The following is a 68,505-nucleotide window of genomic DNA, read 5'->3' on the forward strand; positions in this document are numbered from 1 at the left end:
CGTCCAGGAAACACACAGCCAGGCAGACGAGCTCCGAGCCAGCTCCCATGTCAGAGGATGAAGAGAGCACATCCAGTTAGTCACAGTCAGAGAAACAGGACTACACTGGAAAACAGGCCAAGCTCCAACATCTAGAAACAAAGGTGTTGATGGGAGCAGCACAGCTGATATTTCTCTCCAGACAGAGCAACAAAAAAGTGTACAAGCAATGTGGGGGCTGTTGAGCCGTCTGTGCACTTCAGTCATTTTCTCTCAAATGCACGTATATGCAAATGGAGAGGGAGAGATTACCAGATAGTATAAGGGAAATCGAAATGGCAACTATGATATCACATCACCACTTAATCTTATTTCAAAAATACTCTGATCTGGACTGAAATTTCCCAGACATTCCAACTTTAGCAAAGGATATGCTGTTTTAAAGAACTGTTTATATTCTGGTCTTCCTATGGTGTCCTTTTTCTAAAAATATTTATTCAAGAACATATTTATATTCCTTTTAGATTCTGATTTATCTCTTTCCATCTGAGCTTTGTGCTGTTATCTCTTTTTGTCTTTTTACATCATGTCAAACAGTTCTGAAATTTTTTTCCTTATTAGCAACTTTATGGCTGATTGTACACTACGGATAAGCAATCCTTTATTTCTCACTGGGGAGACAATGGATAAATCAAGTAGACAAAAAACATAAGACTAATAAACAGAACTAAATAATTTGTTCAGTTTGTTTAAATCTATCATAAACAGAAGTCAAGTTTATTGGTATAGAGGCGATGTGAATTTAATTCTATTCAGTTTATTTCTATAGCGCCAATTCACCACACACGTCATCTCAAGGAACTTTCCAGATCATCCAGTCAGATTGATTCAAAGTTTTCTATCTAAGGAAAACCAGCTGATTCCATCGACTCATTGACTCTTCAGCAATCCCTCACACTAAGCATGCTTGTAGCGACAGTGGAGAGGAAAAACTCCCTTTGAACAGGAAGAAACCTCCAGCAGGACCAGGCTCAGTGTGAGCGGCCATCTGCTGAGGCCCACTGGGGTTCAAGGAGACAGAAGCAGACATAGAAAAACAAGCATAGATACAAAAGGCAACTGTCAACCAGCTTCACAGGCGGCCCCGTCCAGGAAACACACAGCCAGGCAGACGAGCTCCGAGCCAGCTCCCATGTCAGAGGATGAAGAGAGCACATCCAGTTAGTCACAGTCAGAGAAACAGGACTACACTGGAAAACAGGCCAAGCTCCAACATCTAGAAACAAAGGTGTTGATGGCAGCAGCACAGCTGATATTTCTCTCCAGGATGGAGTCAGAATATTTTCCTTTCAAGTATAACTTTTGTATTAGTAACACTGTTGGGTTCCCGTTTGTGGGGTTAGTTTGTTTTCCTTTTCAGTTCCACCGTTTGTCCAACAGAGGGTGCCATCTGGTTACTCTTTCTGTGCAGTGTCTAAACATTTCAACTATCCACACCTGCGAAGAATAATTAAGTTTATTCATGCATTTACCTTTTTTCTTGTGAATCTCCAGCAGGAAACCTTCCTCTGGGAATTTTTCCAGTCCTTCCAGCCCTGGAAGAAATCTTCTCGAGACGCTGAGTGGTCAACAATGCTGCAGCCAGAGTTCTGATGAAAATGAAAAAGAGAGATCATATCTCTCCTATCCTGGCTTCTCTTCATTGGCTTCCTGTTAAATCCAGAATAGAATTTAAAATCCTCCTTCTCACATATAAAGCCTTAAATGGCCAAGCTCCATCTGATATCAGAGATCTGATTGTTCCTTATGTTCCTAACAGAGCACTTCGCTCTCAATCTGCAGGTTTACTAGTGGTTCCTAGAATTTCTAAAAGTAGAATGGGAGGCAGATCTTTTAGTTATCAGGCTCCTCTCCTGTGGAACCAACTACCAGTTTTAGTCCGTGAGGCAGACACCCTGTCTACTTTTAAGGCTAGGCTTAAAACTTTCCTTTTTGATAAAGCTTCTAGTTAGAGTGGCTCAGGTTATCCTGATCTATCTCTATAGTTCTGCTGCTATAGGCTTAGACTGCTGGAGGACATAGGGACCCCTTTTTCATCATTCTGCTTCATTCTATCTCTATTCTCCCACTCTGCAGAATCTCTTAGTTCAATCGGTAACTTTAGGTCCTCTCTACCTTTTCTTGTCATCGAAGCTTTGTCTGGTCATTGGCTCTTTCAAGCACCCCAAAATTATGTATTGTTCATTGACACTATAAAATTAAACTGAGTTGAAAAGAATTTATTCCTTGTCTCCACCGAATTATTGGGTTTCAGGTTCAATCTGGGAATTACACTGTCCAAAATAAACTGAATGGAACAGATTTGTTGTTCATTATCTGACAGACCTTAATCAATTAAAAGCCCAGCAATGATTACAATCCTGTGAAGTTTAATTTTGAAATTAACTTTAATGAACTTTTACATCCAGATGTATGTAAGTAATTTCCCTCTGGGATTATTAAACTATGTCTGATTCTGATTCTGATCTGATGCTGGTACAAAAACAGACGATACATCTAGAATAAATAACCAAATCTTTGGACATTACTGTCTTCTGATCAGAGTTTAGACTCATAGTTATTTTTACGTTTAATTACTTTAATTTTAAGGAATTTCTTTTTTTTATTTTCTATTTTATTTTTTATATTTTATTATTTCTGAATTATTACTCGGTTGATTCTTGGATCGATAGTATTACAAAAGTTTTTTTTTTTTTAGCTGTTTATAATCATTGATGCCGCCTTTATTTGCATAATTCCTCATACGTTTTGTTGTGTAATTTAACACTTTGGTCATTTGTGTTTGTTTCACTCTGAAAGTTTTTTTTAGATCACATGAAACCACTTAGCTGACATCATTTACATCTGCGCTGGCATAAATCCAAGTGAGTAACAAACAGGTAAAACTCTGGTGACTCACCTAAACAGAGAGGATATAAGAGCAGGTGATGCGTTGGTTTGGTTGAGCATTTGGATTTCATTTCAATCAGCATCTTAAAAGAATAACAAGCACACATTGAAGCTCTTTGATCCAACGCTGTGATAACTGGACCTTCATCCTGCAACTTTTTGACATCTCAGAAATCTTGGGACGGATAAGTAAGTAAACACGGATTTAAAATGAATAGATCAGACCACATTGTTTGTTTTGATGTGATGTAAAAGCAGGAGCTGCTCCTCACCTTTAAGACAGGTTTTTAGTTTTAACACTGAATTCAGATTAGTTTGTGTTTGATCTAAACGATAGAAGGTCCAGTTTGGATTTCATGAATAAATGATCATAATTAAATTGTTTATTTCCTGGATCTTCTGTGTATTGCAGACACCATAGAAGCCTAACTCTGTTGGAAAGATGTTTTGACCTGAGCTGAGTCCTGTTAGATAATCATCAAAAATATTCAAAAATATTCAGATTTTAGATCAGTCAGAAATAGTTCTGTAAATAATATACAAATAAAACTTGGAAGAAAATATTCCAGTAAACCGAAAGCAGCAAAAGTTACACTGTGTTAAAGAACTGTTTATATTATATGTCTTTCTATGATATTTTTCTCTAAAGATTTTTATTCAAAAACATATTTTTATACCTTTTAGATTCTATTTCACCTCTTTCCCTCTAAACTTGATCTCTTTTGGTATTTTTACATCATGTTTAACAGAAAACTATTCTCTTTTTAAAAATGTTCTGGCTGATTGTAAATTTGTGAGATTAGTGATATTAAGTGTTCTTGCACCTGCCTTTCAGAATCTTTCCCTGGAGCACAACCACATCCACATCCAGATCTTCCAGCTAAACCCTTGGAGAACCAGTCTGAGGTAAATAAGATCCAACATATTTAAGATGAGAGATCGTCTATAGTTCCACAGTGTGGAGATTTTCTAGGACAAAGGAGAAATCAAGTAGTTTGTTTAAGTCCGTCATAAAATCATGTCCAGTTCATTGGCATAGAGGCGATGTAAAAGACTCTGGCTATCATGCCATGATGTCATCACCTGACATTCTGTCTCTCAGGTGAAATGGGAGCAGTTTTTTTTTTAGCTGCCGACTGGGATCACCTGCTTTTCCTGACTCTTGAAACCTCCCTGCTCCTCTCAGACCAAACATTCCATTGGGCTGACTATAAGTTTGGATTTGTTTATGTTTTACCTGCACAAAAAGCCAGAGGCCATAATTAGCAGGAAGTGATGATTCATCTTATAAACAGTTTGCATTCATTGTTTGAAGACATAAGCTCTGGGTTCATTAAGTCGATCTAGGGTATTTAAGACAAAAATTTAGATTTATTTTACAGAAGAAAAATAGAAAAGGTGGAATTATGAACTGTCATATATTTTGCAACATTAGGTTGAAGTACCTTCTTCCTCCATCACTACTGCCATCACTAGTTCTGATTCCTTTCCTTTGTTGAACACGGATGACAGCAAAGCTCAACTGGGTTCTGCTCAGTTTTCTGGTAAACTGTTGATAGGATACTGACAGGACGCCATTTCTGTTTCTGTCTGGGAAAAACAGCTTTTATAACTGCTTATTGTCTGTATGAATGTAAGTTCATTCTTGGTGTTTTTTCCAGAACTGGTTGGGTTTATGGTTTATTAAGACAAGACATTTCACCTCAACTGTCATGATAGAAAAGAACGACTCAGGATCAGAGCAACCACGGAGACAGACAGTTAGTTTTAACTGGTTTATTGTAAAGTGCTGGTAGACAGGTGATGACTGGTTTGGTATCTTCTGGTCTGCTTGGAGGGCGAAGGAGGTGGTCAGAAACAGCCTGTGGCAGTAAGAATGTGGAGAGCTCAAAACTCACAGAGTGGGAGGCTTGCCCGGAGCCAGGGGGGGGGTGAAGTCTGTGGTCCGGTGCAATCCAGCGGTTCCCTCAGTCCCTCTTGTGCAGATGGTTTTTGAGGGTGGACAGGCAGGCGATCAGAGGAGTCCAGCTCCCTGGCTTGTGATTTCTCTGGCTTGGATTTCTGGTTCTAAGGAGGAAAAGACAGAGACAAAATATCAGGTCTGGTTCGGATGAAACTCGGAAAGTTTGTTGGGTCAAGTACCACGCTGGAAGCGAGAAAGAACTGACGCCCTCCTCCTGGTCTCTGCTCCTTAAGAAGGGCTGAAATCAGCAGTGATGAGGAGCACCTGCCAGTCCACCCTGCAGAGAAGAGAGAGAGAGAGACAACCCATCCCTGAACCCAGGCCTGGAGCATGACAGCACCCCCCCTCTAACGGACGCCCCCTGGCGGCCGTCCAGTGGAGGAGGCCTCGAAGGCTGAGATGAGGCCGGGATCCAAAATGAACGAACGAGGAACCCAGGACCGCTCCTCAGGGCCGTACCCCGCCCAATCCACCAGAAACTGGAAGCCGCGGCCACAACGCCTGGAAGCCACTATGCGTCGAACCGTGAAGGCAGGGTGACCATCCACAATCCGGGCGGGTGGAGGGGGTCTGGAAGGAGGGCATAACGGGCTAGAGGTGACAGGTCTAATTTGAGACACATGAAAAGTAGGGTGTACACGAAGGTGAGGCGGAAGCCTGAGCCGGACTGCTGTAGGACTGATGATGCGGGCGATCTTAAAGGGACCGAGGAACTTAGGGGCCAGTTTCTTTGACACAGCCTTTAGGGGAAAATTCCTAGAAGACAACCACACCTCCTGTCCAGGGAAATAGATAGGCGCTGGGATGCGTTTGCGGTCAGCAAACTTCTTGTTTCGAATGGAGGTACATTCAAGGGCGGCTTTGGTCTGATCCCAGACTTTGCGGCACTGCTGAAGGTATGACCTGACGGATGGAAAGGTTGGATCAGGGAAGGAAGAGGGAAGGAGTGTGGGCTGATAGCCTAGGGATGCCTCAAAGGGGGACAATCCAGTGGCTGCTGAAATGTGCGAGTTATGTGAGTACTCCACCCATGCAAGGAGCTGACTCCAGGAGGAGGGGTTGTGGGAGCAGACACAACGGAGGGTGTTCTCCAACTCTTGATTCAGCCTTTCGCACTGACCATTAGACTGGGGATGGAATCCAGATGTAAGTGAGGCCTTAGCCCCTAGGCACTGACAGAAACAACGCCAAACTTGGGAAACAAACTGTGGGCCACGGTCAGACACAATTTCCGTCGGCAAGCCATGGAGTCTAAACATATGGTTGAACAAAAGTCTGGCAGTCTGGTGAGCAGATGGAAGTTTGTTCAGTGGTATCAGATGGCATGCCTTGGAGAACCTGTCGATGACGGTGAGGATGACCGTCTTGTGATTGGATGGGGGTAGACCAGTGACGAAATCCAGGGCTATGTGTGACCAAGGACGACTAGGCGTGGGTAGAGGTTGGAGGAGGCCAGAAGGTGGTCTGCTGGAACATTTGTTGCGGGCACAGACAGGACAGGCAGAAACAAACTCAAAAACATCCCTGTTTAGGGACGGCCACCAGAAATATCGTCTGATGAAGGCGATGGTGCGACTGGAGCCAGGGTGACCAGAGAACCTAGATGAATGCCCCCAGCGGATTACCTGGGAACGGACAGCAGAAGGGACATAGAGTCGGCGGGGAGGGCCGCCTCCAGGATCAGGTTCATTCTCCAGCGCCCGTTGAATCTGTTTCTCCAATCCCCAGGCGATTGCCCCAATGACGCAGGATTTGGGGATGATGGTCTCTGGATCAGTGGAATCAGGGGCGGCAGGAAACAGTCGGGACAGTGCGTCTGGTTTAACGTTTTTGGAGCCAGGGCGGTAGGTGATGGTAAAATGGAAACGTGAAAAAAAAAGTGCCCAACGGCTCTGACGAGAGTTCAGGCGTTTAGCAGACTGGATGTAGGAAAGGTTCTTATGATCTGTCCAGATAATAATTGGCAACTCTGTCCCCTCCAACCAGTGGCGCCACTCCTCCAGAGCCAGTTTAATGGCCAGCAGCTCACGATCTCCCACATCGTAGTTTTTCTCGGCTGGAGTGAAACGCCTAGAAAAGAAAGCACAGGGATGGAGCTTGCCATCAGAGACAGACATCTGGGACAGGATGGCCCCGACCCCGGTATCCGAGGCATCGACCTCCATGGTGAACTGGGCCAAAGGATCAGGGTAAACCAGGATGGGGGCTTTTGTGAACCTCTCCTTGAGGAAACGAAAAGCCTGATCGGCTCCAGGAGACCAAGTGAAGATTGTCTTGGTGGAAGTGAGGGCTGAGAGGGGCGAGGCAATGACACTATAGTCCTTGATAAATACTCTGTAGAAATTGGCAAACCCAAGGAAGCGTTGGAGGTCCTTTCGGGTCTTGGGTGTGGGCCAGTCGACCACAGCTTTGACTTTGGCTGGATCCGTCTTCACCTGTCCACCCTCAAAGATGAAGCCGAGGAAACTTATGGACTCACGGTGGAACTCACATTTTTCTGCCTTGACAAATAAACGGTTCTCTAGGAGCCGCTGGAGGACCTGGCGGACGTGCTGCCGATGTTGTTTGGGGTCTCTAGAGAAAATGAGGATGTCGTCTATGTAGACAAACACAAAAAGATTAATGAAGTCTCTGAGTACATAATTTATGAGGGCTTGGAAAACAGCTGGGGCATTAGTTAGGCCGAAAGGCATGACCAGATACTCGAAGTGGCCTATCGGTGTCTTGAAAGCCGTCTTCCACTCATCTCCCTCCCTGATACGGACCAGATGATAAGCGTTGCGGAGGTCCAGTTTGGTGAAGATTGTGGCTCCACGTACTGTATCAAAGGCTGAAGCCAGAAGGGGTAAGGAATATTTGTTTTTGATAGTTATCTGATTGAGGCCTCTGTAATCTATGCAGGGACGTAGTGTTTTATCTCTCTTTTGGACAAAGAAAAAACCTGCCCCAACAGGGGAGGATGATGGACGAATAATGCCCGCTTTCAGTGACTCTGCTATATATCTCTCCATAGCTCCCTGTTCAGAATGAGACAGTTTATAAAGACGAGCTGATGGCAGGGGAGCCCCTGGGAGGAGATCGATGGAACAATCGTAGGGACGATGAGGGGGGAGGCTTAGAGCTAGATCCTTGCTAAACACACGCCGGAGGTAAAGATAATCAGATGGAACTTGGGACAGATCAGGAGGAACCTCTGGGGAAACAGGGTCTACTGAAGAACGGGGAAGGGCTGACTGCAGACACGAAGCCAGACAACTGGTGCTCCATGTTTCAATTCGTGACTCCCTCCAATTAATTAGAGGGTTATGGGCTGCCAACCACGAATAGCCCAAAACAACAGGAGAGTGTTTGGTGGGAAATACAAAAAAAGAGAGGTCTTCATGATGATTACCAGAAGAAATGAATTTAAGGGGAAGTGTCTGATGGGTAATGGTGACTAGGGGGCTGCCGTCCAAAGCAACTACTGAGACTGGAGATGGTAACAAACGAACAGGTATGTGAAGTCTGTTAACCAAGGCTGGATCAATAAGATTCTGCTCTGAGCCGGAATCTATGAGGGCTGAGACCGGATGTTGTGACTCTTGGAAACAAATAACAGATTGTAAAAGAAACCAGGGAGCGGGGGTCTCAGAACACGCGCCCGCCAGTATCCCCTGGACTACTGGCGGGCTGGATCTTTTGGGCGGACGGGACAGTCAAAACGAAAATGCCCAGAGGTGCCACAGTAGAGGCACTGTTTAGCCCTCATACGCCTGTCTCTTTCTTCCGGGGACAGGTGAGCCCTGCCTAGTTGCATGGGTTCGTCCAACGGTTGGCTCTCTGGGAGAGCCGAACGGTAACTAGGAGGCGTGACCGAGGAGGGAGGGGCGAGGCGTCGCGCTGGAAGAGGGTCCTGTCCCCGTCTCTCACGGGCTCTTTCACGGAGCCGATCGTCCACCCGAATGGCTAGACCGATCAGTTCCTCTAGGTCTGATGGTTTGTCTCGGGTGGCTAATTCATCTTTTAATTTTTCGGTGAGTCCATTAAGAAACGCCGCTTTAAGAGCTAGGGCGTTCCAACCTGTCTGAGAAGCCAGGGTCCGGAACTCGACCGCAAAGTCGGCTACCGAGCGGCCTCCCTGTTTCAGAGACCACAGTCTCTTAGCAGCCTCCTCCTCGCTTAACGAGGAGGAGAACGTTCTTTTGAACCGTGCGAGGAAGTCAGCATAACTAAGACTGAGGATGCTCGTTTCATCAATAAATGACTCCGCCCAACTCAAGGCTCTATCTCTGAGGAGACCGACAACATAGGAAATCCTCCCAGCGTCATCTGGAAAAGACTGGGGGGAACGACAGAAGACTAAGGAGCACTGCAATAAGAAACCCCTGGACTTACTGAGCTCACCAAAGAAAGGTTCTGGAGTAGGCGCGGACACCCCGACACCAGAGGTCGAAGGCGGCGCGATATCAGCGGGAGGTTGGACAGCTGGGGGAGAAGGAGAGGTAGGTTGATTCATGCTTAATTGTCCTCTTAGGTCCTGAATCTCGTGAGTCAGTAAACTCATGGCTTGACAAAGTTGTGCCTGCTGTTGGCTCATAGATTGTAATAGAGCCTCATGCTGTCCTAGCAATAACCCCTGGTGGGAAACTGCGCTCCGAAGTTGCGCCCCTGAGTCAGGCTGGTCAGTTCTTTCTGTCATGATAGAAAAGAACGACTCAGGATCAGAGCAACCACGGAGACAGACAGTTAGTTTTAACTGGTTTATTGTAAAATGCTGGTAGACAGGTGATGACTGGTTTGGTATCTTCTGGTCTGCTTGGAGGGCGAAGGAGGTGGTCAGAAACAGCCTGTGGCAGTAAGAATGTGGAGAGCTCAAAACTCACAGAGTGGGAGGCTTGCCCGGAGCCAGGGGGGGGGTGAAGTCTGTGGTCCGGTGCAATCCAGCGGTTCCCTCAGTCCCTCTTGTGCAGATGGTTTTTGAGGGTGGACAGGCAGGCGATCAGAGGAGTCCAGCTCCCTGGCTTGTGATTTCTCTGGCTTGGATTTCTGGTTCTAAGGAGGAAAAGACAGAGACAAAATATCAGGTCTGGTTCGGATGAAACTCGGAAAGTTTGTTGGGTCAAGTACCACGCTGGAAGCGAGAAAGAACTGACGCCCTCCTCCTGGTCTCTGCTCCTTAAGAAGGGCTGAAATCAGCAGTGATGAGGAGCACCTGCCAGTCCACCCTGCAGAGAAGAGAGAGAGAGAGACAACCCATCCCTGAACCCAGGCCTGGAGCATGACATCAACTGACATACCAACTGGTGTTGGTTTGACCAAAGGCAGTCAGGAATTTTACAGACTTATTTGCAGTTTTGTATTTACCATTGAATAGTCCACTTTGGGGAGTCCAGGAAAGCTACCGCACTTAAGAGCTTAAACCTCTTAACACCCGCCCAATTTTAAGTCATCCTCACCTATTTTTCATAACCAAATGGAAAAGCATATAACTGAGGAGCTGTACTGTAAGCTCAGATTATATCTTTGATACATCATTTAAAAGCTAACATCTTCTAGTTTTTGAAAATATAATTTAAATAAGTGTGACTAAAACACATCCTAAACTTCATCAGGTCAAACATGACTGAAAGTTATTTTCTTCTCGAATTGGTGTTTTTTGAACAGTACTAACAAAGACATGCTTTAGAAATGGCATTTTATTACATTTGTTCTACATTATGTAAACCACAACTGCAGAAAATTTCAGACCTCTAGCTACAAGAGTTTCAGAGCTGAACTTTGAACATTCGGTGTCACCAGCATCTCTGAACCTCTCCAATTTGTGCCAAATGCTTTTACTCAACAAAATAACCCCATAGAATAACACTGAAGCATTTTGATGGCAGCGAAACACTTTTGAAGCAAATATTTTTCCACTTTTAAAAATATTCATCTGATGATTGACTGATGAAGTCACCACCCATGTAAACTGATCGTACCGTTTCTTGATTCATCTTTTTTTTAAATATATTTTAGACCATACAGTATAATGGAAAAACATGACAAACCACTTTGAACTAACACATAAGAAGCTGTAAATTGAACGTGAAGATGAAACTGATTTGTTGTGATTTCAGAGACTTTGACCAACACCAGAGAGGAATCTTGAAGCTGAAAGATTTTTAAATCCTCCATCCTGAAGGTGAGAAGCTGAGCATCAAGTTGATCTGCTTCAGAAACTACAGCATTTCCCTGTGAACGTCTATCTATAAATGTTTTATTCTTTGTCTTTTAAGGCTTCCAGTAGATCTGAGCAGTTGTGAAAGGCCTCCTGTCCTGGTCTTCTAGTGAGTCAGGATGTTGTTTTAATATCTGGGTGTTTTTGTGTCTTTAAAGGTCTGAAGCTGCAGATAGAGAAAGACAACAATACCTGAAGACACCTTCAGTCGTTACCATGGCAACTTCATCTCAAACAACTAATGAAGAATTATCAGTGGCTCTTCTGAACATAAATGGCCTCAGGAACAAAACTGAAGATATTCGACACATAATATCCCGGGATAAGGTCCATGTTTTGGCTCTGTGTGAAACTAAATTAGACGCTTCAGTTGCAGACAGTAAAGTTTATATTCCAGGTTTCAGGATGTGGAGGAAGGACAGGGACTGCTATGGAGGGGGGGTTGCTCTCTATGTTCAGGATCATATTGAAGCTAAAGAAAGGACCGACCTGATGAAGACTACAGCTGAGATTATTTGGGTTGAGATGAAGATTTATGGCAGCAGAGCAGTTCTACTGGGATGTTGTTACAGACCACAAATTAAAGATAAAAAAAAAGAGGTTAAATGTTTGGTTAAATTCTATAAGAATATGACTGCGATGTTAAAGGAGAAGGAGGAGAAAGACATTTTTTTGATGGGAGACTTAAACATTGACTTGAAAAAAGATTATTGCCTGCTGAGTTATATTGCTGCAGAAGTTTCATTACACTGGGGATTTAAACAGATTGTAAAAGATCATACAAGAGTGACCAAAACAACAAAGACGTGCATTGATCACATTTATACAAATGTTCCAGATCTTTGCTCAGAACCAAAATCCAGGGTAACTGGTTGCAGTGACCATAATCTCATTACTGTCACTGTCAAAATAAATATTCATAAAGGGGTTGGATGGTCCAACCAAGAGTTTGATCCAAAGAAATTTCAAACTGATATAAAAAGTGCTGACTGGAAGGATGTCTATGAAGAGTCTGATCCCCAGAAAGCTCTGACCTTGTTTACCGAGAAGTTTCTCCCAATAGCAACTAAAAACATGCTGTTTCAGCCCCAAGATATTTATGATGCACTGAAGCTGGATGAGGAGTCTGAAACTTTAATCTCTAAAAGAGATCAAGCAGAAGGGGACAACCGTAAGCAGTTAAAGAAAAAAGTTGTGGAACTTTTTAAGAAAAAACAGAAAATAGGTTTCAGACAGAACCTTGAGGAAGCTGAAAATGATCCTGAAAAGGTTTTAAAAGTGTTTGAAGAGTTTTTGGGAAAAAGTTTGCCTTCATATGTGATCAACATTACAGAAGAAGGAGCTGTGACCTCAAAGGTAGAACATCTATATCCCTGCTGTCAAACCTACACTGGAACCAAAGATTTAGAGTCAATCTTTGAAGGTTCTAGAGAAGACGAGAGGTCAGGTTCATTTAGCTTTAAAGAGATTGATGCTGAAACAGGGAAGAGATTATTGGAGCATCTCTGTGATCATGTGACTCATGGAATCAATGAAACTGAGGCTAAGCTGCTGAAACGTTCAGCTGATGACATCTCTGCTCCCATCTGTCACATCCTGAACAGATGCATCAACAGCAACACGTTTCCTTCTGAGCTGAAAGAGTTTATGAGAATCCCATCTTCCCTGAATAACATGACTCAGCTCAGTGATGTTAACAGTCTCCACGTTATGTTAGGTTGGATCTTTGACATCGTTCTGTTTTTACAGGCCAAGCAGCATTTTATTGATGAGGAGCTGATCCCTTCAGCAACAGTTCAGGATGAAATCAATCAAATAAAATCTGCTTGGCTGAAAGCAACAGCAGAAGGAAAAATAGTTCAAGCTGTGTTCTTCGATTTCAGTTCTTCCTTTGACACCATCAGTCATGACCTGCTACAGAAAACACTGTTATATTTTGAGTTATCGGGGCCAGCTTGGTCTCTGATAGAAAGCTTTCTCTCCCACTGTGAAGGTTCCTGTGGTCTTCCTCCAGGAAGTTTCCTCTCTGAACTCCTCTTTAAAGTCTTTATTAAGAGACTCTTTCAATATTCCTATCCTTTAATCAGTAATGGTTGGGCCATGCTTTACTACGCTGATGGAGACGCTCAGAGGATAAAGACAATGTTGGATAAAAAAGTAAAATCTGTATGGAATCGGGCTGAGAAATATAACATTTCAATTAAACAAGAAACCAGACCAGAACCATTCAAAACCAGGGATACAGACATTTTTGACATTCTTCAATCTCTGTATCAGAGCCATCAAGATCAGTTAAGCTGGATCAGAGCTTTGGGGGTCATAATGCAGAACCGTGATGTTTGGTACAGTGATAAGATCTTAGAAAAACTAGAGGAATGTTTTACTAAGACACGCCTTAAAGCTTTACCTGCGACAGTTAGAGAGAGTGCCCTCAATTCACTGCGGCTGTCTAGATCTAAGCCAAGGGACGTTGGAGACGTTAGGTCAGAGGAAGCTGAGTAAAGATTGAGAATGATGGAGGTAAGGAAGATGGTTTAATCCCTTTATGGTCCAAGTGGTGAAATCTACCCTCTGGGTTTAACAGCATTCATCAGAGAGCAGCTCCACACTGAGTGGAGTCCGGGGAGAACCCTGTGGTAACAACCAGAGTAACAATCTGAATACCAAATTGGTGATCTTGTGACCCCGACAGAGCACTAACAGTCTCCAACCACAAGGGTACAGTTGCCTCACAATGTGTGTACAGATTCTCTGGCTAAAATAGGAGGCAAATAGACTTTTGCTCAGTTTTTTGAAAGTATTCAGCTTCTGCTCTCCTGGCAGCTACAGCTCCTCCTGCAGCTTCATCTTCCTTCTCTTCTCATTTTGCTCCTGGTTCCCTGATCCTTTTAGAAGGACCTGGCATCTCTCATAAAGTTTAATTACAAGCAGTTGACTTTAGTCTGTATCACTGTTTCCATCTAATTTTTAAGTGAATTCTGAGTAATCTATTACAATGTCACACAAACATGTAAATTAGCCCACATCAGCGATGTTACAGCCATCCTGAGACGTCCAGAAAGAAATATGGCTCTAAGGCAACATTCAGGAAGCTGGCAGAGGACAGAGCTGATTAGTTATGTTAGGTAAATGTTTGATGCCTCTTTCAACAAAAGTGTTTTAATCTCCTCCTTCATGCATTTAGTAATTGTGAGATTTGAATCTGGCTTTTCAATCAACCCTTATAAATGTACACTCACCGGCCACTTTATTAGGTACCCCATGCTAGTAACGGGTTGGACCCCCTTTTGCCTTCAGAACTGCCTCAATTCTTGGTGGCATAGATTCAACAAGGTGCTGGAAGCATTCCTCAGGGAGTTTGGTCCATATTGACATGATGGCATCACACAGTTGCCGCAGATTTGTCGGCTGCACATACATGATGCGAATCTCCCGTTCCACCACATCCCAAAGATGCTCTATTGGATTGAGATCTGGTGACTGTGGAGGCCATTTGAGTACAGTGAACTCATTGTCATGTTCAAGAAACCAGTCTGAGATGATTCCAGCTTTATGACATGGCGCATTATCCTGCTGAAAGTAGCCATCAGAAGTTGGGTACATTGTGGTCATAAAGGGATGGACATGGTCAGCAACAATACTCAGGTAGGCTGTGGCGTTGCAACGATGATCAATTGGTACCAAGGGGCCCAAAGAGTGCCAAGAAAATATTCCCCACACCATGACACCACCACCACCAGCCTGAACCGTTGATACAAGGCAGGATGGATCCATGCTTTCATGTTGTAGACGCCAAATTCTGACCCTACCATCCGAATGTCGCAGCAGAAATCGAGACTCATCAGACCAGGCAACATTTTTCCAATCTTCTATTGTCCAATTTCGATGAGCGTGTGCAAATTGTAGCCTCAGTTTCCTGTTCTTAGCTGAAAGGAGTGGCACCCGGTGTGGTCTTCTGCTGCTGTAGCCCATCTGCCTCAAAGTTCCACGTACTGTGCGTTCAGAGATGCTCTTCTGCCCACCTTGGTTGTAACGGGCGGTTATTTGAGTCACTGTTGCCCTTCTATCAGCTCGAACCAGTCTGGCCATTCTCCTCTGACCTCTGGCATCAACAAGGCATTTCCGCCCACAGAACTGCCGCTCACTGGATGTTTTTTCTTTTTCGGACCATTCTCTGTAAACCCTAGAGATGGTTGTGCGTGAAAATCCCAGTAGATCAGCAGTTTCTGAAATACTCAGACCAGCCCTTCTGGCACCAACAATCATGCCACGTTCAAAGTCACTCAAATCACCTTTCTTCCCCATACTGATGCTCGGTTTGAACTGCAGGAGATTGTCTTGACCATGTCTACATGCCTAAATGCACTGAGTTGCCGCCATGTGATTGACTGCTTAGAAATTAAGTGTTAACGAGCAGTTGGACAGGTGTACCTAATAAAGTGGCCGGTGAGTGTATGTTTGCTAAGCCAGTTATAATTTTATTATCATATTCCAAAATGCCTCTTGTTTTCACAAGTGGAAAAGTAAAATCTGTTACGCACTTTTTGGCATCAAGAAAATTATTCTTATTGCCAAATCGCCTGACAGGACACTTTAAAAAAAAAAAAAAAGAAAAAAAGCGCAGTTTTGTTTTTGTTTTTTTACCTCCTGAATCTATGAAAAAAAAATCCTTTTAAGGGGTTAAATTTAGCACAAATTTAATGCAAGTTATTCACATCTGTGTAAACACATTACCTTTCTGATATAAATAATATGTAAATGCATCTTTTTGCTACATTTAATATTGAACAGACTGCCTTCAGATATTCATTTTCTGTACAAGTGTGTCATATGTAAACAGGACTGATTGTTTTTAATGAACTTTATTCTATACAACGAAATAAAATATTATTCACAGAACTTTATAAACGTGGTTATTAATTATATTTTTTATCTGTAATGATTTGTTTTAATTTAAAAATCCTAAACTTCTGCATTCTGTTAATTTCTGTCATGATTTTTCTAAGGCTCGGACCCACATGCAGTGAAGCCAAACAGAGAGACGCAGAATAAAGTTCAATGGGTTTTATTGAAGGTTATTTGGAGTTCGGTGGTAGAGTTCCTCCAAACTCTGCTCAGCCGGAAACTGGAAGACGAGGGGAAGACAGACTGTTAGATTCAGGCTCAGTGGGAAATTGGAGTTGTTAATCTTGAAGGAGAGGATTTGTTGCCACTCACGTTTCCAGAGAAGAAGAGACACGTAGACTCCAGTCTGTGTGTTGGTCTTCCAGAGTTTGTTTGATTCGGTGCAGGGCTGAACAGGGTTTACCCAGAACTCGGACGGAGTGGAATGATGCAGCCGCTGGTTGCAACTCAATTTTCCTATGGTACTTAAACGGGTCGTGGGGAAGATGATTTCCTTACTCAGTGATCTCAGCGTGCTCAAAGGTGGCTGGATCCAAACTTCCTGTTTGGAATCCGTCGCTCAGTGTAAGACTCAGTTGATCCCACTTGGGAGAAGGCGGTCCGAAAAGGTCCAGTTTGCAGGAAGGCTTCCTGCCGAAAGGCAAAGAACAAACAAAGCTGAGACTCAGGGAGAAACAAGCGCTCAGTTAAACTCAATGAGATCTCAGCTTGGCTAGAGGACAAAAACTCGGAATGCAAAACTCAGATTAGACTCAGCATTAACAAGGCTTGGCTAGAGTACCCCAAACTGGTAAACACTCTGGCGTCGAAGTAGTGGCAACCAGCAGCTTAAAGGAATAGTACACCCAAAACATGATTAGCCTTCATTTTCTACTCACCCCCATGCTGAACAACACTCTGGAGTACTTTTTTAATATCTCAAATGCATCTGGAGATCTGGGAGGCTTCTTGCTGTCTGCTGACATTCAAATAATGGAGGTCTATGGCGCCCGAGACAGAAAGGTCCATAAAAGTCCACAAAAAACGTGTCAATATTCCTCCATACTGCTCGTCCAATGTATTCCAAGTGTCCTGAGTGGGTAGCATCCAGAATTTACTCGAAACGAAGTCATTTAGAATGTTTTTAGAGCATAAACAGTAGTGTATAGGATTTCCTGAAAGCGAAATTTTATTCTTACCAAGAAAAAATGTAGACTAAGAAATCCACTTAAAAAACAAAATTTTTTTTTATTATTATTTATTTTTTTATTTGACAGGGACAGTAAAATTAAACATTGCAACCAAACAGGTGGCCGATGTCCAAGTACATAAGGCTTGTAGCCATGGGCTAATTTGCAGCTTTCGTCCCTGGTTAGGCTTTTAAAAGGTGTTAGCATTAAGGGGGAGGGAGGTTAGTAACGACACACAGATGCATAAAAAAACTAAACAAGAAAAGTAAAAAAAAAACAAAAAAAAATGTACAGTACAAGCCAGTTTAGTGCTCACACTCTTGATTGTCTTTGAGCCATTTTTTCAATCTTGTGGAGAAAAGTCGAATATCAGTCTGTGACTGAAGCTCCAGAGGCAAAGAGTTCCAGAGATGTGATGCTTTCACTGAGAAGGCAGACTGACCCATAGATGTCCGACATCTTTTAATCCTGCAGTTCCCACTAGCTCCACCTCTTTTCCTGATTCCTTCATTTGCAAACTTTAAAACAAATTTACAGATTACTTCAGGGCCAAGACCATTAAGGCATTTAAAAATAGCTTTTAAAAATGAGAAATTTATAAAAATGTTCAAATGTCATCATGTTGTATTTTTTTATAATTTTGATTGATGCCACTTCACCGGTTTTTGATAGAATATTTTTAATGTTTGCTTGTGAAGTGAGAGTAAAGGTTAAAGCAGACTTTGTGGCCTGGGCCCAAACATAAAAAGCGGCTCTTTGTCAAGAAACTCATAAAAACATCCAGAGTTTTTCCACAAATGAATCAGACTAAAGGAATCCGCTCTGAACTGGATGAGAGGAGTTTCCTGTGGTTAAGCAGCTGGACTGGAATTGCTCCAGCCTGGAGACCATGATCATCCGTCTGATCGCTGGTCCTTCTGTTGGGTGATCAAATGTCTGGTCTTAGACCGTTTTCTCATAAAGGTGTTGGTGTGGATTCTCCTACCAAGTCTATGTTCTAACTCTAAAGCCACACCACACAAAATAAAACTAGTTTTTAAGTTAAACCATCCAAAAGACTCTTGAAGCTCCGCTTTTGTCAATGTTTTTTTCATCATTACTAATCATATTATTTACTGTAAGAATTCTTTACAGAAATGCATCATAAGGTTAAAAAGTAGCTCATCACTTTTTCATGTTATCAAAAAAAAAAAAAATGAGTGAAAAGTGAGTCACGGGACATGAAATCTGGGTGTTTCCCATTTCGAAATGTGTTGCATAAGAGAAAATAAGGAAATGTGGTATTGCTCCCACACTGAGTGGGAGGAGGGATCAGGCAGAGTGCGGTGCTTCCTATAACAGGCTGCCTGTTTCGTTTCAAGCCAGAGGAAGAAGCTGATGAATCCGTGGAGCTCCGATATCCAACATCATAACTTAATCCAACTTTTTACTCATTTAATCTCCATGACTTTAAACTGTTTGGAGACCTGTGGATTTTGATGTTCTCAAAGTTTTTACAAACAGGTTAGTTACTTTTTTTTTCCTTTTTGCAGATCTTTTAAAACTGACTCAAAGTGTTTGTATGAAAGTCCACAGCTTTGAGTAAAGGCATTTATCCTAAGCTGTAAAACACATGAAGCTGCCTCTAAACTGAAAAAAATTTACTGCTACCCTTTGTTTTTAATTTATTTGTAAATCTATATCCCTCAACAGGCAAATACATGTATTGCATCTTACTAAACAAAACTATTGAAATAAGCTCTCAACTAAATAATTGTAAGTAAAATATCCATGAATACCTGACCTTACCTGACCCTGTTCAGATCAGAAATAGAAGATATTGTTTTTTTTCTTGGCTGCACTGTTGCTCAGTTTGTAGCACTGATGCCTTTTAGTTAAAAGGTTGTGGGTTTGATCCCCGGTCTTTCACTGCAAAAAATATAAATCTCAATAAGTTATTTTTTCTTAAAATAAGTGTGTTTTTCCTTGATTTGAGGAGGTAAGTAAGACACTTTGCCAATGGAACAAGACAATTTCCTTTTAAAATAAGAAAAAACTATTTTATCGTCTTATTTCAAGTAAATATTATCTAACTATCTTATTTTAAGAGTGAAAATACTCATTCCATTGGCAAATCATCTTATTTACCTGCTCAAATTAAGGCTAAATATACTTAATTTAAGCCATTTTTTACTTATTTCTGGATTGTTTTTGCAGTGATGCAGTGTGCATGGGCAGGTTCTTTCTGGGTGTTCTGGCTTCTTCTCACAGTCACAAAATAAGCTGCGCCTCTAACTTGTCATTCTGCGTGATTTGTGCATGATTATATGTCTGTGCCTCTCTTTTTAAAATTAAGTAGCAAAACAAAAGTTAATCTTTTGTTGAGAAGAGAAATTTGGTGGTAAACTTTATTTAAGTTTGTTTGTTAAATCAACACTTCTTAGTAAGTACGTAAAAGTAAAAAAAAAAATCCACTGGACTTGGTTTCCAAGGTTTGAAGACGTTTCGCTTCCCGTCCAGGAAGATTTCTCAATTCAAATGTCTTCTTAGTAAGTAAAATCAATTCTTATTTTCACTGAGTGATATTCACTGGATAACTTTTCTGTTAATGGAAAAACTCGCTGTGATTCTGCTGGACTTAAATACCTCACTAGTTTTGAACTTCAGTATTATTCTAATTTACTGTGAAGCTCAATAAGAAGTGTGATGTTATGAGGCCTCGCTAGCAGCGGTCATGTGACTATATATATATATATAGGTTAATAGACTATATTAATTACGCTACATATGCTTCTAAAAAAAATCCACCTTCTCTCTTTTTTTTCACAACTAGACTACTGCATACAGATACTGAACAAAAAGCTCTGTCTTTTCAGTAGGATCTAAGCCAGTCTAGTACTTTACTAAAGAGGGAAACCCAATTTTCCAGGAACTCTAATAATATGTGGTGATTAACGGCGTAGAATTTTTCACTAAAGTCTAAGAATGCACATCTAAATTTAAAGAAGCTTTGAAAGAAAAAACTCAACAGTGAAATAGATGAAACAGTGACTGTGATTTATTGTGATTTCAGAGACTGAACCCAGACTTAAAGGGGTTTACTGTAACTGCGGGCCTTTAGGACCTTGAGGAAAAAGAAGATGTGTTGTACCTCCGTCATGAAGGTGAGAAGCTAAACATCAAGGATCTGAAATTGCAGCATCTCTCTGTTAAGTTCTGACTATAAATAACTTTTTCTTTGTCTTTAAAGGCTTCCAGTAGATCTGATCAGCTGTGAAAAGCCTCCTGTCCTGGTCTTCTGGTCAATCAGGGTGTTTCTTTAATATTTGGGATGACTTCGTGTCTTAAAACGGCTCACACTCCAGATGGAAAAAGACAACTTTACCAGCGGACATCTTCAGTCGCTGCCATGGGAACTCCATCACAATCAACTGATGAAGAATTATCAGTGGCTCTTCTGAACATAAATGGCCTCAGGAACAAAACTGAAGATATTCGTCACATAATATCCCGGGATAAGGTCCACGTTTTGGCTCTGTCTGAAACTAAATTAGACGCTTCAGTTGCAGACAGTAAAGTTTATATTCCAGGTTTCAGGATGTGGAGGAAGGACAGGGACAGCTATGGAGGGGGGGTAGCTCTCTATGTGCAGGATCATATTGAAGCTAAAGAAAGGACCGACCTGATGAATCCTGAAGTGGAAATCATTTGGGTTGAGATGGAGATTCCTGACAGCAGACCAGTTCTACTAGGATGTTGTTACATACCAAATAATGAGGATACAAAATATTTGGTTAAACTCTATGAGAGCATAACTAAGATGTTGAAGAAGAAGGAGGAGAAAAATATTTTCGTGATGGGAGACTTTAACATTGACTTTAAAAAAGACTCTCTGCTGAGTTATATCGCTGAAAAAGTTTCATCTAAATGGGGGTTTAAGCAGATTGTAGAAGATCCTACAAGACTAACCGACAAATCAGCAACGTGCATTGATCACATTTACACAAATGCTGCAGATCTTTGCTATAAACCTGAATCCAGGGTAACTGGTTGCAGTGACCATAACCTCATCACCGTCACTGTCAAAATAAAGATTCCTAAACGGGTCAGAAGGTTGAGGTCAAATCAAGACTTCAATTTAGACACATTTCTTGCTGACATAAAAAGTGCTGACTGGAAAGCTGTCAGTGAGGAGTCCGATCCTGAGAAATCTCTGCTGATGCTAACTGAGAAGTTTCTGTCAATAGCAGATAAAAACGCCTCAATTCAGACCAAAGATATTTATGATTCATTGAGGCCAAAGGACAGGTTGGAAACTTTAATCAGTGAAAGAGATCAGGCAGTAGGAAAAATGAAAAAGAGGTTGAAGAAAAAAGAGCTGGAAGATTTTGTTAAAAAAAATAAAAAAAAATATTTCCAGCAGATTTTTGAGGAAGCTAAAAATGATCCTAAAAAGCTTTTAAAAGTGTTTGAAGAATTTTTGGGAGAGAGTTTGCCTTCATATGTGATCAGCATTACAGAAGAAGGAGTAGAACATCTTGATCCCTGCTGTCAAACCTTCACTGGAACCAAAGATTTAGAGTCCATCTTTGAAGGTTCCAGAGAAGACGAGAGGTCAGGTTTATTTAGCTTTAAAGAGATTGATGCTGGAGCAGTGAAGAGATTATTGGAGCATCTCTGTGATCATGTGACTCATGGAATCAATGAAACTGAAGCTAACCTGCTGCAATGTTCAGCTGATGACATTTCTGCTCCCATCTGTCACATCCTGAACAGATGCATCAAGAGTGAAATGTTTCCTTCTGAGCTGAAAGAGTTTATGAGAATCCCATCTTCCCTGAATAACTTGACTCAGCTCAGAGATGTTAACAGTCTCCACGTTATGTTAGGTTGGATCTTTGATATTGTTCTGTTTTTACAGTCAAAAAAGTATTTAATTAAGTGGAAACTAATCGCCTCAGCAACAGTTCAGGATGAAATTATTCAAATAGAAACTGCTTGGCTGAAAGCAACAGCAGAAAGGAAAATAGTTCAAGCTGTGTTCTTGGATTTCAGTTCTTCCTTTGACACCATCAGTCATGTTCTGTTAAAGAAAAAACTGAAAACTTCTGGTTTCTCACCTTCAGCTCGTTCTCTGATAAAAAGGTTTCTCTCCTTTGGTCAAGATCCTCATGGTCTTCCTCGAGGAAGCCTCCTCTCTCAACTGCTCTTCACCGTCTTTATCAAGAGTCTCTTACGCACATCCAGTGCTGTTATCTGGGACGGTTGTGCCATGGTTTACTCTGCTAATCAAAACGATCAGAGTATAGAGACAGAGTTAGGTGATATAGTGAAATCAGTAAGTGATCAAGCTGCAACATTCAACATTTCACTTAGAGAAACCAGACCAGAACCATTCAAAACCAGGGATAAAGACATTTTTGACATTCTTCAATCTCTGTATCAGAGCCATCAAGATCAGTTAAGCTGGATCAGAGCTTTGGGGATCATAATGCAGAACTATGGTGTTTGGTACAGTGATAAGATCTCAGAAAAACTAGAGGAATGTTTTACTAAGACACGCCTTAAAGCTTTACCTGCGACAGTTAGAGAGAGTGCCCTCAATTCACTGCGGCTGTCTAGATCAGAAGTCAGAACCAAGGGACGTCGGAAAAGTAAGGTCGGAGGAAGCTGAGTAAAGATGGAGAATAATGGAGGTAAGGAAGATGGTTTAATCCCTTTATGGTCCAAGTGGGGAAATCTACCCTCTGGGTTTAACAGCATTCATCTGAGAGCAGCTCCACACTGAGTGGAGTCCAGGGAGAACCCCGTGGTTCAGGATCTAACTCAGGGTACCCATCTGAGGTCCAGACTAGTGATCTAATGACTTCCCAGGACGCTAAAAATCTCCAACCATTAGGTAACTGCTGTGTCACAACACATCTATGAAATTCAGGCATAAATTAGTGGCAACCAGACTTTGGCTCAGTTTTTTGAAAAAGTTTTAACACCTAAATGGAGACTTTATCAGCTCAATCCAGAGCATCAGTTCTCAAACATGTTCACATTAGTCAAATAATTATATGACATCTTCAGCAGCCATCATGTGCTGGATAAGATTATTTTTACTTGTTTTATATCAGTTGGATGTGTGATAGTGAGGAGAAATCTAGAGCACAAAATGCAGTAGCACTTGGGGCTTAGGATTTAGAGCAGCTCTAGTTGGAGCTCTGGCGTTTTTAATCACTTGGAGGACCTTCTTCCTGGATGAATTCACAGCCAGAACCAGATTAATTACCCAACCATCATGCTCTTGGTTGTAAACTCTAAGTTTTAAACTCTATGTTTAACAACCAGGAAAACTATGAACAGGACTAACCTTTGATGATCAGGAATATAGGGTTTGGTCAGAGAGGACAGGTGGTTTGAAAGAGGGTTGAAGGAAGCCATTTATGTCTAAAGACGTAACCTATTCTCATTATGAGTGCGTATGAAATCGTACGAAAAGTTATGCACCGTAAATTTGGACGTTTTTTTCGTCGTATGCGCATGCGCATTCACGAATATAGAATATAAATTACAATTAGCCCTAACCCTAACCCTTTTCCTGTCTGCCAGCGCATGCGCACTGATGTGGTTTTTTTGTGGAAAAATGTCCAAAACGTACGAAATAGTGTGCATAACTTTTCGTATGATTTCATACGCACTGATAATGAGAATATGTTGAAAGACGGGGGGGCGCTGTGGTTTCAGTTTCTGTAATAGCCAAAGTGTCAAAACAAAGTAAAGACACTTTGGTTGAACAGTAACATGTTATGAATAAACCTTGAGAAAAAAATTCTGGTTTATTATGGGAATAAATATGTCTTCTATGCAAACACTCCTGTCACTCAGACATTCAGACAAACACATTCCTAAATGTTCGATATCAAAAACATCAATTATGGAAACGATTTGGAACAATGAGAAATGAAGGTGTGTTCTCTTTCAGGTGGATTGATCAATCCCCATGTGTCCACCTGGTTGTTATTTTCAACTAGTGTATGAACTACAGCTGTCTTTATGAATTAATGGGTCAGTAAAGGGGCCGTTATCATTGAACGGGCCCCAAATCTGATTAAAATCTCCAGCCAGGAAGATATCCACCTCCATTTCCCCCAAGATTGCATTCACTTCATGGAAGAGGCCTGCATCTCCTTGTGTGGAGATTGCTTCCCTTTGCTAACAGCATACAGACAGAGCATTCTACCCTGTCTGTCAGAAAAAGCCATCTGAAAGGAGAAAATAATTGTAAAAATAAAACAAATATATTAGATGTTGTGTTCTATCTATTGTGGATTCTGTAATACATTAGCAAGGTACTTGAAGACGATCTTTTATTAAAGTCATGATTAATCTGGTATGACTCTTTTCGTCGCCGTAACTCACTGATCTCTATATTTATCCACTGCTAAAAAAAAAGTGAAGCCACTGGCTGCCATATTGGTACTCCCAACTCCCACGGAGATGCACCATAAAAATGCCTAGATATGTAGCATTAGGTTACAACAACAAGCAGTTTGCTGGCTCTAGGAAGATGCTTCACAGGTAATAGTTACAGTCTGTGGATGTACTAACCAAGAAAATCCACCTATACACTGATGTATCCTGTAGTATATTATGAAGTGTAACATTCGTCTAGCTATCTCAGACTGACTGGAAGACATTGACTTTTAGCCAACGACATTGTGTCTAACTTTAGAAATAAATGGTAAGTGGTAAATGGCCTGTACTTATATAGACAATGGCTTGACTCCACCCTATACTAGCAATGGATTGGTGTGATTTGGTGATGCAGTGCTTAGCGCACACAAACCATGTACCCATGTCAGTCCTCGACGTGGGTGACCTGGGTTCGAATCCAGCCTGTGGTTCTTTCTTACATGTCTTTTTCTCCTCTCTCATACCCCCTTTCCTGTTAGCCTACTGGTAAGAGGGCCCCCTCGTTTACACTATGCTTCTATAACTCAATTTAGACTTAACTTTATATATATGATATATATATATATATATATATATATATATATATATATATATATATATATATATATATATATATATATATATATATATATATATATATATATATATATATATATATATATATATATATATATATATATATATATATATATCTCAACAAGTGACTATGTTGTCAATAAAGTTGAGTATATATATATATAAACAAGTGAACAAACTATGAAAACCTTTCCCACCCAGGTAAACACTAGCTTCAAAGCCTCATCTGCTTAAAAGAGCTGTTCTGTATGAACACAACATCTGCTTTAATTTTTTTGAAGATATGTCATTATTTTCCCCAGTTACAATAACATTTTTTTTTTGTTTTTTTGTCTGTACTAACAATGTAAAAGAAAAAAAGCAGAAAAGCAATGTTTAACATAAACTTGCAAACCTACTTCTTTCCAATGAGATGCCATCTATCAAACAGAGTAATTAAAATCACCAAGCTTCAACCAGTGGTCGCAGAGAGCGGCTGAGATCTCAGGACACTTGAAACATTTGAAAACATGTACATGAAACCAGTCTGAAAATCTAAAGCGGATTCATTTTCCCACTGCCAGAACAAACTGAATCACAAATTAAATAATTAAACAATACTAAAACAATTATATGTGGAAAGTTTACTTGCGTGATGACAAATTGTATAATTTACACCGTCAAGATATAATGTTCCTCAGTGGCAGATTTACACATTCTGTGTGAACTTAGGAACCTTTGGAGACATCATGTTTCTGTTACAACTGGTCCCTCACAGTAAATGTTTTCACTGGCTGTTATAAATGTTGTGACAATTTTACATTTCTATTTTTTCTCTTAATAAGTAAGAAGTTTAAAAATTTTAATTTTACAACTAGTTTAAGGCAAAGAACGTATTTTTAAAATAGATATACATTTATATAAATTGGGCATGAAGGGGTTAAAAAATATTTACGTAAATATGACTAAAAGGAGCCTAAAATGTTTTAACTCTAAGCATTTAACCACTGCCACCTCGTCTGGTTCTAGTTTTTCTGCTCTCCAAGCCTCCTTAGCAGCCATGACTCTTGTTTATAAGCTAAATCAGTTTATTCTATTATCATCAACAAAACTCAGATTTAGATATTTTGCTGGGGTGTGAGAGCCAAATCCTACTGATATGAATTAATTGAGAAAAAAACCCCCCACAAAACTCTTCTTTCAGAGTGGACACTAATAGAAGGGTTTGAGACACCTTCTTATTATTTATCCACCCACGTCGAGGATAAATAAATACTGTACTGCAAGAAAGGCTTTCTGTAGGCAATAAATAGCCTTTTCAAGAGATGACCCAAAGCAAAGAATAATGGTATCATCAGCATAAGAATGCATATTAGCATCAGAGAAATTTTGCTTAACATTGTTGATGTAAAAGATAAAGAGGGGACCAAAAACAGAACCTTGTGGCATGCCCTTTTGAACAGTAACAAATTCAGAACAAAGCCCCACATTTTATACACTGGGACCGGTTTTCTAGATAATTTGAAAATTAAAGCAACCACATCCTCTGACAGGACAATAAGGAGTAGCCTGCGTTTTAAAATAGCATGGTCTATGGAGTCAAAGGCTTTTGAAAGGTCAATAAAAAGTAAATCAGATGGACTGATTCAGGCTGGATATTTCCTATTCTCTATCTGCTGCTGGAAGTTAGAGACCCTTTAATAAAACACAGGCTCTGCTCTACAGAGAGGCTCAACTTGCTGAGAAACTGGAGCTCAATGACAGAGAAGGGAAGATTCGGCACCTGGCATTTGGACCTCTAGAGAGTTTCCTGAGTCTATCTGAGGTCCAGCATGGCTCCACAGTTTGCTTAAAACTGACCAACTAAAATGGTTTTAAATTTGAGCAGGATCCACAATTGAAACCATGTAACACCATTGAGACAGAAGGAAATGTCTCTCTGGTAATTGGATGGAATAGGGGGACATTCCCAGCACCTTCCCTAGAGATGCTTCTCAGACAAGCAGAAAAAGACTTTTGGTCATAAAGGGGGAAAATCTGATAAAAATTCATTTAAAGAACTTAAAGATATCAAAGTTCTCTTCAGAGGCCGTCCAATAGTTCACATCAGCAGGTCCAAAGGCTTTAAAGAAGCTGGGGATGGATGTGCTGGATCAGGAGAACCAGAGTAAAGTTCTTGGACAGCTGAGGGTTCAAAGCTGTTCGTCCGGCTCCAGGTGCACCACTTGGGCCTGTAGCGCCCCCCAGAGGACAGTAATGGAAATGCATCTAATAAAAGAAGAACTGCTTTGCAGGAAGACCAGAGATGTGAAAGTCTCTGAGCTGCTCCAGGAAGTGTGTCTAAGCTCACCAAAAGAGATGATGGAACAGATTAAAACAGATCTTCACTCAATTTGATGTCTGAAATTAAGAAAAAAGAAAATCAAAAATATCTGACTGAAAACCCTGAAGAAATTCCCTGAGAAACCATAATTTCCTCACTGAGCTGTTTGCAGCAACAGGTTGAAGAGTTGAACCACTAAAAACTGTGCAGACAACATCTAAAATAAAATCATTCAAAATAAAAACATAAAAAACTGCATCACAATAAAGCAAACCTGCTGCCTTAAAACTTTAGTAATGGAGCCCTGGCAGAAGTTCAACTAAAGAAACTCATTGCTTTCCTTCATCCACCTGCGACACAGCCAATCAACTTTGAACCACACCTCCAGGAAAGCCAATCAGCATCCAAAGTTCATCTTAAAAGGCCTTCAATCCACACGTCTCTGCTTCTGTGTGCAGATGGTGGTTGCACTGTTTGACCTGCAGATGACCCTGTTTCAACCCACCTCCATGAGTTTTTCAGATTGAATTAAGCTTCATTACAGATTAACAGAATCACCATGGAGAGCGTTCTGAGCAGCTGTCTCACTGTGTGGTGTGGAGGCTGCAGCGCCTCAGACTGGAAGAAGGTGAGAAACGCAGAGAGGATCATTGGGGGCTCCTCTTCCCTCCATTAAAGGCCCTTCATACCAGCGCTGCGTGTCCCGAGCCCGTGACATCATCAATGATCCCTCACCCCCCCACCATGGACTGTTCTCCCTGCTGCCCTCTGGGAAGAGGCTTCAGAGTTTTAATGCAGGTCAAGTTTCTTCCCCACTGCCATTAGACGGCTGAATGTTTTGTAAAATGAGTTATTTTATTGTATCTTATTATATCTTTTATATTTATTATATTTTAGTATTTAAAAAAAAACAAATGTTAGAACTGTAAATATACAGTCAAATGTTTATATTAGTTTTTATGTATTTTTTACTGTTTTCAAGGCTGCACTTTTAAAAAATGAAATTGTCTAGAGGGCTGTTCTTAACGAAAGCTCTTTTTGTTTATACTTGTGGGTACAAAATTTCAAAATAAATCAATTTAAGTCTAATTGTTGATTTCTCGTTCAAAATGAATCAGAGAAAAAAGTTGAAGAGTTTCATTAAATTAATTTCAAACAATTGAGCCACTAAATGGAGATTTATTCAAATTTCATCTTCATTGTTCCAAAGAGAAAAAACAATATCAGACATTAAATAACAGAGAAGATCAAACAAAGAAGAAAAAACATCTCTAAACTCAGAGTTTATCATCAGGATCCAGTCAGAGTCTATTTAAACTTAAACTGCTGCAGCTTCAAACTCTGTGGATCATCAGGACACAGATCAGCTTCTCTCCTCCACTAAGATCATCATGAGTCCCACTTCCTGCAGAGAGAAGAAGAATGAACAGAGGAGATCAGTGAGTGGTTCCAGGATCTCGCTCTCCAACAGCTGTCAGTCAGTGATGCAGCACATCCTAGATAAAGATCAGCAGGTGTTTCAATCCTGATGGATTCAATCCAACCATTTACTTACAGAATCTCCAGTTTGTAGTTTGGATTCTTTATAAGATCCTGAAGCTGCTGAACATCTGATTCCTTCAGCTTGTTATACATCAGGTCCAGATGTTCCAGATGTGAGGGGTTTGACTCCAGAGCCGAGACCAGGGAAGCACAGCTGACCTTTGACAAACCGCAGCTCCTAAATCTGGATGATGAATGGAAAGATGTGAGCTGATCCAACAGGATGCAGGTTAGAACACTCAAACAGAACCAGCTAAAGATATCTCATTAATATTAATGACAACAAGCTGCTCCATTAAAGACCTGCTGACTTCAACAGGGAGAAGGAGAAATCACACACAAGACCAACCATAGAGCAATGTGGTTCTCCTCACTGGGTTTTCGTCAAAGCAGACAGAAACCCAAACAGGACTCCAGCAGAAGACATACCCACACCCAGGCTTGGACTGATAATGTGTGATAGTGGACCAGTCCTAATTTCAGAGTGTAAGGGCCGGCCATCCTTAAATCATGCTCCTACCTGTAACAGTAAATAACTCAAGGAGCTGAAGAAGTAACACAATGTTAACTCCCTAAATGATGCCTGCAGTATATATAGCCCTTCCTTGTCATGCTTATCCTTGTGATGGTTGGCCGAAATTGTTCCCAGTCTGAGCCTGCCCTGACCATTAGTCATTCCCTAAGTTGGTGGGTTTCAGACAAACTGAGATCACATAAGACTGGTTCAACCCAAAGACCCATTCCAATGGTACCAACAGGGAACGTTGGATAAGCTGTTGGAGTCCAACAAAGCTGCCTCTGGGCCAGTACAGTAGACCCAAATCATCAGGCCAAGATACAGCATTTTCACTTACCTTAACTTGGACAGAGGATTATACATAGCCATTCTGGTGAAGAACAAAGTACACTATATTGCCAAAAGTATTTGCTCACCCATCCAAATTATTGGAATCAGGTGTTCCAATCACTTCCATGGCCACAGGTGTATAAATTCAAGCACCTAGGCATGCAGACTGTTTTTACAAACATTTGTGAAAGAATGGGTCGCTCTCAGGAGCTCAGTGAATTCCAGCGTGGAACTGTGATAGGATGCCACCTGTGCAACAAATCCAGTCGTGAAATTTCCTCGCTCCTAAATATTCCACAGTCAACTGTCAGCTGTATTATAAGAAAATGGAAGTGTTTGGGAACGACAGCAACTCAGCCACGAAGAGGTAGGCCACGTAAACTGACGGAGCGGGGTCAGCGGATGCTGACGCGCATAGTGCGAAGAGGTCGCCAACTTTCTGCAGAGTCAATCACTACAGACCTCCAAACTTCATGTGGCCTTCAGATTAGCTCAAGAACAGTGCGCAGAGAGCTTCATGGAATGGGTTTCCATGGGCGAGCAGCTGCATCCAAGCCATACATCACCAAGTGCAATGCAAAGCGTCGGATGCGGTGGTGTAAAGCACGCCGCCACTGGACTCTAGAGCAGTGGAGACGCGTTCTCTGGAGTGACGAATCGCGCTTCTCCATCTGGCAATCTGATGGACGGGTCTGGGTTTGGCGGTTGCCAGGAGAACGGTACTTGTCTGACTGCATTGTGCCAAGTGTAAAGTTTGGTGGAGGGGGGATTATGGTGTGGGGTTGTTTTTCAGGAGCTGGGCTTGGCCCCTTAGTTCCAGTGAAAGGAACTCTGAATGCTTCAGCATACCAAGACATTTTGGACAATTCCATGCTCCCAACTTTGTGGGAACAGTTTGGAGCTGGCCCCTTCCTCTTCCAACATGACTGTGCACCAGTGCACAAAGCAAGGTCCATAAAGACATGGATGACAGAGTCTGGTGTGGATGAACTTGACTGGCCTGCACAGAGTCCTGACCTCAACCCGATAGAACACCTTTGGGATGAATTAGAGCGGAGACTGAGAGCCAGGCCTTCTCGTCCAACATCAGTGTGCGACCTCACAAATGCGCTTCTGGAAGAATGGTCAAAAATTCCCATAAACACACTCCTAAACCTTGTGGACAGCCTTCCCAGAAGAGTTGAAGCTGTTCTAGCTGCAAAGGGTGGACCGACGTCATATTGAACCCTATGGATTAGGAACGGGATGTCACTTAAGCTCATATGTGAGTCAAGGCAGGTGAGCAAATACTTTTGGCAATATAGTGTACATCTTAATGTACTTAATACATCTTACCTTAATGTCTTTAGTTTGCAGTCGGTAGACTGGAGAAACCCACAGAGATCCTTCATTCCAGTGTTCAGAACGATCCCATTCAGAGTTAGTTCTGTCAGATGGGATGGATTAGACTTAAGAGCTTTGCCCAGAGAAGCCAAGCTGATCTCTGACAAACTGCAGTTAATCAATCTGAAAAAAAGAATTCAAAGAATTCAAAATTCAATTTCAGACGATTCAAAGGGCATATGTAACATCTGCTTGCTGTGTGTGTATGAAAGCTCTCAGTATATCAGCATTGTGCTCAGTTGACTTTACGCACAGCAGCTACTAGGTCGCTCAGCTCCGCGGATACCGTTTCTGCTCACTTTTCACTCTATAATTTTTTTCTCTCTATCAGCAGCCTGGATTGTGAGGAGGAAGAAGATGAGCACTTGCTGCTTTGTGATCCGGTTTTTGAGTAAGTTTTTTTTTTATTTGTAGTATATCTACAGTGCCTATACAGCATGTGTAAGAGCTCACATAAAAACATTAGGAGAAACTACACCAAAAGGGTGTTTATAAAATGCTGCAGTATATATTTCTCACTCCCACTGTCCGATGCAGGAGAAGGTTTGTGCTGCAGAAAAAGATTACCAGGCAAGCTGCAGTGCTTTGTGATTTATGTGCTGTTTTCAAGGGATTTTTCTTATCTATTGTGTCTGTACAACACGTCTTTGCTCTTTTTGAAAAAGAACTTGCATTAAAAAAAAACAATAGGTAAAATAACACCAAATCTGTATTCGTAAAACAATGCTGTATATATTTTTCCTCCCCCACCGAGATTGATTCAGAGAAAGTTATACAACTTTTTAGATTTTGTACTGTGTGTAATAAACTACTTTGTTGTCATAAATACTTTTATTAATTTTTATAGTACGGAGGATGTACCGGGACCATCACATATACAGCAGGCCAAGTCCACTGCCACAGCTGAGACTTCATTCTCTTGAAGGTGAGATTTCTATTCTGCAAAGATCTGAATAGATGCATATATTAATCCTGATGTATGATAACTTCTTTAGATTTAAGTTCCTATGACGATTAGAAGTCAGAATGAGTGTTATTGTATTCAGAGGAAATGTATTCTTCAACATGTATTTGATTTGTTTTACAGCAATGATGCTCCAGAGGAGAAGGAGTCCCAGCCACCTCCCAGGCAGCTACGTTCAGCCTCAAGCCTCAACATTGCACAGAACACAAATGAAAAGGCAGAACGGATACTAGCCGACGGAAAGTAAATCAAATGGTCACGCAGTTTTTAGCACATTTTTAATTTAGCATATTTTTTTTGACAGGAGCTTCTGATTCTAATTTATTTTCACATTTTTGTAGTTTTTGCTTCCAGAGGTGAACTGGTTGAAAGTTTGAAGCTTGAATGAACAGCCAGTCTGACCCAAACAATCTGTCTCTATCTGATATCCGGCCCCCCACTGACCTTTATTTAATAAACTCTCCGGGGATGAAATGTAAATATGAGGCCTTGCCCACTGACCCCTCCCTACCCTGAAGACATCTGTGAAGTTGCCTTTTTGGTCAGCTGATGAACTGTTACAGCTGTCATGGACATGGACCCAGGGACTTCATGGAATTACTTTGTACACACATCGATGCTGAGATATGATAGACAAACCTGTCATCCTTCTGGATCATTTATCCTGGAAGATGTCAAGATGCATCTGTGTCTGCTTATGTGCTGAGTTATTTTGCAGTCTCTGCAAAGGACTTCTTTGTTTTTGTTTTTTACTATAAGGGCATCACCTTTTATGGCAGCAAGGCCTGGGACAAGGCGTCCCTCCTTCTATATAATGTGTGTGTAATATCTTTCTGTGTGGTTTCTTTGTATTCTTGGATGGGCTGCACCAAAACTGAATTTCTCTTTGGCGATTAGTGAAGTATAAATAAACTGAACTGAATTTAATTGAATTTAGCACAGACAGTCCAACAGAACTTTAACTCAAAGCTGAGGTGGAGGTACCCGGTTGTGCCATTGGTGTTTCATTTATTGTTTTATTTTTTGTGTTTTATTTTTTTAAAGATAGTATGTCTTTGTCTTTTCTCATTAAGTATTCAGTGTTAGATAATATTATTTTATTCTACTTTTTATATGATGTTTGTGGTGCTAAATGTGGTGGTTCTACTCTATAGGAACCAAATATCATTGTGAATGTAAATATGTGAGCCAGAAATGAGAAATAAAGCCATATTATGTTGTCTAATCATTTGAATCTTTTCCAAACCAAAATGAAACATCAACATCAATACTTAACATCATTTGGATGATTTTCTTAATTTTGTAAATTCGTGCTAAACATTTTATAGTTTAAATGATTTAATTTAATGATTTTGTTTTAATTTGCAGAAACAATCACCTCAGTTTCTTCACTTTGCATATTGAACTCTCCATTATCTGACACAGGCACTTCATTTCAAGGTCTCCAAAGGATCTATCTGCATAGATCTTCTGTATTTCCACTTCAATGAGGTGAAGGTTTGACTTCAGAGCCGAGGCCACAACTTCACATTCAGTTACATAGAGAGAACAGCCAAAAAGTCTGTGATTGGAGGAGAAATAATTCAGTTATAATGCAATCAGAAAATCTGGAACATAAACATAGGTTAAAACACCAATAGCAAACACTGACATCATCATCTGATCAACATCTGCTCTCCACATCATTGTCTTCTTTAACTCAGCCAAGGCTAGTGATGTTGCATGTCTCTATGGTGGGCTGTCCTTTGTCTCAGGGGAACAAAGGCTCGACTGGAAGAACAAACGGTTGCTAAACACATCAAGAAAGAGTTGAAGGCCCAAACCTTTGAAGGAGACAGAGCTTTTGGGTCAAGCACCATTTTTCAGGTGAAAGCAGTTCTCCTACTAACTAGAAGAGACTGGAATATCTAAGAAATTATTTTTATGGATAATTTTTATGGAGGAAATCTAAAAGCCACAAAGGCTGCAGATGAAGTGTTGAGAAGGCTTTGGGAGGATCTGACAGAAACTAGGCCTCCTGCAGAAATGATATTTTCTGAAATCATAAAAATCTTGGTTCTAATTTACAAACTCAGAGGGAAATTATTTTTGAAAAAGAATAAACTAATCTGGACCTTTAGTCCAGGTAAATCCTGAACTAATGGTCCAATGAATGAGGAGGTGTTTAAAGTTTCTGATGGGTCTCAGACTAATTGGACCATCAGAGAAAAAACACATTTTCTACATTCTGAAGGTTTTCTATTTATTTCAATGGAAGATAAAAACTAATCAAAAGTGTTTTTTTATTGATCCATATATCTAAACACCAAAAGTATCATCACAACTGTTCTGAAGGAGCTGAACATTTAAATGTTTGAATGGTCCAAAGGACAAAAGAAAATTTAATAAAACAAAAACATCCAGAAGCAACTACACCCATGAAGAGGAACCAGGAGGACAATAGAGCTGTATCAGAGACATCTGGACTTACCGAGCCTTTTTGCAGTTCCTAACAGCTGGAACCAGTCTACGTCGTCCTCCCTCTGAGGTGTTGTACTTCTCCAGGTCCAACTCACCCAGTACCTCCTCTGACATCTGCAGCATGTAGGCCAGAGCAGAGCACTGGATCTCTGAGAGCTTCTTGTCTGATCTGCTCCCTGATTTCAGGAACTGCTCGATCTCCTGATAAACTGAGAGGTCATTCATCTCAATCAGACAGTGGAAGATGTTGATGTTTCTATCAGGAGAGACATCATCATCAGTGTTCATCTCCTTCAGATTATTGATGACTCTCTGGATGGTTTCTGGGCTGTTCTCCATCTGACCCAGTAGGCCTTCTAAGAGGCTCTGGTTGGACTCCAGAGAGAGACCATGAAGGAAGCGAGCAAAGAGGTCTAGGTGGCCATTTAGACTCCTAAGGGATTTCTCCATGATTCTATCCATGAAGTTCTCGAGAGATGTGTCTTTGTATTCTCCTCCCAGGAAGCTCTCCACCAGCTTTGTGTTCCTGCTAGTGAAGCAGTGGAGCATGTAGACTGCAGCCAGAAATTCCTGGATGCTCAGATGAACAAAGCAGTAGACTGGTGTCTGGAAGATCACGCTCTCTCTTTTGAAGATCTCTGTACAAACGCCTGAGTATACCAAGGCCTCTGTGACATCCAGATCACACTGCTCCAGGTCTTCTTGGTAAAACATGGTGTTTCCTTTCTCCAGATGTTCCAAGGCCAGCCTCCCCAGCTTCAGAAGAACTTCCCTGTCAGCCTCCATCAGCTCCTGTGGACTCGTCTCATGTCCTTCATGGTACTTGTTCTTCTTCCTCCTGGTCTGGACCAGCAGGAAGTGTGAGTACATGTCAGTCATGGTCTTGGGCAGCTCTCCTCTCTGCTCTGTGGTCAACAGGTTCTCCAGAACAGTAGCAGTGATCCAGCAGAACACTGGGATCCCACACATGACGAAGAGGCCCCTGGAGGACTTGATGTGGGAGATGATCCTGCTGGCCTTCTCCTCTTCATCACTGAACCTCCTTCTGAAGTACTCCTCCTTCTTAGCATCAGTGAAGCCTCGAACTTCTGTTACCCTGGAAACATAGGAAGGAGGGATCTGATTGGCTGCTGCAGGTCGGGAAGTTATCCAGACGAGAGCAGAGGGAAGCAGGTTCCCCTTGATGAGGTTCATCAGCAGAACGTTGACTGATGACTTCTGTGTGACATCAGAAACAATCAGACTGTTGTTGAAGTCCAGAGAAAGTCTGCTTTCATCCAGGCCATCAAAGATGAAGAGAAGCTTCCAGACAGCCAGCATCTCTGCTGGGAGCTTCTGCAGGGTTGGATGGAAAACATGGAGCAGCGTGAGAAGACTGTGCTGCTGATCTCTGATCAGGTTCAGCTCCCTGAAGGAAAGCAGAACCACCAAGCTAACATCTTGGTTCTCCAAGCCCTCTGCCCAGTCCAGAGTGAACTTCTGCACTGAGAAGGTTTTTCCAACACCAGCGATGCCGTTGGTCAGAACCACTCTGATGGCTCCATGTTGGTCAGATAAGGCTTTAAAGATGTCATGGCACCTGATTGGAGAACCATGGAGGTTCTGGATCTTGGAAGTCCTCTCCATCTGCTGAACCTCATGTTGGGTATTAACCTCTTCACTCTGTCCCTCTATGATGTAGAGATCAGTGTAGATCCTGTTGAAGATGGTTTTGCTCCCTGTTTCATCACTTTCTTCAGTCACATGTTCACATCTCCTCTTCAGACTGATCTTATGTTCCTGTAGAACCTCCTGCAGATCATCATCTCCTGAAACACAAAAGAGAAGATGGCTATAAGTACAAATCTAAATTTAATGATTTAATGATGAAGTTGGGACCAAAGCATCTGAAGCATAAGGAGGTGTTGTGTTTATAGGTGTCTTCCTTCTCATGATGTTATTTTAAACAATCCAATCTATCCTCAGAACCAGAACCCTGTTTAACTGTCAGACTGCATCTTTTTTGTTTCTGTTGACTGGCCTGTACCTGATTACTGATCTGATTTTCAAAGCAGGGAAGATAAAGAAATGCTGACAGAAACATAAATCAATTTCCATCAACATGAACTCTTTAGCATTACAGTATTTAACTGATTGACTGGTTCTGTTGGATCTTCACCTACAAACACACCAGCTCCAGAAGAGGCAGACAGAAGAAGTTCCTTCAGAATTTTTGAATCTTGATGATGGAAATCTAAAGGAACTTATCTAATCATCACAGAAGAGTTGATTGGAGCAGCTAGTGTTCACTTTTAAATGGCATTTCTAATTTTATGTTGTAAATTTTTAAAGAATAATTGATGGTCTCGACATGACATGAGACTGATTTGATCATTTAGACAATTGTCCGAATTATCCCATGATGTAAATATAGATGTGTATCCTGAAATTGTTGATTTATTGTCAGAGGTAATCAAAGTTTCCATCTGGAGCGAGGGGTGGCCAAGTGGTTAGGTCATTACGCTTGGGTCCCAAAAGGTCTGAGTACAAGCCCCACTCCTACAGACTGCCACTCTGGGTCCCTGAGCATGGCCCTTAATACCACATGCTTCCCAGGTGCCGCACAATGGCAGCCCACTGCTCACCAAGAGGATGGGCTAAATGCAGAGAGGGAATTTTGTTGCTTTGTACTTGTGACAATGTAATGACAATAAAAGTTGAATTCTCTTCTCCCAGACTTTTCTTACAGTGCAGAAGGTTACCATCTCTGTGTTTTGGTTTAAATGCATAAAATGACCTACAGCTTTAGGAGCTGCTCATTTTTATTTATTTATTATAATTTTTTTTTGCATTTAGCCCAAAGGTCTGATCAAAGCAAACCTAATTTGATGTTGGGTTGAAGAGAGATTGACAGAGAACAGGGAATTTAGTTGGAATAATTGATAAAAGAAATAATTTGAGAAGCTTGAATCCCTAAATCCTACTAAAAATCTGGAATTTGTTCTTCGGAGACAAAGAAGGAAGCTCTGATTGGAGGATTCATTCTTACCTGCTGCAAAGCTGATCTGATTGGCTGTCAGCTATCCAGCTTCAGTTTTGGGTCTTTCTCCACACTGGGGTTTACTCCTCTTCCTCCATCTGTAAAAACATGTCTTTATCACTGATTTAGTTCACTACCAACAGGGTGGGGCTTTCCTACTGAAGCTCAAGATGTTCATGATGGCTCAGCTTAAACAGAGGACCAGAAGCTGGGTCAGAACCGCCACTTTGTTGTCTGTCTATTTTCTGTCCGTTTTGGATCCAAACTAGGAAATAATCAGGCACCCAGGTTAGAGTTAACTGGTTTCAGTGGGGAGCCTGTACTCGTCGTCTCCCGCTTTATCCGGAACCGGGTCGTGGGGGCAGCAGACTAAGCAGAGACTCCCAGACTTCCCTCTCCGCAGACACCTCCTCCAGCTCTGCTGGGGGAAGCCCTAGGCGCTCCCAGGCCAGCCGAGAGACGTAGTCTCTCCAGCGTGTCCTGGGTCGTCCCCTGGGCCTCCTCCCAGGGGACGACCTGGGGAGGAGGCCATTATGTTATTTAACCTGATAGGTTATTCCAGCTTTGTTCTGAGATCCTTTGTTTTATTAACTTGAAGATGAATCTGATTCAAGACTAGACTAACCTTGGAAGGAAGCGTAGTTTAGGCCAGTGGTGTCAAAAGTACACACATTTGTTACTTAAGTAGAAGTATAGATACTGTAGTTTAAAAACACTCTGGTAAAGTTGAAGTATCAACTTGACCTCTTAACTCAAGCAAAAGTGAAAAACGATGCGCTCCAGAAAATACTTAAAGTATAAAATTATAAAGTAACCTTTTAAAAAAACAGCCAGATGCAACTATATTAATGGAAAGCTCAATTTTTCGACTATTTCAAAAAATTCTTTGAGATAGGGCCAAGGATGAGGGAGGTCTTGTTGGTCTCCTTCTCCTGATACGCTCTCGCCTGTGTCCAACTTTTCAGACATTTCAAGATCTTTTTCTGAATCAGACATTCAATCCAATCCAATCCACTTTATTTATATAGCACATTTAACAACAGAAAAAAGTTTCCAATGTGCTGTACATAACAAATAAAAACAACAACACAGCAATACATGAACACAATACAACAATAAATAAACTAAAAAGGAAACAGTGGACCACACAAACTACACGTTGTTAAAAGCCAAAGAGTAAAAGTGGGTCTTAAGACGAGACTTAAAACACTCCACAGTAGAGGCAGTCCATATATGGAGGGGCAAAGTATTCCAAAGTCTTGGGCCAACTACAGAAAAGACTCCGTCCCCTCTGGTGATAAGCCTCGTCTTAGGCCCTGTCAACTGAAGATGGCCCTCAGACCTCAGAGCACGTACCAGAGAATAAATCTGGAGGAGATCAGTGATATATTGAGGAGCCATCCCATTCAGGGCTCTAAACACAAACAATAAATTCTTAAAACCCATTCTAAAATGAACAGGTAGCCAGTGCAAAGACGCAAGAACTGGTGTAATGTGTTGATGTTTTCCGGTCCCTCTTAAAAGACAAGCCGCTGCATTTTGGACCAACTGCAGACGGGAGAGACCTCGGTGGCATTTCCAGTGAAGTGGACGGAATAGGATTAAAAACAGAGTCAACCGTTTTAAAAAGAATGCGAGGCTTGCTGAGATTATTTAAGATTAGATCAGAAAACACTTGTTTCTCTAAACCCTAACCACCCTCTGATACTTTTTCCAGCTCCTCAAGAAGGTCTTTCTGACACTTGCGCTCCGCCTTCCAACAGTTGCGCTGAACTGCCCGCATATTGTCATTTAGCCATGGATTCTACTTTGGCTTGGGACGCATGATTTTACATGGAGCAACAAAGTCCAAGATCTTTGAGCATTCTGAAATAAAAGAGTTCATCAGATGCTCTGTGCCAAATGCAGCAGAATTTAACAAATTCTGTGAAGTAGCTAAAAAACTGTGAGAAAAAGAAGTGGCGATGTCATATTTTATAAGCCGACCATGACGCATTACCGGCATTTTCATGTCAACAGCCATACTAAGATCAAAAAGTACTGGGGAAAAATTTGTCATAGTGTGGCAATATAAAAACAACGAAGTTAGAAAAATCCTCAAAATCTTTGTTGTATTTCAATGGTCTGTAAACAACAGCACATAGTACTGAGTTTGTCGCAGCTCAAAACAGCTTAGTTCAAAAGATGACAAAGACCACTCCGATATCACTTTGTGATACACACAGTTCCTTAAAACACTGTAGACATTGTAGCATGGCATAGACAATTCACGTTTGCAGTTTCAAGAACACCTGCTTGCTTCTGATGATTTCCTTTAGCTAACCAATGAGTGTTTGCGTTATACGACTCATCCAATCACTAGTTTTCACAAGATGTGGCTGGAGCCAATGATCTGCATTGGATGGAGCACATGACGGGAAATAAATATTTAGAAACATTAAACCGAAGCCAAGAGTAACGAGTAACGTTTGTTTTAAAAATGTAAGGAATAGAAAGTACAGATACTTGTGTGAAAATGTAATAAGTAGAAGTCAGAAGTAGGAAGAAAAATAAGTAATGAAGTAAAGTATAGATACAGAAAAACTGTACTTAAGTGCAGTAACAAAGTATTTGTACTTCGTTACTTGACACCTCTGGTTTAGGCAGTGAGCTGAGCGGGAGCACAGAGTCGGTCTGCACCACTGAAACCTGATCAAACTGGGATCTATACAAATGAGCTTCTAGTGTCTCACCACACCATACGATTCAGTGAATTTAATACATTATTCAATAGATTCAGTTCAGAAACAAGCTCAGAATCTTGATCTCCTGCCCACAGGGCTAGCCAGTCTGACATTATATGAGGTAACTTTCCGAGGTTCTCAGCAACATGTCATTCGAACTGGTATTAGTGATGTACTGTAGTGGTCACTTGCATCTTGAAAATCTCAAACTATTTAGTGTCAAAAGTAAACATTAAATGTTTTGTTGTTTGCCAGCCACCAGAAGAAGAATAAATGTGCATGCACAGTTCAGTCTCTCAGGGTCAATCCGACTACGTCAAATTGTAGCACTAGCTCCTATCCCTTTCGCCTTTCGTGGGGTCAGAGTAATGAACACTATCCAGGGTAAGAAAGGAGCTCCAGATGGCTGTGCTGAATCCAGACATATGTCACACATGTTCACAAGTTTCAGTTGGCCAACATTTCTACAAAAAGCTTTTCTGTGTTGGTCTTAGATAATATTCAAGTTTTCTGAGCTTGATTTTTTTTAAAGGCAGTACCCACTGTCCAATGCAACAGCTGGGAATAGGTTGTTCAGTCGCTTTGTTGAGCTGTTAGTCATGATTCAACACCCAAGTCATCTCTGTCAAGGGGCTGAACGTTGTCCATGAAGATATGCAGCTTGCCCCAATTCACCTCCAACTTGACCCAGTGTCATAGCTGAGGACAAAGGGTTCTAAATTATCTCCAGGACTCACCTGAGGCATATGCTTTACATTTGGACTTCACTAAAAACCTGAAAAAATAGATTCTTCTGCATGTAACTAGTAACCAGTGAATCAAAGGTCAGCCGGTCACCAAGGTTGGTTAAAACAGCTTTAAACTGTTTTCACTGTAGTGTTGATTATATTGTATCTGTGGGTGCAGAAAAATAAAAGAAAGATTTTTAACTGTTTTAAATATTTTAATTATGTTTAATTACAGTTTAGAGCATTTTAGAAGATTGGAATGTTTTAGATATTTCAGGGTGTAACCCTATTTTTAGGGGCAATTGGAATTAAGTCAGCTTTCTGTTCAACTGTTTATAACTAAGTCAGCCCAGCTTCAGTAAGTATGATTCATCTTACACATGCTTTATTTCAGTAGATAAAATAGTAATTCAAAATTGCCACTACTATGTCAAGAATATATCTAAAGAACATTATAAAATATACTCCAGACAGAAAGCTCCAGTAAACACACCTTAAAGTACTCTGGTTTGTAAGGTTCTCTGTCCTTACTTTTCTTAAATGCAACAAATTTGCAGACTTCTTAATTATTGATGACTGATTGAGTTTTATAGTGTGTCATTGCTGTTAGTGATGAAATAAGATTATATAAACATTCATTCTGAGTTGCACTTTTAAATTACAGCCTCTATCTAATCTAAGGTTTCTATGCTATGAGGGTGGAGAGAGCAGCTATGCAGCTAATGAACCCGAAATAGAAACCAAATTCAGGACAAGATTATGAGATTAAAGAGTCAGCACATGGGGCATCTACTCTATGACTGAACCACCCAGACACCCCAACAGAACCTGAACTGGATCAGAGGCAGGGTGATGCTAAGATTTGTTTGATGCTGGAAGGAAAGAGGTACTACAGAGATGCAGAAAACATGATGAGGCTCTGAATGGACGCAACCTGCAGCTCCATAGGTAGGACTGTGTGGAAAAAGACACCAAGGAGCCCGCTGCATTAAGGGCTGCTTCGACAGCCCAGTTCCACCTGCCCTGCTGATCCATGAAAAAGTGGTTTTCTATCTCTGTTTATTTAGATTTAGATCTGAACAACTAACTTTGGACCTGTCAGTAACGTGTTGGATGGTGATGATCAGACAGTTCTGTTGGATCCAACTTAACATGATCTGGAAAACTGGATTCTACTGGATAATGAGTTAAATCAAGGCCAGTTTTTTTTTATGTTCAAAGGAGCAGGGTGTTTATTTAAAAAGGACGTTTTAGTCGTTTATATTGTGGATCAAAACCCTCACCCCCATAGAGGGGACTAAAACACCTCACCTGTATCAACCAGGCCAACAATTTCCTCTAAAGACCCTCTTTCAGAGACATAGACAGGTATTGGGAATTACAAGCTAACATAGAATGGAAACGACCTCCATTCCTAAGGTCAGGACCCGTTCGTCCAGATCAATATGCATATTTTCTAAGCCAAAACAAGGTGTTTTGGTCCACTCTATCAAGCCTCAATCTTCTCACATTTCTCAAACGCTATTTCAGACACTTTGAATTGAAAAAGCTTCCTGGATGGGAAGCGAAACATCTTCAAAATTGTAAACCAAGTCCAGTGGTTTTTAACTTTTTTTTAATTAAACCTGATCATTGGTTTCCAGAAATAATGAAGATTACTCATTTCAGATTCTATAGATTCTATCTCTGCAGAGTCACATCCATCAACTAGAAACTTGTTTCTTACTTTATGTCTGAGGGTCCAGGTTCTGCACTGAAGTCTAGTAGATGTTCTTTGGACAAGTCACTCCTCATAGATGGGAAGCTGGATCCTGGAGATTCTGCTATCTCCTCCTTTATATCCCAATCTCCCATCTTCTGGAATTCAGTCACTCTGAAAGAGAAACCAGAACTCATCATTTCCCAGTGGTCCGGATCCAGTTAGTGTCAAGTAAAGCATAAAGCTGTTTCTCATCATGTGTTTAGAAGGTCCAGAGGATCCTGATTCTAGCAGAAACCATCTGGTTACAACTTCATGAACCTCCTGGTGTCTGCTGGGTCATCTCCCACTGCAGAAGTTCTTGATTTATGGGGGAAATTCCAGCTAAACTATATCTGGAACCCCAGGGACATCTTTAGGACCCTGTAGCCTATATTCATGGGTCCCTCAGCCCCAGAAAACATGCTTTATTGCAAGTGCAACATAGGCACAAAAAAAGAATAAAAATAGTTTAAGGACCATTAGCAGATAGCATTAAAATGCAAAGTGACCCCCTTTTTACTTTTCATTTAGGCTTCCTATATATTATGCCATTGTAAATATATTAGAGAATAGGCTCTTTTCAAGTTTGCACATGTCAAGCCAGTTCATTCTCTGTGCTACATTGGTTATACTATGTTGTCATTCCTATCTGGGTGAATAGGCCATGAAAGATTGTGATTGTGGTAAATGGCCGAACCCTCCACCAACCAGAGCTAACATACACTGCCTGGCCAAAAAAAAAAAGTCAGCTAAGCAAATAGGTACGAGCCTCCTATTGGATAATTACTGCATGGGCAATTATCTTTCAGCTGGCAACATGTTATTTAACCCCAACTGGTGCAATGACTTGCTTCTCATTTCCTAAACAACCATGTCAAAAGACACATCCCGTAGTCGTGGAAAAGATGTTAAACAGTTTGAGAAGGGTCAAATCATTGGCATGCATCAAGCAGAGAAAACATTTAAAGAGATTGCAGAAACTACTAAAATTGGGCTAAGAACTGTCCAACGCATTATTAAAAACTGGAAGGATAGTGGGGACCCATCATCTTCAAGGAAGAAATGTGGCCGGAAAAAAATCCTGAATGATCGTGATTGCCGATCACTTAAACATGTGGTGAGATCAAATCGAAGAAAAACAACAGTAGAACTCAGGGCTATGTTTAATACTGAAAGTAAGAGCATTTCCACATGCACAATTCGAAGGGAATTCAAGGGATTGGGACTGAACAGCTGTGTAGCCGTAAGAAAACCACTAATCAGTGAAAAAAAGGCTTCAATTTGCTATGGAGCATAAAGATTGGACTGTGGAGCAATGGAAGAAAGTCATGTGGTCTGATGAGTCCAGATTTACCCTGTTCCAGAGCAATGGGCCAATCAGGGTAAGAAGAGAGGCAGGTGAAGTGATGCACCCACCATGCCTAGTGCCTACTGTACAAGCCTGTGGGGGCGGTGTTATGACCTGGGGTTGCTGCAGTTGGTCAGGTCTAGGTTTCGGTCCTGGTCTTCATGCCAAGTGCTCTGAAACTACTTCCAGTGTGAGCAGAGGAGCTTGGAATGCTGCCTTACGGATCTTGGTCAAATTCCAAAAAAACAGGCTCCTACCTGTTGTGTCGTGCTTCTGTGTGACGGCACCCATCCAAATCAACATTTTAGCCTTGTGCCCGATGATCTGATTAAAGAGCTAAGACAATCTCCACTGCTTGTTCTCAAACAGGCAGTTTAACTGTTTTCTTTCAAAATTCAGGACTAAAAACCCGTCAATCTGGAGTTTTTATCTGCTGAGTACATAAAGCCGAGCAGGAGAAGCAAACACCAGAAATATTTCCGAGCAGTGACAGTGGTATGACACCATTATTGGGAAGAAAACTAGAATAAAGATGTTTTTAGCTGAATACGTTCTGATTATTCTGGTTCTGCTTAAGCCTGGAAAGAAAAGTTAAAGATTCTACTCACAGTGTTTCAGACAGGCTTAAACGATGTGTTGACTGCTAAAGAGAAACAGAAAGTTCTCTGATCATTTAGAGAGGCATCTCAAAATACAGGAACTGGACTTCTGCCAGGTTCCTCCCACATAAACAAAGCAGGCACTTAGAATCGGCAAAAAAAGGTTGGAAACATTTGTAGTCTGGCCTTATTCGGGACTTATTGATATAACATCACAAGCACTAATGTACTACACCAAGGTGAACCCAAACTTTCATTGGGCCTCAGGCAAAATGAGATATTTGAGCTGACTATTTCTGTCAGTTTACAGTCAAGAGAAGATCAGCATATTCAATACATTTAAGAAGTAAAAGTTTCATCAAGCATCTGTTACCTTCATAGTATCCATCCTTGATGGTGGGCAGGTTCAAGCCAATTCAAAAAATATAAAGGCAGTGCTGGATTGGCAAAAACTAGAGTCTGGAAAACAACTCCAACTTTTCTTACGATTCACTTATCTCTTCCACCACACCGCACTTAATTCTATTAAAACTGCTTTCAGATGGAGGGATGATGCTGATGGAACTTTTTAGACTGAAAGACAACTTCTCCTAGGCTTCCATTCTCACCTTCCCGGATCCATCTAGCAGCACATTTTGAGGTCGACACCTTGGACACAGGTGTAGGAGCTATAGTTTCTCAAAGATCCAAATCTGAAGAAAAAAGCTTAATCCATGTTCCTTATTCTCCCACGGACTTACGCAAACAAACATGAATTATTACGTTGGAGCTTTAGAGCTCCCGGCTATCAAATTAAGAGTGGTACCCCCTGATTGAAGGTCTCAGAACATCCTGTGCTGGTCTGGACAGATCGTATGAATCTCTCATATCTTCAATCACCTAAGAGACCTGCTGTCAGTCCCACTGGTCCCTCTTCTTCTCCTGATTTAATCTAGCATCTCCTACTGCCTGGGTTTTAATCATATCACATCATATTAGACAATCTCTTCCAACAATACACACCTGATGACTCTAATAAGGAACCACCCACAATCCTTCCTCCTACCTGCAACACTTGAGCTTTAATTCGGGAGTTTAAGAGGCAGGTCCTCCAGGCCCAAGAGGAAGAACCTGATCAAAGTAATAGTCTACCGAACAGAACCTATGTTCCCACCAAGGTCCAATCCCACTTGATCCATTGATGTCATTCATCCAAGTTGTCAGCACACCCCGGTACTAGTTGTACTATAGCTCTAATAATGCAACTGTTTTTAGCATTTACTTAACCATATAAAGTTACCTTAACACAATTGTTTCAGGTTAGCAGGGTAGGACAAAAAAACAATTGTGTTAAAGTAACTAAAAATGATTAAGTAAATGCTAAATGTGGTAGCATTACTTTCTTCAGTGTATAGACTTTACTGGTAGCCGTATCTACACAAGGATTTCAAGGAATATGCATCAGCATGCCCAGTATGTGCTGGAATCAAGGCCTCTGGTGGACTCATTCAGTCATTAACTGTTCCTAAAAGTCCTTGGTCCCATATCTCTCTGGACTTAAACACCGGCTGACCACCTTCAAGAGTTTTAGTCAGTTCCTACCATGAGTCGAGTATGCACATAACTCACATCTCTGCTGCATCAGGTCTGTCTTTATTTGAAGTCTCTCTAGGATATCAACCACCAGTTTTTCCTTTGGATCAAGGAAAGACTGCAGTTACATCAGGTCACCATCACATCCATTGCTGTAAAACATCTGGTCCAGTATAGTCGCGGCTCTCAACCTCACTACAGAACAAGAACTCAACAGATGGTCACAAAAAAACAGTATAAACCACAGGGCTAAAAGGATTGCTTTCATGACATGACATCCTGTTAAAGTCCATGACTAAGAAACTTTCAACCCCGTTTCACTGATCCATATGGGATAGAATCTATAATCAGTCCCTTCGCTGCCTGACTCAATCTTCCCTCCAGCTTTAAAATTCACCACCTTCCGTTTTTCTCAGATTTAGGCTGTCCAAAAAGCACATTATACATATTTTAACAAACATCTCACAAACAAATCAACTCCCCTTGAATTTCACAGCACTAACCACTTTGCTTTCTTTCCTGGATTTGGTGGATGTCAAACTCCAGTTTCCGGTATTCGTTCTCCAGCTGATTCTAACTTGTTTTTTTTGTATTTTTCAATAAACACTTTAAATTCTTATCTGCCTCCTGTGTGTTCTGCATGTTAGAGTAATCTCTAAAAGTATGATATTTAGTACTAGTGCCAAAACCAAAATGTTGGTATTGTAATAACCCTAGTTGAAAAGTAATGTCTGACCTTCATTTGTTCATTTTCATCGAATTATTTATCATTGCTTTTGTCACAGAATAAAACCTATCATTCAGTGCACTAAAAGATTATAAAGAAGACAAATGGAGATTTAATAGTCTTTTTAGGGATTAAATTAAAATGGCTTTTATAAAAGCCACCCAGATAACTCTTCAGGGCATTCCTCACTTCATAACAGAAAATTATACTAGCTTGAAAGAACTAATCTCTGTTTGATTTAAATTTTTCTGCATTTTTCATTTGGTGTTTTGGAATAAATTCCAAAGAAAAATAATATTAATAGAATAACATAAGATATTATCTTAAACTACTACTTAAATTAAGCTATATGCAACTAACCAAAACAAACCTCTAAATATGCTGCATAAATAAGGCCATGAAAGGAGTTCTTTGGTGCTAATAACTAAATGCATATTAAAGGACATTGCATGTTCTGATTTGCTCGGTGGGAAGAACTATTTAGTTGTCTTTTGTTACATCTACAGTATAATGCTGTCTGTAAGATACTAGTACCAAGGACACCCAATGCCACAATAAAAATAATGCATGTTTACAACATTATATCTTTAAGACTCTTCCTGTGACTGTTGCATCTGCAGAGCAATGCTTTTCCGTCGTGGAAAATGTAGAATTTGAAACAAGAGGACAAAATAGTCAATTATTTATTCTGTAAGACGCTTCACTTTAAAATACAATCAACACCAACATTCAGTTAAATTGTATGAATGATAAAATGAAATACCTCATAACAGTTACAAATATTGATGATACTGTAGATGAGAGTTTTGGATAAACATAATCTAATCTGTCTAGTGAGGGCAAATGTCTCGAATCCAGAGTTTATAAATGTGTTATGTATCATACTATGAATATGTGTCAGTGTAGCATTTTTTTTTTTGTTTGTTTGTGTGACAAAGTGGTTCAGTTTGTGTTCGTCACTTGTACCTTATTCTTATTTTGTATTTATAATGCCTAACTTTAAACATTAGTTTGCAACCTTGCCTTACTATCCCAGGTTTGTTTGTGTTATGTATTAATTTGCGGTTTCCATCTATTAAAATATTTATGTTAAAGCTGCTACTTCCCGACTATTGATTGAACTTGTTTATTTTGTTTCAAAGTATATTCATGATATTTGTTTTCCTTTTTACTAAGCATTGTTTGTCCCTGTATTTCCTGCTAAAACGACTGGATGGTATCATTGATTACCTTGCTGGGTTCTACCAATTAGAGGGTTGCCTTTGGGAAAATGCTTTGCTTGTTTTATTTTAAAGTAACTTTTGAGTTATCTAGTGTCACGTTATTTATTTTGCAGACTCTTTTATTATGCAGATAAGTTTGTAACTTAGTTTAATAACTTTATTCTTTTTTCTCTGTTAAGACTTTGTTTATTTTTTCTACCTGTATAGTTGTGGCTTTGTCCACTCAAGTGTAGGTGTGTTGCCAATTGGGGATACAAACAGTGAGTTCCGGGAAGCTTTAAGGGAATGTTTGGTCAGAGTGAAAAAGACTAAATGGAAAACGTTCACCTTGCTGATCCTTGACCAAACTACCTGAAAGCTTTTTTTTTGTGTGTGAGTGTTTGTGTTTTTTTTATAAACATGAAGGATGTGTTGATATTCCACTAATATGGTGCTCAGGTTTTTATTTCCTGCTGCTAAAGAGGAGACATCCTGGAGGTTTACCTGCTCCAACACACATTATCTGTTTGACCAAATCTCCTTCTGCATACAAATATTAAATTTACAATATCTGAACCAAAGGAAAAAAAAAATTCAGAAAACAAAGATGCCGAATGTTCTGTATCATTTGGGCTCAGTTACTGACCAGCAGAGGGCAGCAAACTCTATGTTATAAAGATGGTTTTATTACAAAGTCTGCAGTTTGAATGTATACAAAACATTACTCCAAATATTTCTATTCAGTTTACTTCCGTTTATTCACATAACACCAATTCACAATGCATTTCATCTTAAGGAACTTTACAAAGACTATTCAATCAGTTCCTCCTGTCCGATTGGATCAAATTTTTCTATTCAACTGATAGCACTGACTCATTGCCTCGACAGCGGTTCCACAGACAGAGCATGCATGTAATGGAAGTAGAGAGGAAAATGTCCTTTTAACAGGAAGAAACCTCCAGTAGAACCAGGCTCAGTATAAGCAGCCATCTGTTGAGGCCGACTGGGGTTCAAGGAAATAAATGCTAAAAGGTAACTGTTAATCATCTCCACATGTGGCACCGTCAAGGAAACACATAGCCAGGCAGATGAGCTCCAAGCCAGTAGCCATGTCAGAGAATGAAAGGGAGCACATACAGTTATTCACTGCTAAGAAACAGGGCTACACTCCAACACACGGTATATGGGAAGAAGAAGTGTAGATATCAGATATTTAAATTAAGACAGAGCCTAATTATTTGGGGCTTTATATGTGAGAAAGGGGATTGTAAATTCATTTCTGGAGCTCATCCGTCTGGCTGTGTGTTTGCTTGACAGCTGCCTTTTGTATCTATGCTTCTTTTTCTATGTCTGCTTCTGTCTCCTTGAACCCCAGTGGGCCTCAACAGATGGCCGCTCACACTGAGCCTGGTTCTGCTGGAGGTTTTCTTCCTGTTAAAAGGGAGGTTTTCCTCTCCACTGTCGCTATAAGCATGCTTAGTGTGAGGTGTGAGTGAAAAACATAGATTTTAAGACATGATTTTGTTTATTTTTTTTTATAGAAATTTTCGAATTTTGAGACAATATGGTCTGATAAAGAGTCAGAAAGATTTGACATTTAAATATTATTTCCCTATGACTTTAAGGTAAAGTTTTCACTGCAAATACGATCTAGAAATAAGTAAAAATTTCTCAAATTAAGTGTATTCACCCTTAATTTAAGTAGGTAAAGGAGGTAGTTTGCCAATGGAATGAGTATTTTTACTCTTAAAATAAGATAATTAGATAATATGCACTTGAAATAAGACAATGCAATTGTGTTTTCTTATTTTAACTGTAAATTGTCTTGTTCCGTTGGCAAAATGTCTCTTTTACCTCCTCAATTCAAGAACAAATCCACTTATTTTAAGAAAAAATGACTTATCTAGATTTAGATTTAGAGGTTCTGTTTGTAGACGATAATTCACTCTTAATCATTTCCCCCCTTAAAGCGCAGCTGAAATAACAGCTCATCTTGCTGCAGCTCAATAAGTTCAAACATCCTGCTGACTGAAAAAAAACACATCAAACAGACCAAGCAGAAAAAAACATCAGCTTTGACCTAAAATGGATGAATCACAAGCCCGTATTCTGGCTTCTGTTTGTTCGTTAAGTTTTAAATTTATGGGACTTAAACTGAAGTTTGCAGCCAGAACATAATGAAGCTTTGAAGAGTACACTGTAAAAAATGTCAGTGGAATTAACAGTGAATCACTGTAAAATCGTGACATAAAAAAACTGTAAATACAAAAACAATGAAGCCGTGTGTAATTTACATTAATATGTTGTAAAAATCCGAACCAAATCCAACTGTTAATTTGACAGTAAGAATATGTTAAAAAAATCATACTTTTTGGGAGAATTTACAAATGAAGCTAAAGCGGAAATTCAACTGAAGAAACTCTGATTACTTCCATTCAATCTGAGGCTGATCCGCCTCCGACGCAGCCAACCCGCTTCAAGCCACTTTCCTTGATGCCCAATCATCTTCCAGCACTCTACTTAAAGCCACTCCAAATCATCTCTAGGCCTGCTCTTCAACAAGCGCAAGATCCATCGCTCCTATGTCGGACTTTGATTCAGACAAACCAACTTACCTCCAATCCTCCGGCTCGAAGGAGTTCCCGTCTAGCCGCTCTCTCATCTCCGTCCTCCGCACTCCGCTCCAGGGTTCGTAAGCGGTCATGCAAACGCAGCTGAGATCGTCCCAGCTCCAGCCGCCATAGCGCCCGGTCCCTCTCTCCGTTCCGACGCAAACCCAGGTCCTTCTTCAGATGTTCCCACCATGTCAGTTTCTTAATCCATAGCGGCTCCACCCTTCCACAATCCTCCCGCAGTTGATCAGTTTTCGGCTTCTCTATGCTCCACCCTGGACTCTCTAAATCGCTCCGTTCAGACTCTGTCTGCACGTGTCCAAGCCTTGGGATATCCCCACACTGCCACGTCATCACTGCCTTCAGCTTCGCAGCGGGATCCCCTCCCTCCTCCTCCTACATTCACACTCGCCTACGCCCGCCCTGAGCCAGCTCTAGGTAAGATGTATCTAACCATGTTTCTATTATAATTTTCTTTTTTCTTTTTTTTTTTTTTCATTCTGCTCATTATGCTTCCCCCGCCTTTTCCATCCAGGCAGTTTATATATTTCTATGTATTCTAACGTTTCTCCTTGCCTGTTGCGATATTATATAAGGGAAATATATTAATTTAGTTTCACTCACCCTCCCCTCCTGTGAAGTTGAACATCAAGTCGCCTCAGCTGTTTCAATCATCCGAGCGCGTTTTGCCCATCTATACCCTTTAAGTCTAGCATTCAATCTATTCCTCCTCCGTTCTCTTCTACACTTGCCCAGCCCACAGACTCTGGTAGAAACGTCCAGATATTCAATTCCAGACCCATCTGTAATAAGTTTAATGAAAGTACATGCACCTTTCCTAATTGCAGTTTCTCCACATTTGCAGCTTTGCTAGGATGCGCATCCCAAGTCCGTCTGTCCCCGTCGTGTTCTGTTCATGAGAAATCGTACCTTCAAACATTAATAGCCCGTCATCTTCTACGCCCATCATTATTTCTGAATTGGCAATTTATCTTACCCATCATCCGATCGCACTTTCGTCAACTTCATTCTTACCGGTCTGTCTCAAGGTTTTCATTTCGGAGTCTGCACCACCCCACCCCCCCTCACCCACGTCTCCCCTAATCTCCAATCTGCTTTAAAGAACCAGACGTCGTAGATCAGCAGCTTCACAAGTTGTGTCCAAGAGTTTCACGATTGGTCCTTTCAAAACATTCTCTGTCTGCTCCCTTTCGCGTGAGCCCCCTAGTGGTAGCTAACCGCTATATTCCGGGAAAATGAGGCTCATATTGGACTTATCTGCCCCTCATTCTGGCAGTCACTCCTCCATAAATAGCCTCTTCCCTCTTTCCTCCTTTTCTCTTCACTACGCTTCTGTAACCACGCTATTTTCTCTCATTAAGACCACCGGCCAAGGGGCCTGGCTGGCCAAAGCAGACAAAATTATTTTCATTCTCCCTTCTCAATGGCTCCTGTTCGGAGCTAAATGGAAGTCTCTGTTCTACTTTGCTGTCCGTCTCACCTTTTTCTGCAGGAGCAGTCATTGTCTGTTTGACAATCTCAGAAGCTCCGTGTTGGATTCTCCTTAATGCTACTCATTTGCCATGCGTTCTTCATCTCAGGATGGTTTCCTACGCATAGATCCTCCCTCCATTAGCCCAGTTCGTCACTCCTTAAACTAAAGCTCTTAACCACTTGGTGTTCCCCTGTCCGAAGAAAAACCATCGGCCCTGTTACAATTGTGTTTCTAGGCATAGCTCTCGTTTCAGTGGCCATGATGGCATCCCTGCCCGCAGACAAGCTGTCTCAGATTCGTGAGATTTCTCAGTCTTATAGCTCTGCATCAATTATTTCCAAACGTCAGTTGCTTCTTTGCTTGGTCACCTTATTTTGCTGTGCGCATCATGGTCGTTCCTTCATTTCCCGACTGCTTGACCTAGCTAACTCTGTTCCCTCTCTCTTAGATTAGGTTTCCCTGGACGAAGGTTGCCGTTCCGATCCTTCCTTCTGGGCTAGACTTCTTGTAAATGGAAGGGCAAATTATTTTCGATGGCATCATTCAAACGCTGACATGCTCCAATTTTTCACGGATGCTGCCCCATCCGTAGGTTTTGGGGGGTTTCTTTCAGGACAGGTGTTTGCTGGTTCATGGCTCCCTCTTTTACTAGTTCTCAGTCATTTGCGCTATGCGAGGTTTACCTTTAGCCGTAGCTTGCCGTCTGTGGGGCCCGCTTTGGAGGAGAATGCGCATATCCGCTTCTGCGACAACATGGCAGTCGTTGACGCCATCTCTAGGTCGCTCCTCCTCTCAATCACTCATGCCATTCATTAGAGGCATAACTTGGCAAGCAGTCTCTTACAACTCCATCATCTCTGCTCGACACATTCCTGGTCTTTCTAACCATGCTGCTGATGCTCTTTCTCGTTTTAAATTTCAGACCTTCCACATCTTCGTCCTTCTGCCGATCTCCTTCCGACCCCCGTTTCTCCGCTAGAAGAACTCATCCTTAACTAACCCACTCTCTTCGTTCGTACTTACTTCCTCCAGTTTCTACATAAATCAGGTTTAGCTTCACTTCAACTAATAGTCGTTTCGATCCTTCCCGGCATTTGTCTCTTTCGGATCTTCGTTTCCACATCGATCTTACAAATATCTTGAATCATTCTAAAGGAAAGGCCCTTGTTTTATTTCTATCTTACGTACAGATGGCCCCTTTGCCCGTTTATCACCATGTTCAATCTGTTCAAAGCGCCAAAAGTTTTTCCCTCATTTCAAGCCACTTTGTCACGCGCAAGGGTTCTCCCGCGTCACCATGCTGGTTCCAGACCATCTCAGATACTATTAGAATCCTGTGGCTTTTCATCCAGTCATTATTCCAGCCACTCATTTAGGATAGGGGCAGCCACAAAACAGCTGCTCGTGGTGTCTCTGTGGCTTCTCTCCAGCAGTTGGGCCGATAGACTTTTTCAGCCTATAAATCCTATATCCGCCCTGAACACTCTTCAATCTTAGCAGCTCAACGCTCTCTCTGTCTGTAAGGTAAGCTAACTTCGAATACTGGTGGTGGTTTAAAATATATTCTCATCTTTGCTAAATCATTGCTCCCTGCCACGCACCCTGCTATGTTCCCTGTGTGTTCCCTGCCTCATTCCCTGCCTTGCATTCTGCCATGCTCCCTGGGTGTTTCCTGCTATGCTTCCCGCGAGTCATGTTCCCTGCCATGCGCCCTGCCATGCTCCCCGTGTGATCCCTGCCACTTTACCTGCCTGCCATGCTCCCTGTGTGTTCCCTGCCATGCTCCCTGTGTGCCCCTGCCATGCTCCCTGTGTGCTCCCTGCCATGCTCCCTGTGTGCTCCCTGCCATGCTCCCTGTGTGCTCCCTGCCATGCTCCCTGTGGTCCCTGGCCTTGTTCCCTGCCATGCTCCCTGCCATGCTCCCTGTGTGCTCCCTGCCATGCTCCCTGTGGTCCCTGGCCTTGTTCCCTGCCATGCTCCCTGTGTGCTCCCTGCCATGCTCCCTGTGTGCTCCCTGCCATGCTCCCTGTGTGCTCCCTGCCATGCTCCCTGTGTGCTCCCTGCCATGCTCCCTGTGTGCTCCTGCCATGCTCCCTGCCATGCTCCCTGTGGTCCCTGGCCTTGTTCCCTGCCATGCTCCCTGGCCTTGTTCCCTGCCATGCTCCCTGGCCTTGTTCCCTGCCATGCTCCCTGGCCTTGTTCCCTGCCATGCTCCCCGTGTGTTCCCTGCCATGCTCCCTGTGGTCCCCGGCCTTGTTCCCTGCCATGCTCCCTGTGGTCCCCGGCCTTGCTCCCTGCTGCTCCCTGTGTGTTTCCAACCTGCTTCCTCGCCACATCCCCTGTCGTTTCCTGCCTTGCTTTCTGCTATGCTCCCTGCAATGTTTCTATGCTTCCTGCAATAGACCCTGCTAAGCATTCTGCAAAACTCCTTTATTTTCTCTCTGCCATGCCCACTGCTATGATCCCTGTCATGATTATTCATTTATCACGTGTATCAGCCTGTGCATAATGAAGTCCTTCTGTACTCATCCTTCTCCCTCCGCTTTCTGCATATGCTGGCGCTCAGGCCTGTACCTCGGCAATTTTTGGGGGGAATATCCTTATTCTCATACATCAGTTTATCTGCATTAAAGTATAAACCAGCGTTTATGTTTCCTGCCGAGGCCTGAGCGCCAAAGTTCAAACTATTGTATCAATAAACTCTTCTAATTGCATCTTTCTCTCTCTGTGAGTTTTTCAGATTGAAATGAAGCTAAGGCGGAAATTCAACTGAAGAAACTCTGATTACTTCCATTCAATCTGAGGCTGATCCGCCTCCGACGCAGCCAACCCGCTTCAAGCCACTTTCCTTGATGCCCAATCATCTTCCAGCACTCTACTTAAAGCCACTCCAAATCATCTCTAGGCCTGCTCTTCAACAAGCGCAAGATCCATCGCTCCTATGTCGGACTTTGATTCAGACAACCCACCTCCATCCCCTTCTCCACCATCGTAGTAAGCTCATCCGACTCCTCCTCGATGCTCCTTCAACCTCACCTCCAGTGTGTACTCCCTCCAGACTTTCATGGAGTTCCCTGTCACTTTAAACGGTCCGGCAGAAGACCGCCACGTTGAGCCTGGTTCTGCCAGAGATTTCTTCCCAAAGGGGAGTTTTTTCTCTCCACAGTCGCTTCATGCTTGCTCTTCATGGACAGTTTATGCAAACTTTGTTCATTCAGTGACATCTAACTCAAGCATCACCCTGTATACCAGCCTCTATGGATTAACCAAACTTCATCTATCTAAACTCCACCACCAGTTTCAGGCCCGGGGGGAATATCCTTATTCCCATACATCAGTTTATCTCCATTAAAGTATAAATCAGCGTTTATGTTTCCTGCCGAGGCCTGAGCGCCAAAGTTCAAACTATTGTATCAATAAACTCTTCTAATTTCATCTTTCTCTCTCTGTGAGTTTTTCAGATTGAATTCTCCTTGGGCAGTTGACAATTCCCTGGAACCTTGCCTTTTGTTCTACTACCATAGAACTGCAAAACCTTTCCCATTATCTACAGGTAATTTAACTCTGCCCGATACACACCAATCCTATGGTGCCAACCTGGATAACTGGGGGGATCCCACTCTAGATTATCGACGTCTCAGTAAAATTAAGTACCTTCTGGTGGCACCTACAACCTTCCTCTCACTCTTAGAGAGAGCCTCACGTTCCTATGCGAGGTCTTTTGGTTCACAGGTGGAACAAAACCTGAACTGCCTTTCTGCTCCCAAAAAAGAAAAGTTATCTTTTATTTTGTCTTGAACATTTTTGTATATTGCAACATTAAAAGAACCTTATTTTCTTAGCAATTGATCAAAACATTTATCCTTGGGCAGTTGACAATATGGTAGTAGAACCTTGCCTTTTGTGCTACTACGAAAGAACTGCAAAACCTTTCCCATTATCTACAGGTAATTTAACTCTGCCTGATACACACCAATCCTATGGTGCCAACCTGGATAACTGGGGGGATCCCACTCTAGATTATGGTAATTAGATCAGGCTATGGCAAGCTGTTTTGATATAAATTAGTTTGTCTGAATATCTATTTCTGATATCTGAAAAACTGTCATGAATGGCATTCTTCATATCTAGAATAAACATTCTGGATTTGTAGAAATGAATTTCACATCTCCATATTCCTATTGTTACTTTTCTTTGACTCTATTATTTTGATCAGAAAGAAAGATATTACTCAGGGAGTGAAGTTGTCTAAAATGAGACCACTAAATAAGTACAAAAATGAAGCAGGAAGTGGTTTGTAGCTAATGCAGCATTTAGTGGAAACTACACCACAGCATTATAGATCTGACTCTCTGCTGATCTCAGATCAATTCAGATATTTACGCTCATTTTCAGTGTCAAATAAATAAATATCTCCAGATTCTGACTGAACCGGATCTGAATCACATTTATTTCCTCAGATAAATCCAGTTAACTTCTTGGTAACTTCTTGGTTCTCAGAACAGAGAGCTGAAAATAACACAAATTATTAGTGACATGAAGTATTTCCAACAGCTCTGAGACGCTGAGGATTTTAGTGTGTGTCTGTAACACTCCAGAAAATAGTGTCTGGAGTCCTGCTCCTCTTATACAGCTCAGGTAATGAGGCTGATGATCTGCAGGTGCAGAAGGACTAAACCTGCAACTGATGATTCAGCCCAGCAGTAAATCCCAGGAGTTGCGCCCTCTGGTGGAAGAAGCCGAAGGATGAGGAAATAATCCAGCCACAACCCCAATCCCTGACACTCTTTAAATAACACTTCATAATGTATATGTGTTAAATAAATTTTAATCTAACTCAAACCAGAGATATACTTAGAGTTACAGAAGGCGGAGCTTACCAATAGGGATTGCTTCTCCAGGAAGTCGGCCAGGAAGAAGCATTGCTTAAATCATTTGATTCCCAAATCTTTGCTACATGCAAAATGATGATGACTTTTTATCCTGACAGAATTGTCCTAATTAGATAAACTACTTGGAAAAACATGAATGTTGACACGCAACAGGCAGGTATAATCACAGTTTAACAGACTCACACTTAATCAATAAAGATAATCCTGATTCACTGATTCAGAGAAAATGGGCAGGATTGAGAGACTGCTAATCTGGATTAGGTGGGTAAATTAGATGTAGTTTAGCTGGAGGAGGGGATGATGACAGAGATGGGGAGTGGGATGGAGGTTTGAGGGGTCTGGTTTAGGTGGATACTAGAAGCTGCTTTGGTCAGAAGGTTAATGGGCAGACAGGTGATTCCAGAGAAGTTAAATGAAGCAGCGTTCTGGGTCTGCTGGGATTTTTCTGATCCGAAACATAATTTAACCCAGAAAGGAGAGGATTCATCCTATGGAAGCAAATCGTTACCATATTTAAAATGAAAAAGCATTTCCAGGAATGCTTTTTCATTTTAAGAATGTGGCTGCATTGTTTGACTTATAAATAAAATCAGTAATCAATCATCCTGTTTGCATTTTCATTTTCTTCTTTAACACTGCTCCTCCTTTTACTTAATTAAAATGGAAAAGAAATCGACATTTGAGATTTATTTTTTTAAATGTACCCCAGCAAATACATACCAAAATTCAATTTCAAATGTAAAATTTGAGAATGAAAAAGCATTTCCAGAAATTCTTTTTCATGCATTCACTGCATTATTTGATTCATAAAGGAAATTAGTAATCTATCATCCTATTTTCATTTTCATTTTCTTCTTTAAGGCTGCACATTTTATGCAATAATCTAAGAGAAAACACAGCGGACATTGCTTTTTCGTTTTCATGGTCTGCCTGCAAAGCACTGTCCACAACTCGAAAACGAAAAAGCATCCTGAGCGGCAGGGGCAGCATAGTGACGTCAGCAAACGCTCTTCCTCAGGTCCTTGCTGACTGGGCTACCCATCTTGTTCCCCCCTTGTAACTTTAAAGGAATAGTACACCCAAAACATGATTAGCCTTCATTTTCTACTCACCCCCATGCTGAACAACACTCTGGAGTACTTTTTTGATATCTCAAATGCATCTGGAGATCTGGGAGGCTTCTTGCTGTCTGCTGACATTCAAATAATGGAGGTCTATGGCGCCCGAGACAGAAAGGTCCATAAAAGTCCACAAAAAACGTGTCAATATTCCTCCATACTGCTCGTCCAATGTATTCCAAGTGTCCTGAGTGGGTAGCGTCCATAATTTACTCGAAACGAAGTCATTTAGAATGTTTTTAGAGCATAAACAGTAGTCTATAGGATTTCCTAAAAGCGCGTTCACGACGCTACGGAAACCGCGGCAGACCAAACCAGATGAAAGTGCGCATTCAGCTCGGCAAAGAACTCATGCTCTTCCTCAACACTGAAGTCCTCAGACATTTTTCTTTCGTTGTTTCTTTCTTTGCACAGGTAAACAGCACATTTCTTCTTCTACGCTTGCATTATCGGCAGAGCAGACGCTGAATGCGCACTTTCATCTGGTTTGGTCTGCCGGCTTCCGTAGCGTCGTGAACGCGCTTTCAGGAAATCCTATACACTACTGTTTATGCTCTAAAAACATTCTAAATGACTTCGTTTCGAGTAAATTCTGGATGCTACCCACTCAGGACACTTGGAATACATTGGACGAGCAGTATGGAGGAATATTGACACGTTTTTTGTGGACTTTTATGGACCTTTCTGTCTCGGGCGCCATAGACCTCCATTATTTGAATGTCAGCAGACAGCAAGAAGCCTCCCAGATCTCCAGATGCATTTGAGATATCAAAAAATACTCCAGAGTGTTGTTCAGCATGGGGGTGAGTAGAAAATGAAGGCTAATCATGTTGTGGGTGTACTATTCCTTTAAGAAACAAAGGTCTATCACCTCCAAATTTTCAGGAGTAAGTTTTCATCATAAAAGAAGCGTATAAGTCAAAAATGAAAAATCTGGGACCTTTTTTTGTCTGATTTAGACAGGGGGAACATATTATAGCAGGTTTTATTTTTATTTTATATAAATAAAACACCTGATGTTAGAACACAGACTGTTTATTAAGGATAGTACAACAAAGAGAAATTGTAAGTTATTATAAAACACAAATATAGATTTAAGTACTAAATTTCACACAGGAAAAAGTAATTTTCCTTCAGGATTTAGTCTTTAATGATTACACGTGCACTCCATTTTCTATTTCATTTTTATTACAAGTATACGGTTTACAACAGTTTTCAATGGGATGAGAACATTTGGACACTGTGAAACAATGAGATTTTTTTAAGGAACGTGTGGAAAAGAACAAGGATCTGTTTGCTTTCAGAGGGAGGAGTAGACACTGCTGTCAGCGACCAGCTTTCAAGCAAACGTTTGTCTTTTATTATTATTTTTAAATCAGTATCACTGGCGATATTCTGCTATAACATGTGAAGGGAAGAATAAAACAATAAAGCTCATCTTTCATACATGAAACACCTTTCAAATTTCACGTTCAGTAAGTTGGAATTGAGGCGGAGTTTGTTCTTCCTACTTCGTGCGCGTTCCCGACGAGGGGATACAAATTTTCGCAGGGATAACTACCTTGACACGACACCGGCGCTCAGGAGCAGTTGCGTTGCCACAGGTCCTTTAGACGCAGCAACCTGCTCTAAAGCAGCAGCGGCCTCCCTCAGTAGCTCTGCCACTGTTTCGGTCATTGTGGCCGTTCAGTTTGTCCCAATAGTCAGACCAGTTTCAACCAGTTTCCTGCCGGTACATTTACAATGTAATGCAGTGCAGACGTGCACAGCGCCCCCTACCGATCAAGATGGGTAGCCAGGTCAGCAAGGACCTGAGGAAGAGCGGCTGCTGATGTCACTCTGCTGCGCCCGCTGCTCAGAATGCTTTTTCGTTTTCGAGTTGTGGACAGTGTCATTACCCGATCCGTACCGGAAGCACGATCCGTACCATCAGCTGATTTGCGCGTGTGCAAACAGAATAACTTCCGGTGGCAATATTTCCTTTTTCTTCCTTTTTTATTCTTTTGTATTTTTTAGAGGCATGGGTTTCTTTTTGTATATCTTTGTATTTTCGTCAATATTGCATTTTCTAAAAATAAAAAAAACAGAAATACATAAAAAAGTTCAATTGCCTTGTGATAGTTACTTATTGCATAGTTATATATTTAAATTTGTTTAAATATTTGATTTACTCTGTGCTTAACTATGCACTCCAGCAGTACTAATCCCACAATGGATTCATTTGCTACCTTTCGTAACCTGCAGTTTTTCATTGATAAGGGAACATTTCCCGAAAATTTGGATTTTTATTCCAGAAAAATGACGTCAAGCAATACAATGGATTGAATTTAAAAAGCATCCATTTCTTCCAGAAAAGTCTTCAATATTGTCTTTACGATGTAGTTTAGTATTCTTTAATTATTTAAAGATATAAATAAAGTTTTTTCAGTACCGTAATTACATTATTGTTTGGCGACCCGGAGGTTATTCTGTTCGCGCAGGCGCAAATGAGCTGATGGTACGGATCGTGCTACCGGTACGGATCGGGTAGCGACAGACGTTACTTTGCAGGCAGACCACGAAAACGAAAAAGCAATGTCCGCTGTGTTTTCTCTTTGATTATGGCATAAAATGTGCAGTCTTAAAGAAGCAACAGGAAATAGGATGATTGATTACTCATTTCATTTATGAGCCAAGTAATGCAGCCACATTCTTAAAATAAAAAATCATTTCTGGAAATGATTTTTCATTTTCAAATTTTACATTGAAATTTAATTTTGGTATGTATTTGCTGGGGTATAAATCTCAAATGTCTTTTTCTTTTTAATTTTAATTAAGTAAAAGGATGAGCAGTGTTCAAGAAGAAAATGAAAATGCAAACAGGATGATTGATTGATTTATGAGTCAAACAATGCAGCCACATTCCTAAAATGAAAAAGCCTTTCTAAAAAAATGCTTCTTCATTTTAAATATGGTAACGATTTGCTTCCATATCATCCAAAGTGCTTTGATAAGATCCGATGGTCGGTTCTCAAAGGATTAAAAAAAAACCTCAGCTGAAAGGCAGTTTCTCTTGTTCTCCTTTTGATGAGCAGATGCATAGAGGGACCTAAAGCACAGAAGATTTGGAACCAATCTCTATTTAGAAAAAAAAAAAAAAAAATTATGGCCACTTGTAGTACATTCATTACCCCACTAGGGGTCAGAATCTCTGAGCTTTTAAACATTGGGGTTTTGTTCTGCAAAGTGAATGTATCTTCTTTTGTTATTTCATGTCTTAAATGTAAAAAAAATATTTTAAAACTATAAAATCTAGATATTTGAACCACACACATGTCTGCAGGAAAAGCCTCCATCATGACATCATATCACATGAAGCTGGGATCATGACAATTCAATGTTTGATAGCTGTTATAAACAAAAATAGCATTTAGATCCTGACAGAGATGTTCTATTTGAAAATATATATTTTAATAGGTTTATAGAAATAATAAATCCTGCTGTAATCTACCCAAAAAATCTGCAACGAAAGACATCATGATGGGGCGACATCTGCGAGGGAAGCTGGACAGAACAGATGATCAGAATCAGAAATACTTTAATAATCCCAGAGGGAAATTACTTTTGTTACACGCTCTAGTTACAGTTTTACATGATATATACACACATCCAACTATACAATATAATAAGATAAAAAATAAGAATAAAAAGAGATAAAATATATATACACATGTAGCTCTTCTGTACATATATCTGTATGTATATCTATGATGGATTGATGCTAAGAGATTCCCACTGAACCAATGCCATCAAATAAGAGGCCTGCTCCTTAAATCAATGATTTAATAATTAATGCATTTAATCAATGCATTAATTTGGCTACTGTTGCTGTCTTTGTTTAATTTCTTGTTTCTTAATCTGTTGCAGGAATATGAGCTGATGGTATCATTCATTTCCTTTAAGGACCAATCTGTTCATTTTGTTCTAACGGAGGCACTGAATGCGTTTTTACAGAATAAATTATTTATTTGGTTTTAAAAGCTTGGAGCTGCAGTAGGAATGGATGAAATAAAGAATATACTGAGGCTCAGTATCTCTTTCTTCCATGAGCACAGAGTGGTTCTTCCTGCTCCGCCACACATTTTTACACGGGTTCGTTCATCTTGTTCAGCTGCTTTCTGTTTGCTTCATATTTTCATGCTTTGTGCTTCATTACTGCCGTCTTTCTGTTTCAGGTCCTAATGAGTCATCCTCACACCCAGCAGCAGAATGCGGCTCTTCCTCGTTCTCTTCGTTCCTGACGAGCCTCTCTCCGTCCGACCAGTTTGTGTCTCTGTTTTTCTCTCATTCAGATAAACTCAGAAACTGTTTCCTTCGGTTTCAGTGTGAAATCATAAAGATTATCTCCAGTTGGACAAGATTTCAACAGGATTTTAATCCATATTTCTGAGTGTTTGTGGAGCACAGACTGCGTGTCTCACCTGCGTGATGCAGCTGATAATCAGCAGGTGAGACCTGCTTTAAACAGAAGGAGGAATGTTGCTGAGCAGCAACCTGCCGACCTTCCTGCTTTCCTCCGCATTCCTGCTCCTGTTAATCACTGGCTTTAAAACCTTCCTTTGAGCTTTAAAGATGGAGCTTTGACAGTAAAAGACTTTAATAAACCTGATCTCTGCTGTTCTATTACAAAGTTTAAATATGTAATCCATAAATTAAAGCCCAACTTTAATCCACTGTTTAATTGGTGCTTAGCAGAGCAGCTGGCATCTTTCCTAAATATGCAGATATTATTGGATTAAACATCTTTCATAAAGTGTTTTTTCAACATTAATTTAGTCTGATTCACATTTAGAAGCAACTTTATGGTGTGGCAGAAATGACGACACCATTAAACGAGTAAATGATGGCGTCATCAGTATAAAGCTGGACTTTGACTGAAACATTCTACCAAATTACTGTTGAGTTTACACAGCATGTTTAAAGCAGAGCTCCTGTAGACATTTACTGACCTTTGACCCCCTTACTCACCTGTAAAACCAGTCACTGTTTTCTTACTGTTTTCATTTAGCATCACAGGTCAGATTTTAGTACGATTGTTGAAAGGTTAAATGTTAAAATCAATGTTAATCAAAGATGGCAAAAGTACTCACTTTCCGTACTTGAGTAAAAGTACAGATACTTGAGTTAAAAAATACTCTGGTAAAAGTGGAAGTACTGATTAAACTTCTTTACTCAAGTAAAAGTAACAAAGTACAGGCTTGTAAATTTACGTAAAGTATAAAAGTAAAAGTAGAAACCACTTTTTTCATGCCGTTGCCTACATTTTAAATGGATGTCTGCCAATAGGACTAGATCTCCGTTGTGTTCATTTTCAATCATCTCGTCGTCCATGCTACTATGCTAACGCCACCGCCACCAAGCTGCAATGATTTGCCGCCAATGAATACCGCCGATCTGTTAACTAAAGTAACGAGACAATTTTTTAAAATGTAAGGAGTAGAAAGTACAGATATTTGTGTAAAAATGTAAGGAGTAGAAGTAAAAAGTCGCCATAAAAATAAGTAGTAAAGTAAAGTAAAAATATCAGAAAAATCTACTTGAGTACAGTAACAAAGTATTTGTACTTCGTTACTTCCCATCTCTGATGTTAATGCAAGTTTTAGATGAGTGTTTCAATGTCTAGTGGAGAAAAATGTAGTGAACTTGAAATTTCACACAATGAAGTGACCATCAATGGTGACTAGATGGTCAGCTATATCCCAGAAAGCTTTGGGACAGCTCTCCTCGCAAAGCATTGTGGGATTTGTTGTGACAGCAGCCTGCTGTGGCTATCTGACAGGTAGAGACTGACACGGGAGTGGATTTTCACTCCTGTCCCGTCCCGATCCCGGGCCAGAGTAGAAATCTAGATCCTGTCCTGTCCCACTCCTGGTGAAATTACTCCCGCTCCCATTCAGAATGACCCCCGCTCCTGCACCACTCCCATTCTTGTTTTTGAGCGCGGGTGAAAAACTCAGAGCGGAAGCACTGTTGGTTTTTGGGTCGTTTAGTTTTTTGATTCGCATTATAGTGTAGGCTTCATAGGGCTGGGTGATAATTCAATAACGATATATATCCATCGATAGACGTGTGGCGCAATAGAAAGCGCCGCCCTCTGAAACCACAACACAGAGCACATGAAGATGTCGCAGCAAGGAGAGGTGGAGGAAATTGTTTCAAAGAAGGGTTTTTGTAGTTCAGCAGTCTGGCAGTATTTCGGTCATGGCAAGTCGGACCAAAAACAAACCACAGTCATCTGGAAAATGTGTCGGGAACCAGTGAAAACCAGTCTGATAACACAACCAACTTTTTTATAAAAGTCCAGGCAGAGCTGCACATAAAATATGGTTTCAGATCTTTTCAATAATTATCGATATCGATCAATATACATTTTTTTTTATCGATAGGCTTTTTTTCTATATCGCCCAGCCCTAAGGCTTCAAGGAAAAAAACTACAAAATGGCGGCGCCAGTACTGGATTTTTTTTCTTTCTATTTTATTTTATTTTTTGGCATCGATGCTAGTTATTTTTAGTTACTATTGGTTTGCTCCCGCTCCCGTCTGCTCCCGTTAATGTTTAATCCTGTACCGTCCCGATCACGTGATCGTTACTAATACTGACTCCCATCCCACGGGAATTCCATGACCCGTGGGACTCCCGAAAAAATGTCAGTCTCTACTGACAGCAGAAACAAATAACAAAGATGGTGCAAGCACAGTGCAGGAGGCAGAGTCATGTGACCAGGCTCGGACTGGTAATCTGTGTCCGGTGGGCTGGTCTTAATTTCAGCATGCGAGGGTCGGCCCTCCTTCAATCATACCGACCCCAACTCTTCCTCTCCGGCTGAAGCTCCTACCTGTGACAGTAAATAACTTAAGGAGCTGAAGCAGTAACACAATGTTAACTCCCTAAACGATGCAGGCAGTATCTATAGCTCTTCCTTCATGCTCATCCTAGTGACGGTTGGCATATGGGGTCATTTTCTATTTCTTCAAACTGTAAAATCCTTGCAACAAACTAAATAAAAATAAAACTAAAATGCTGTTCCTTTGATATTTGGAGAATTTATGTTTGAATAATTTGCAAAAATATGTTGCGCTGTATGATAGGGTTTTGCATCTAAAGGCTAATGTTTCCCAGGTTGGGATGTTTCCCAATCTGGCAGTTCAAGAAAATGTTAAAAATGTTTTTCTTTAGATTTATGGCCTTAGAGATCAATAGACTTTGGTTCATTTTGGGCGAAATTTCATATATCCAGGCGGTTAATGAACTTTTTTTGGGACAGAAAACGCTAGTCAGTGACATCTCGCAACCCTGCTGATGTGGTGCACTGCAAAAAACAATCCAGAAATCAGTAAAAAAAAACTAAAATTAAGTGTATTTACCCTTAATTTCAGTAGGTAAATAAGACAATTTGCCAATGGAATGAGTATATTTACTCCTAAAGTAAGATAATTAGATATTATGCACTTAAAATAAGACAATGGAATAGTTTTTTTCTTGTTTTAAATATAAATTGTCTTGTTCTATTAGCAAAGTGTCTCACTTAGCTGCTTATTTTAAGCAAAAATTACTTAATTAGATTTCAGTTTTTTGCAGTGTGATGGTAGTCTTGTGACGCTTGAGGATAGATCTGTTAATCCACAATGTGTATTTGTACTGTGTTTCACATTCAAAATGTAGGTTTGACTGTGCTTCTATCTTTGGTGTATCTTTAATAATGGAGGGATTTAGGGGTTAGGGTGTTCAGATACAGCCTGTGTTCTGTTTGAGTCGGTTTAGTGAAAAAATGTCACACAATTTACCCATTTTAGGAAAATAAAGGGATTTTCTTAAGCGAAGCCTGATGTGACTGAGTGTGTTTGGAGATTTAATTACTCGAGGTTCGCCAATAAGCTCATCTGATGCTTCAAAATAAAGGAGTTAGAAATTAATTTCTGGGAAAATTAAACCATCATTCTTCCAATATATGTAATCTTAAACACATGGAGAAGCTGTTAGACCTCAGCTTTCTGGGAGATCAGATAGAGGAGGACCTGAGAGATTCTAATGGTTAAAGGAGTCATAGAATGCAAAAGTGAGTTTCCCCTGTCATAAAGTGGAAGTGGCTGAAATGGAAGTACAGAGAAGTTCAAACTCCATCAACACATCCTTTCCCTGCAAATCTCACAATTCTAAACTTCCACCATAAAACGGGCGAATCCAAACGAAGCACCGAGTTTCGAGCCATCACACACTGATGGTGGCAAGCTACACTGTAGCCACAGCTGCCCTGGGGCTCACTGACTGCCGTACACTGGTGCCACACTGCAAAAATGATCTAAAAATGAGTAAAAATGTCTTAAATTAAGTGTATTTAATCTTAATTTGCGCAGGTAAATAACATGATTTGCCAATGGAATGAGTATTTTTACTCTTATTTTAAGATAATTAGATATTATGCACTTAAAATAAGACAATTTTGCATTTTTTTCTTATTTTAAAAGTAAATTGTCTTGTTCCATTAGTAAAGTGTATTTTATGTCTCCTTAACTCAAGAAAAAATGCACTTATTTTAAGAAAAAAATTACTGAGATTACATTTTTTTTGCAGTGCACTGGGCCCTTTGACCACCATCAGTAATCCAATCCAATCCAATCCACTTTATTTATATAGCATGGTTTAAATAAACACAAGGTTTCCAAAGTGCTGCACAAAAAGATAAAATAACTAAAATAAATAAAAGTAAATAAAATAAAAGCACTGCCCGCACAGGATACAAATATGCATGTGTATACATAAAATCAACACTCTACATGGTGTTAAAAGCCAAAGAAAAGAGGTGGGTTTTAAGAAGAGTTTTAAAATGAGACAGAGAGGTGGCCTGTCTAATGTGCAGCGGCAATCCATTCCAAAGTTTTGGAGCTGCAACAGAAAAATCAGTAGACACTGCATGTGAAGTGTCTTGCCCAAGGACACAACGACACTGAAAGTCAGAGTCGGGGCTTGAACCGACAAGTGCCACTGTCGCTCCAAAGAGAAGCAGAGAACAGCCTGGAATCAGCTGTTTTTCACACTGAGCTCATCTAAGCAGCTCAGGTGTCATGAATGTAACTAAGTAAAGTTACTGGAGTATAATTTCTGTTCTTTATTTTGTTCCCAATTTATCAAATTTAAATGTGATCATGATGAAGTTACTCGGAGGAGCTCAGGTTTTATAAATACAGGTTTATAATAGGATTTTTCTTTTCTTTTTTATTCCTTACTGACATGTTGTTGTTGTTTTTTTTTTTTATTATTTGAGATTAAAAAGAATAAAATGTCAAAGAATTAAATGGTTAAATTAAAAACATTAATCAAAATACTTTTGATTTTATAATCAGTTATTTGACGTTCCACATTTGGGCGATCATCAACCCTGAGGGCAATACTCATGGTAAGACAAAATACAACACAAAAACAGTCGGTAAACACTGCTTTAACCCACTGAGAACATCCTGATGTACAGGTGGCGATGGCCCCCCCACCTCCACACTGGAGGAACTGAACTGTTCCTGGGCGTCTGGAAAAAATAAAAATCTTAATGAACATTTCTCCCTGTGAGCATCGAACCTTAAATCTGCTAACATCAGGGGATAAGAACCAAGATCTCTGGACTGAAGAACTTTGCCAAAACACAACATTAAATGCTTTCTTTTTATGATTTCCTTTGCTTTTTAATGAACATTTTGGAGAATAGTTTAAATGTCTTTGCCCTCATAAGGATGACAGACACTGTTCATGAATAAAAGTCAGGGTTGAAAACTCAAACTCATTTCCTGTCTGACTTGTTGGATGAAAGAGATGTCAGAAAAAAAACAATTTTGTCTTTTTATTTTTAGTCTCTCTGGTCGGTGCTGATTAGATCAGAGTTACAGGAGAAAACAGGTTTCTGCTCCATCGGGTTGAAGGTTTTAACACAAAACAGGTTGATCAGGTTTTAACATTAACTAATACCAAAGACAACAAACAAACTGAGAAAAAAAAGCCTTTGATTATTAAAAAAATTAAACCTTT

The 68,505-nt window shown here is 40.8% G+C and overlaps 2 protein-coding genes and 1 long non-coding RNA gene across 3 annotated transcripts; 1 reads left to right on the forward strand and 2 right to left on the reverse strand.

Moving 5' to 3' along the window:
- Positions 1–10,979: 10,979 nt before the first annotated feature.
- Positions 10,980–28,006, forward strand: LOC119773968. Its single transcript, XM_038271210.1, has 4 exons — positions 10,980–11,051; positions 20,391–21,754; positions 26,882–26,999; positions 27,938–28,006. The coding sequence occupies exons 2-4, from the start codon at positions 20,472–20,474 to the stop codon at positions 28,004–28,006; spliced, it is 1,470 nt and encodes a 489-aa protein (XP_038127138.1). The 5' UTR covers positions 10,980–11,051; positions 20,391–20,471.
- A 3,193-nt stretch (positions 28,007–31,199) lies between these two features.
- On the reverse strand, positions 31,200–36,977 carry LOC119773969 (NLR family CARD domain-containing protein 3-like). The gene is made up of 4 exons (XM_038271211.1): positions 36,965–36,977; positions 34,686–36,483; positions 33,594–33,776; positions 31,200–31,374 (listed from the first exon to the last, which is right to left on the reverse strand). Exons 1-4 carry the CDS (start codon positions 36,975–36,977, stop codon positions 31,200–31,202), a joined length of 2,169 nt encoding a protein of 722 aa, XP_038127139.1.
- A 725-nt stretch (positions 36,978–37,702) lies between these two features.
- Positions 37,703–44,873, reverse strand: LOC119773966. The gene is made up of 3 exons (XR_005279475.1): positions 44,843–44,873; positions 42,872–43,018; positions 37,703–37,792 (listed from the first exon to the last, which is right to left on the reverse strand). It is a non-coding gene; the product is annotated as an uncharacterized LOC119773966 (long non-coding RNA).
- Positions 44,874–68,505: the final 23,632 nt, after the last annotated feature.

The sequence above is a fragment of the Cyprinodon tularosa genome, unplaced genomic scaffold, assembly GCF_016077235.1.
Source record: "Cyprinodon tularosa strain WSP-4 unplaced genomic scaffold, ASM1607723v1 ctg795, whole genome shotgun sequence".
NCBI lineage: Eukaryota > Metazoa > Chordata > Actinopteri > Cyprinodontiformes > Cyprinodontidae > Cyprinodon > Cyprinodon tularosa.

Coding starts and splice junctions, on each gene's coding strand:
- LOC119773968 (XM_038271210.1), top strand. CDS start 20,472: ATGACTTCGTGTCTTAAAACGGCTCACACTCCAGATGGAAAAAGACAA. Junction 21,755..26,881: donor GGTTCCAGAGAAGACGAGAG/GTCAGGTTTATT, acceptor TCTGCTCTACAG/AGAGGCTCAACTTGCTGAGA. Junction 27,000..27,937: donor AGGTCCAGCATGGCTCCACA/GTTTGCTTAAAA, acceptor TTCTGTGTGCAG/ATGGTGGTTGCACTGTTTGA.
- LOC119773969 (XM_038271211.1), bottom strand. Junction 33,777..34,685: donor AGGAACTGCAAAAAGGCTCG/GTAAGTCCAGAT, acceptor CTCCAATCACAG/ACTTTTTGGCTGTTCTCTCT. Junction 31,375..33,593: donor TGCAAAGTGAAGAAACTGAG/GTGATTGTTTCT, acceptor TCTTTTTTTCAG/ATTGATTAACTGCAGTTTGT.